Genomic DNA, 72,089 nt, shown 5'->3' on the forward strand with positions numbered 1-72,089 from the left:
CCAAAGCAGCATTTGACAGAGTATGGCAAGGAATCAAGGAACCCGAGCAAAACTGATCAATGGGAATCGGGGGGTGGGGGGGGAACCTCACCACTGGTTGGAGTCATACAAACGCAAAGGACGATGTTTGTTTGTGGTTGTTGGAGGTCAATCATCTGAGCTCCAGGACATCACTACAGGAGTTCCTCAGGGTAGCGTTTTAGGCCCAACCACCTGCATCTGCTTCTACAATGACCTTCCTTCAATCATAAGGTCAGAAGTGGGGATGTTCGCTGATGATTGCACAATGTTCAACACCATTCATGACTCCTCAGATACTGAAGCAGTCCGTGTAGAAATGCAGCAAGACCTGGACAATATCCAGGTTTGGGCTGATAAGTGGCAAGTTACAGTCGTACCTAAAAATGCAAGGCAATGACCAGCTTCAACAAGAGAGAATCTAACCATCTCCCATTGACATTGGATAACTTAAGAGATCCATACCATGCAGGCTCTGACTGCTGCCATCATAGCTGTGGATCTCAGTGCTCAAAAGGACAAACAGGCTCACACAGCAGGCCAGTAATCTGTGTTCCAGCAGATTATTAGGATTACTGAGGTGTCTCCCTGTGGGAATTCCAGTGACTCCATGGAACATGAAGCTGGTGTCCTCTCTCAGGATGACAGCTTGGTGCTCCCACCACTACCACCTTTCACCCAGCCAACCCAGACGACTGCCACCCATGCCGAGGTGGTGCAGTCCGAATCCAGACTGTCAAGGCCCAGAACTGCTCGAGAGTGTCCTGAAAGGCCATCTGCAGTCTCCCCCAGTGAAAGACAGTAGCCTTGCAGCAGCTATGCTGCAGTCACTGGGGTGGCACTGTGTAGGAGCACTAGGACAGGCAAAGGCACCCAAAAGACAGGCACTAAGAGGATGGACAAGGGTGAATAGCTCAGTTTATTTTTACAGTGATGATGTGTTGCTGGATAAAGTTGATGAGTGAAAGTATTTGTTGTTGGTATTTATTGAATGATGTTGGCCCAGGGGACTTTGTGATAGGGGGTCTGATATGGATGTACTTTTAGGGAATGGTGGCTCCATGTTGGGATGGGGAAGTTCCTTTTAACTGAAGTGAAGCCTCAAAATGAGATCCTTCGCAATCCGTCCAGTTGCATGTGGTTGATGCGAGGAGCAGCCTTGATAGAACGGGGTGCGGAGCGGACTTTCAGCTGAGCGGTCAATTTCAGTAAGTTACAAGTTAATCCCTTTTTTGTTTCGGAGGACCGGGGACTGCTGGGTAGGGGAAAACTATTTATTTGGGCAGTTTTAAAATCTTTGTCTTTTGCGAGGAGCAGCCTTGATAGAACGGGGTGCGGAGCGGACTTTCAGCTGAGCGGTCAATTTCAGTAAGTTACAAGTTAATCCCTTTTTTGTTTCGGAGGACCGGGGACTGCTGGGTAGGGGAAAACTATTTATTTGGGCAGTTTTAAAATCTTTGTCTTTTGCGAGGAGCAGCCTTGATAGAACGGGGTGCGGAGCGGACTTTCAGCTGAGCGGTCAATTTCAGTAAGTTACAAGTTAATCCCTTTTTTGTTTCGGAGGACCGGGGACTGCTGGGTAGGGGAAAACTATTTATTTGGGCAGTTTTAAAATCTTTGTCTTTTGCGAGGAGCAGCCTTGATAGAACGGGGTGCGGAGCGGACTTTCAGCTGAGCGGTCAATTTCAGTAAATTACAAGTTAATCCCTTTTTTGTTTCGGAGGACCGGGGACTGCTGGGTAGGGGAAAACTATTTATTTGGGCAGTGGCAGTACCCGAGACACTACACGTGTAGTGTCTCCCACCCACCCTCCTCCTCTAACCAAAAAAAAAGGACTCTAGTGTGTTGATAAGGTAAGCTTTTTATTTAAAACTTCAGTCCGTCGGATTGCTAAGCGAACAAGTTTTGACTTTTTTTTTTCGTTTGGTTTTTCAGTAGATTTATTGGGAATCTAGAATAGTGGGAATGGAGGTAAAGGCAGTTGTATGTTCCTCCTGCAGAATGTGGGAGGTAGGGGTCGCCAAGAGTGTCCCTGCTGACTGCATCTGCGGGAAGTGCACCCAACTCCAGCTCCTCGCAGACCGCGTTAGGGAACTGGAGCTGGAACTGGATGAACTTCGGATCATTCGGGAGGCGGAGGGGATTATTGACAGGAGTTATAGGGAGGCAGTCGCACCTCAGGTAAAAGAAGTAGGTAGATGGGTTACCGTCAGGGGAAGGAAAGGGAACCAGCAGGCAGTGCAGGGATCCCCTGTGGCCGTTTCCCTCAACAACAGGTATACCGTTTTGGATACTGTTGGGGGGGACGACTTACCAGGGGTAAGCAATGGGGTGCAGGTCTCTGGCACAGAGTCTGTCCCTGTTGCTCAGAAGGGAAAAGGGAAGAGGAGCAGAGCATTAGTCATTGGGGACTCCATAGTTAGGGGAACAGATAGGAGGTTCTGTGGGAACGAGAGAGACTCACGGTTGGTGTGTTGCCTCCCAGGTGCCAGGGTACGTGATGTCTCCGATCGTGTTTTTGGGATCCTTAAGGGGGAGGGGGAGCACCCCCAAGTCGTGGTCCACATAGGCACCAACGACATAGGTAGGAAGAGAGATGGGGATTTAAGGCAGAAATTCAGGGAGCTAGGGTGGAAGCTTAGAGCGAGAACAACCAGAGTTGTTATCTCTGGGTTGTTGCCTGTGCCACGTGCTAGCGAAGAGAGGAATAGGGAGAGAGAGGAGTTGAACACGTGGCTGCAGGGATGGTGTAGGAGGGAGGGTTTTGGTTTCCTGGATAATTGGGGCTCTTTCTGGGGTAGGTGGGACCTCTACAAACAGGATGGTCTTCACCTGAACCAGAGGGGTACCAATATCCTGGGGGGGAGATTTGTTAGTGCTCTTCGGGGGGGTTTAAACTAAATCAGCAGGGGAATGGGAACCTAAATTGCAGTGCCAGTGTACAGGCTGTTGAGAGTAGTGAGGTAGGGGATAAGGTTACAGGGACGCAAGAGGGCACTGGCAAGCAAGAACTTGGTTTAAAGTGTGTCTACTTCAACGCCAGGAGCATCCGGAATAAGGTGGGTGAGCTTGCAGCATGGGTTGGTACCTGGGATCCTGATGTTGTGGCCATTTCGGAGACATGGGTAGAGCAGGGGCAGGAATGGATGTTGCAGGTTCCGGGATTTAGATGTTTCAGAAAGAACAGAGAAGATGGTAAAAGAGGGGGGTGTGTGGCATTGTTAATCAAGGAAAGTATTACAGCGGCAGAAAGGACGTTTGAGGACTCGTCTACTGAGGTAGTCTGGGCCGAGGTTAGAAACAGGAGAGGAGAGGTCACCCTGTTGGGAGTTTTCTATAGACCTCCGAATAGTTCCAGAGATGTAGAGGAAAGGATAGCGAAGATGATTCTCGACAGGAGCGAGAGTAACAGGGTAGTGGTTATGGGGGACTTTAACTTTCCAAATATTGACTGGAAATACTATAGTTCGAGTACTTTAGATGGGTCTGTTTTTGTCCAGTGTGTGCAGGAGGGTTTTCTGACACAGTATATGGACAGGCCAACCAGGGGCGATGCCACATTGGATTTGGTACTGGGTAATGAACCCGGCCAGGTGTTCGATTTAGATGTAGGTGAGCACTTTGGCGATAGTGATCACAATTCGGTTAGGTTTACCTTAGCGATGGGCAGGGACAGGTATATACCGCAGGGCAAGAATTATAGCTGGGGGAAAGGAAATTATGACGCGATTAGGCAAGATTTAGGATGTGTAGGATGGGGAAGGAAACTGCAGGGGATGGGCACAAACGAAATGTGGAGCTTATTCAAGGAGCAGCTAATGCGTGTCCTTGATAAGTATGTACCTGTCAGGCAGGGAGGAAGTTGTCGAGCAAGGGAGCCGTGGTTTACTCAAGAAGTTGAAGCGCTTGTCAAGAGGAAGAGGGCGGCTTATGTTAGGATGAGACGTGAAGGCTCAGTTAGGGCGCTTGAGAGTTACAAGCTAGCCAGGAAGGATCTAAAGGGAGGGCTAAGAAGAGCAAGGAGAGGACACGAGAAGTCATTGGCGGATAGGATCAAAGAAAACCCTAAGGCTTTCTATAGGTATATCAGGAATAAACGAATGATAAGAGTTAGAACAGGGCCAATCAAGGATAGTAGTGGGAAGTTGTGTGCGGAATCAGAGGAGATAGGGGAAGCGTTAAATGAATATTTTTCGTCAGTATTTACAGTAGAGAAAGAAAATGTTGCCGAGGAGATTACTGAGATACAGCCTACTAGGCTAGATGGGATTGAGATTCACAAGGAGGAGGTGTTAGCAATTTTGGAAAGAGTGAAAATAGATAAGTCCCCTGGGCCAGATGGGATTTATCCTAGGATTCTCTGGGAAGCCAGGGAGGAGATTGCAGAGCCGTTGTTGTTGATCTTCAAGTCGTCATTGTCGACAGGAGTAGTGCCGGAGGACTGGAGGATAGCAAATGTTGTCCCCTTGTTCAAGAAGGGGAGTAGAGACAGCCCTGGCAATTATAGACCTGTGAGCCTTACTTCGGTTGTGGGTAAAATGTTGGAAAAGGTTATAAGAGACAGGATTTATAATCATCTTGAAAAGAATAAGTTCATTTGCGATAGTCAGCACGGTTTTGTGAAAGGTAGGTCGTGCCTCACAAACCTTATTGAGTTTTTCGAGAAGGTGACCAAACAGGTGGATGAGGGTAAAGCCGTGGATGTGGTGTATATGGATTTCAGTAAGGCGTTTGATAAGGTTCCCCACGGTAGGCTATTGCAGAAAATACGCAAGTATGGGGTTGAAGGTGATTTAGAGCTTTGGATCAGAAATTGGCTAGCTGAAAGAAGACAGAGGGTGGTGGTTGATGGCAAATGTTCATCCTGGAGTTTAGCTACTAGTGGTGTACCGCAAGGTTCTGTTTTGGGGCCACTGCTGTTTGTCATTTTTATAAACGACCTGGATGAGGGTGTAGAAGGGTGGGTTAGTAAATTTGCGGATGACACGAAGGTCGGTGGAGTTGTGGATAGTGTCGAAGGGTGTTGTAGGGTACAGAGGGACATAGATAGGCTGCAGAGCTGGGCTGAGAGATGGCAAATGGAGTTTAATGCGGAGAAGTGTGAGGTGATTCACTTTGGAAGGAGTAACAGCAATGCAGAGTACTGGGCTAATGGGAAGATTCTTGGTAGTGTAGATGAGCAGAGAGATCTTGGTATCCAGGTACATAAATCCCTGAAAGTTGCTACCCAGGTTAATAGGGCTGTTAAGAAGGCATATGGTGTGTTAGCCTTTATTAGTAGGGGGATCGAGTTTCAGAGCCACGGGGTCATGATGCAGCTGTACAAAACTCTGGTGCGGCCGCACCTGGAGTATTGCGTGCAGTTCTGGTCACCGCATTATAGGAAGGATGTCGAAGCTTTGGAAAGGGTGCAGAGGAGATTTACTAGGATGTTGCCTGGTATGGAAGGAAGGTCTTACGAGGAAAGGCTGAGGGACTTGGGGTTGTTTTCGTTAGAGAGAAGGAGGAGGAGAGGTGACTTAATAGAGACATACAAGATAATCAGAGGGTTAGATAGGGTGGATAGTGAGAGTCTTTTTCCTCGGATGAGGATGGCAAACACGAGGGGACATAGCTTTAAGTTGAGGGGTGAAAGATATAGGACAGATGTCAGAGGTAGTTTCTTTACGCAGAGAGTAGTAGGGGCGTGGAACGCCCTGCCTGCAACAGTAGTAGACTCGCCAACTTTAAGGGCATTTAAGTGGTCATTGGATAGACATATGGATGTAAATGGAATAGTGTAGGTCAGATGATCGGCGCAACATCGAGGGCCGAAGGGCCTGTACTGCGCTGTAATATTCTAATTCTAAAAAAAAAACCCTGTTACTCCTTCTCTTCCTCTTCATCTTCCACCATCTCTTCCTCCTCTCCCTCCTCTCCCTCCACCTCCACCCCTTCTCATCAAGTATGTTGAACATTCCTATAACATCCGACAAGACTGAAGAAACAATCTCTGGAATGCACTAGGTGGTGACAGAGACAATAGAACATTCTGCGGCACTCAAACACACCTTCAGGAGTAAGAAAACCTGTACAATATTGTCTTTCTGTTTCTGGAGGTATCTGAAGATAACTCCATCACATATCAAGTTTTCTGATAACTGTGGAGTCATGAAATGATGCTGACAGTTCTTGAATTCTAGGAAGTGAATACTTGTCTTGTGTGATTCATTTGTTGACTGCCTTAAAATCAATTTATTGTCTCAGTTCCCCATATTTTCATCGTGCAATGACTAGATTTGTTATCTATGACGATGAGTTGATTTGTTCAATGATACTATTAGATTCTAGTCGTTTCAGCACCTGTGATACTTCAGCACGGTTTTCAAATGGCAACTGTCTGAAACCTTGTGAAAGTGGTGGAATTGATGTGTGTCACCGTGAGGAGAATGTCAGTACCTTTGATCACCACAAATCCAGTAAATAAGGATGGATACTGGTGTGTAGAATCTGTATTATCAATCCTATTAATGTGTGCTCTGGTGGGAGCAGTGACTTTACATCCATGCCACATAAGGCTTTAGCCTTCAGCTACATAGCCTTCAGCGGCACAGTGGTTAGCACCGCAGCCTCACAGTTCCAGTGACCTGGGTTCAATTCTGGGTACTGCCTGTGCGGAGTTTGCAAGTTCTCCCTGTGTCCATGTGGGTTTTCACTGGGTGCTCCGGTTTCCTCCCACACCTAAAGACTTGCAGGTTGATAGGTAAATTGGCCACTATAAATTATTCCTAGTACAGGTAGGTGGGGATGTGGTTGGAATATGGGATTAGTGCACGATCATTATAAATGGGAGGTTGTTGGTTGGCACAGACTCGGTGGGCTGAAGGGCCTGTTTCAGTGCTGTATCTCTAAATAAATAAATAGGAAGTGGACCTGTTTAGAACCATAAATTCATATAAAGTTGAAGGCACAGAAGGAGACAATTTGGTCCATCATGTCTGTGCTGGCTGAAAAACACTCCACCTATTCTAATCCCAAATTCCAGCATTGGGTCCGTAGCCCTGCAGATTATAGCACTTTAGGAGCATATCCAGACTCCTTTTGAATAGGTTGGGGGTCTCTACCTCAACTACCTTTTCAAGCAGTGGGTTCCAGACCATCGCCACCCTCTGGGTAAAAAAGATTTTCCACATCTCCCCGCTAATCTTTCAACCAATCACTTTAAGAAGGGTCACTGACCCGAAACGTTAACTCTGCTTCTCTTTTCACAGCTGCTGCCAGACCTACTGAGTGGTTCCAGCATTTCTCGTTTTTATTACTTCAAGTCGATGTCCCCTCATCAGTGACCTCTGCGACGGTGAATAGACCCTTCACTTCCATTTTATAGTGTACTGGAACTGTGATCATCCCCAAAATTTAGATGATCGAGTCATCATAAACTTGAAGTGTGTCAGTTACAGGAGTAAGAGAGAATTGTGAAAATACCGATGATAGAGTTTTTCACTCAAAATAGATACTTTCACATTAACATTGATAAGAAGTGACACTGAGATGTTTGCGAACTCATTGAGCACTCCTTCAAGTGACCTGGTGCTTTACTTTTGGTGATGAAATATACATGTTGTAGCTCACTCTCAGGAAGAAACGCCTCCACATGTCGAACTGATGAAGTTGTTTTCTTTGACGGCCTGCACATCTTTGCAAAATTGCTTCAGTTTGAACATGAGTTACACTTTTTCCCTCGCGCTGGACATGGCGTAGTGACTTTATGAGCAGTTCCACAATTCGGGCACAGTTTTGAAGGTAGCTGACCATGATGGGGTACATTTTGATGAGGTTGCTGAGATTTCCTTGTCATTAACCCTTGCACTAAAGCTGGTTAGACAAGCTGTGTCTGCAACCCTGAGTCAGGGGAGCTAGTCACCGGGGAGCGGAGGTACAGCGGACCTGGAGGGGTGGAGTATCGGAGCTGTGGGTATAAATAACTTACCTCGGGGATTTCACGTCCTAGTCACCGGGGAGCAGAGGTAGAGCAGACCCAGAGGGGTGGAGTATCGGAGCTGTGAGTATAAATAACTTACCTAGGGGATTTCAAGGCCTAGTCACAGGGAAGCGGAGGTAGAGTGGACTCAGAGGGGTGGAGCATCGGAGCTTTGAGTATAAGTAACTTACCTGGGGGATTTCACGGCCTAGTCACCGGGGAGCGGAGGTAGAGTGGACCCAGAGGGGTGGAGCTCCTTTCACTGCTTCAGTGTTCCAACTGAAACTGAGAAAAATCTGAAAAATGTCACGTCACAGGAAAGCTGGTAAGGAATCTGCACCAAATTTGAAAAACTAATTAACTAAAGTAAAGTAAAGATGGCAGGGCAGGCAATGTGCCATAGCTGCATGATGTGGGAGCTGGTCGATCCCATTGCGAGTCACAGTGACCACATCTGCAGCAAGTGCTTGCAGCTCGAAGAACTTCAGCTCAGAGTTGATGGGCTGGAGTCGAGCTTCAGATACTGTGGCACATCAGGGAGGGGGAGAGGTTCCTGGACACTGTGCTTAAGGTAGTCACACCCCGTAGATTAAGTATCTCAAATTCGGCCAGTGGTCAGGGATAGGAGGATGTGACTGCAGGTGAGGCAGGTAGAGGGATCCTGAAATCAGCAATGGAGGATCCTCAGCTCATGACCTTGTCTAACAGGTACGATGTACTTGCTCCCTGTGTGGATGAGGAAAAGGACTGCAGGGAGGATGAGCAAACTGACCACTGCACCATGGTACAGGAGGTCATTCAAGAGGGGGGAGCAAAATGAAAAGTGGCAGTGGTAGGGGATTCCATCATTAGGGGTACTTATAACATCCTTTGTTGGCAGGACCGAGAGTCCCACATGGTGTGATGCCTACCCGGTGCCAGGGTGAGGGACATCTGTAAGCGGCTTGAAAGGATATTGGAGAGGGAGGGGGAGGATCCAGTTGTTGTGGTCCACGGTGGGACAAATGACATAGGCATGACTAGGCAAGAGGACCTGTTTGGGGACTATCAGGAACTAGGAACAAAATTAAAAAAACAGGTCCACGAGGGTTATAATCTCTGGATTATTACCGATCCACGTGCAAATTAGCATAGGGATAAGAAAACTAGGGATGTAAACACGTGGATAAAGGAGTGGTGTGGGAAAGAGGGGTTCTATTTCATGGGGCACTGGCATCAGAATTGGGACAGGCGGGAACTGGAACTTTGGGATGGGCTCTACGTGAACCAATCTGGGACCAGTGTCCTGGAGGAAAGGATAAATAGGTGGTCACAAGGACTTAAAACTGGTAAATGGGGATGAGGGGGAGGCCTCAGGGGAAGTCAATGCAGTTTCAAAAACAAGGAACAGGGCAGAGAGATAAGAAACAGTCAGGAATCCTACTTCAGGAACTGCAGGTAATGGCAAAACTGCCATAGGTATACTGGTTAAAACAGAGAGAAAGAGTCAACAGGTGAATAAAGCATCAGTGCTGAGGGACAGGTTAGGGGGTATAGCCCAAATAAGAGTTCTATACACAAATGCACAGAGTGTAAGGAATAAACTAGATGAACTCCAGGCGCAAATTCAAATGGAAGATTATGATGTGGTGGCCATTGCGGAGACGTGGCTGCAGGATGGTCGGGACTGGGAACTAAATATACCTGGTTATAAAGTTTACAGGAGGGACAGGGAAAATGGCAGAGGGGGTGGAGTAGTCTTACTGATTAGAAATAATATCACCTCATTGGTGAGGGAGGATATAATGAGGGGAAAACATCCAGTGGAGACATTATGGGTAGAATTGAGGAACAGAAAAGGATCTAAAACTGTAATAGGTGTTGTGTATAGACCCCCTGGTAGCAGTTCTGAGGTGTTAGATTGTATAAATGCACAAATTAGGCAAATGTGTAACTAAGGCAGAGTAGTATTAATGGGGGATTTTACCTGACACATAGATTGGGAGAGGCAGACTTGCACCTGTCAGAAAGGTAGTGAATTTCTGGAATGTGTCCGGGATAGTTTCCTGCAGCAATATGTCCGAGATGTAACAAGGGAACAGGTAATAATAGATTTAATTATGAGTAATGAGCCAAATTTAATTAGTAGCCTAACTGTGTGTGAACATTTATCAAATAGTGATCACAACATGATCGAATTCAAGGTAGCGTTTGAAAGTGAAAAGCACGAATCAGCTACGAGAATTTTAGACTTGGGTAAGGCTGACTTTACTGGGATGAGACAGAGACTGTCCACGGTAAACTGGGTCGATCTGTTAATGGGTCAAACGACTGAAGAACAGTGGAGAATATTTAAAGAAACATTTAATGAAAAACAGAGCGAGTATATACCCCTGAGAGGAAACAGCTCCACTTCACAGAAAAAACAGCCATGGACAACTGAAGAGATTAGGGATAGCGTAAAACATTGAGAAAGAGCTTATAAAAATGCAAAACACAGCACAGATCCGGCCGAATGGGATCTAACCCTGGTTACACCCCACTTGGTGTACTGTGAGCAGTTCTGGGCACCACACCTTAGGAAGGATATATTGGCCTTGGAGGGAGTGCAATGTAGGTTTACAAGAATGATACCTGGACAACAAGGGTTAAGTTACGAGGAGAGATTTCACAAATTCGGCCTGTTTTCGTTGGAATGTAGAAGGTTAAGGGGTGATCTGATTGAGGTATTCAAGATATTAACAGGAAAAGACAGGCTAGATAAAGATAAACTATTTCCACTGGGGTTGGACTTTCTAAAACTCGGGGACATAGTCTAAAAATTCAGACCAGACTGTTCAGGTGGGAATTGAGGAAGCACTTTTTCATGCAAAGGGTGGTAGAGGTTTGGAATTCTCTCCCACAAACAGCAGTTGAAGCGAGAACAGTTGTTAATTTTAAATCTCAGATAGATAGATTTTTGTTAAGCAAAGATATTAAGGGATATGGGCCAAAGGCAGGTATATGGAGTTAGGCCGTGGATCAGCAATGATCTCATGACAAGCTCGAGGGGCTGAATGGCCTTCTCCTGTTCCCATTTTCCATTGTTCCTATGTCTGAACCTTTCCTTAGAAAGTTATATGACCCTCAGGCTGGATTAAATAAATCTTCCCTAACTGGGGCTCAGCGAGCGACCCAGTACTGAAAGACTTATCACAGGCTGCCCAGTCTGAAATTAAAGCAGAGGGAGTCCCTAACTACTAATATTTAAAGAATGAGGTACTGGTGTGGAAGTGGAGTTCTCATCACCGATCTGAGGACAAAGAGTGGATAGTGGTTCACCAGCTGGTGGTGCTGCAGAGGTACCGCAGAGAAATATTAAGAATGGCCAGGAGATTATAGTGGCTGTACATGTCAGTATATGAAAAACCAAAGCCTGCACAAGACAGCAGTTTGACTGACCAAAACTCCACAAAGATGTAGTGGAGTATCGCAGGAGTTCCCACATGTGCCATGAGGGGAAACCCCAACCTGTCGTGAAATCTACAGCCCTAAATCCTGTATCTGTATTTGGGAAATCCTCCAGCAGAGCACTGGGGAACTGTACGGGATCCCTGCAGAGAATAAAAAGGGCAGACAGGCACAAGGCTGGCCAGAAGTTAGAGAAGAAATAGGAAAAAGGGACAAAGAGGACAGGTTACAGGGGATCCGAGAGGAATCTCAGATGAAAACCCTTGCTGTGCAGTCAGCCAACCCCTAAATGTTGGATAACTTAGACCCGACATCCTCCTATGTAAATGCAGACACCAGCAGCACCCCGCTGGAGTTGCTGACAGCATTTACACAAACCCACAGATCCAAAGATAGTCCTCTAGAGGGCAGAAAACCTGTGAGGGTGATGCCTCATCGAGTCGAAGTGCCACAGTGGATTTCAGTGGAATATGGGCCAATACCTGAAGGCAGAAGTGTCCCAGAGGACAAAGGGAAGGTTAGCAAAGAATCCTCCTACACAGTCAGGTGAAAAATGAGACCAGGAAAAGACAGGCAAAAACAATCTTTAGGCTTTCTCTGTGAATGAGAATGAATGAGAGAAATTCATGTGTGTTTTCCTGTACTTTCTCTCTTTATTTCTTTTATAAAGTGGAAGTCCTGCATCAACCTGCACTCCAAGAAGATTACAGACCACCAAGCATTGTCATCGAGGGAAGCCAGATCAATGTCCTCAAGTAATTTACTTATTTGGGGAGCGTCATCTCATTTGATGCCACCATAGACAAGGAAGTGGACAATAGGCTCTCAAAAGCAAACAGTACATTCGACAGACTCGACAAACGTGTGTGGAACAACCACAGCCTCAGAGTGCAGACCAAACTCAAAGTGTGCAAAGCCACAAAGCTATAGTCCTCATCACCCTTCTGTATACACCGAGTCATGGGTCCAATACCACTGTCATGTACACCTTCTCAAGTGTTTCCATCAGTGCTGCCTCCACAACATCCTCAAGATCTGCAGTCAGGACCACATCACAAACATTGAAGTCCTGGAAACAGCCAACATCACCAGCATCGAGGCCATTCTTCTGTAAAGACAACTGCATTGGGCAGGTCATGTTACCCAAATGGATGACAGTCTCTTGCCCAAGATCGTGTTCTATGGAGAGCTGAGCTCAGGTAAAAGGAACAGAGGAGCCCCATGTAAACGTTTCAAGCACTCTCTGAAGTATACCCTCTCTGTGTGTCACATCGACCATCGGCAGTGGGAAGCGCAGGTCATAGGGCGGCACAGTGGCGCAGTGGTTAGCACCGCAGCCTCACAGCTCCAGCGAGCCGGGTTCAATTCTGGGTACTGCCTGTGTGGAGTTTGCAAGTTCTCCCTGTGTCTGCGTGGGTTTTCTCCGGGTGCTCCGGTTTCCTCCCATAAGCGAAAAGACTTGCAGGTTGGTCGATAAATTGGCCATTATAAATTGCCCCAAGCATAGGTAGGTGGCAGGGAAATATAGGGACAGGTGGAGATGTGTTAGGAATATGGGATTTGTGTTCTTCTTTCTTTTCTTTTGGGCCTCCTTATCTCGAGAGACAATGGATACGCGCCTGGAGTGGCTATAAAGGCCAATTCTGGAGTGACAGGCTCTTCCACAGGTGCTGCAGAGAAATGTGTTTGTCGGGGCTGTTGCACAGTTGGCTCTCCCCTTGCGCCTCTGTCTTTTTTCCTGCCAACTACTAAGTCTCTTCGACTCGCCACATTTTAGCCCATTCTTTATGGCTGCCCGCCAGCTCTGGGGAACGCTGGCAACTGACTCCCACGACTTGTGATCAATGTCACACGATTTCATGTCGCGTTTGCAGACGTCTTTATAGCGGAGACATGGACGGCCGGTGGGTCTGATACCAGTGGCGAGCTCACTGTACCATGTGTCTTTGGGGATCCTGCCATCTTCCATGCGGCTCACATGGCCAAGTCATCTCAAGCGCCGCTAACTCACTAGTGTGTACAAGCTGGGGGTGTTGGCCGCTTCAAGGACTTCTGTGTTGGAGATATAGTCCTGCCACTTGATGCCAAGTATTCTCCGAAGGCAGCGAAGATGGAATGAATTGAGACGTCGCTCTTGGCTGACATACGTTGTCCAGGCCTCGCTGCCGCAGAGCAAGGTACTGAGGACACAGGCCTGATACACTCGGACTTTTGTGTTCCGTGTCAGTGCGTCATTTTCCCACACTCTCTTGGCCAGTCTGGACATAGCAGTGGAAGCCTTACCCATGCGCTTGTTGATTTCTGCATCTAGAGACAGGTTACTGGTGATAGTTGAGCCTAGGTAGGTGAACTCTTGAACCACTTCCAGAGCGTGGTCGCCAATACTGATGGATGGAGCACTTCTGACATCCTGCCCCATGATGTTCGTTTTAATGAGGCTGATGGTTAGGCCAAATTCATTGCAGGCAGCCGCAAACCTGTCGATGAGACTCTGCAGGCATTCTTCAGTGTGAGATGTTAAAGCAGCATCGTCAGCAAAGAGGAGTTCTCTGATGAGGACTTTCCGTACTTTGGACTTCGCTTTTAGACGGGCAAGGTTGAACAACCTGCCCCCTGATCTTGTGTGGAGGAAAATTCCTGCTAAGATCTAGACTGTCTACAATGCCACCTAACTTTGTATCATCAGCAAATGTGGATATATGACTTACTATGCCATCATTCAAGTCGTTAATGAATAGTGTGAATAATTGAGGCCCCAACACAGATCCCTGTGGGACACCACTGGTTCAATCCTGCCAATCGAAGTACTTACCCATTATCCTCACTCTCTGTCACCTGCCACTCAACCAACTTTCTAACCATGTCAATAATTTGCCCTCAACTCCATGGGCTTCTACCTTGGTTAACAGTCTCTTATGTGGGACTTTATCAAATGCCTTCTGTAATTTCATATAAATAACATCCATAGACACTCCCCTGTCCACGAACTTAGTCACCTCTTCAAAAAATTCAATGAGATTTGGCAGGCATGACCTTCCCGTCATGAAATCAAGCTGGCTGTCCCTGATTAACTGAAATGTTTCTCGGTGTTCAGTCACCCAATCCTTGATTATAGACTCCAGCAACTTGCCCACCACAGATGTCAGGCTAACTGGTATTGTGGTATCTTGCAGCACAGGAGAACTATGACACAGAACAGAATGTGATTTGGGGTTTTGCCCAGAGACTAATTGATAAGGACTCCCTGTGTCTGCGTGGGTTTTCTCCGGGTGCTCCGGTTTCCTCCCACAAGCCAAAAGACTTGCAGGTTGTTAGGTAAATTGGCCATTATAAATTGTCACTAGTGTAGGTAGGTGGTAGGGAAATATAGGGACAGGTGGGGATGTTTGGTAGGAATATGGGATTAGTATAAATGGGTGGTTGATGTTCGGCACAGACTCGGTGGGCCGAAGGGCCTGTTTCAGTGCTGTATCTCTAATCATAATCTAATCAGACTATAGCCTCCAAATATCTGGAGTGAATTCTTTGTGTGAACTGCCCATGCCAGGTGGTTGTCAACTTTAGTTTAGAGATGCAGCACAGAAACAGGCCCTTCGGCCCACCGAGTCTGTGCCGACCATCAACTACCCATTAATACTAATCCATATCCCTATCACATCCCCACCTGTCCCTATATATTTCCCTGCCACCTGCCTACACTAGGGGCAATTTATATAATGGCCAATTAACCTATCAACCTGCGTGTCTTTGGCATGTGGGAGGAAACCGGAGCACCCGGAGGAAACCCACGCAGACACAGGGAGAACTTGCAAACTCCACACAGGCAGTACCCAGAATTGAACCCGGGTCGCTGGAGCTGTGAGGCTGCAGTGCGAACCACTGCGCCACTGTGCCGCCCTTGCTGTGTGGCTGATCAGTTACAACATTTTGAAACATTTCAGCGATAACCACATGATTCCTTTTCACAGAGTCCATTGCTGAAAGGCCATCCAGCTGTGATATTCATGCTTATGATGTTCATATTTTTACACATGGCATTGAACTCGTTATCAGCAAATTCCCCTCCATTATGAGTCAGAAACTTTGCTGGTGTTCCAAGTCTGTAACTGTCCAAAACTGTAACTTGCTATTACTTTACTAAATTAGTAACCAGTTAAATAATCAAATAAATAAATAATGTTAGACAGACATGGCTGAGCAGATGATGTACTGTAACTGCAACATGTTTAGTTTTTAGTTTAGAGATACAGCATTGAAACAGGCCCTTCGGCCCACCGAGTCTGTGCCGACATCAACCATCCATTTATACTAATCCTATCAGCTGTGAGGCTGCGGTGCTAACCACTGCACCACTGTGCCGCCCTATGACCTGTGCTTCCCACTGCCGATGGTCGATGTGACACACAGAGAGGGTATACTTCAGAGAGTGCTTGAAACGTTTACATGGGGCTCCTCTGTTCCTTTTACCTGAGCTCAGCTCTCCATACAACATGATCTTGGGCAAGAGACTGTCGTCCATTTGGGTAACATGACCTGCCCAAGACAGTTGTCTTTACAGAAGAATGGCCTCGATGCTGGTGATGTTGGCTGTTTCCAGGACTTCAATGTTTGTGATGTGGTCCTGACTGCAGATCTTGAGGATGTTGCGGAGGCAGCTCTGATGGAATCACTTGAGAAGGTGTACATGACAGTGGTATTGGACTCATGACTCGGTGTATACAGAAGGGTGATGAGGACTATAGCTTTGTGGCTTTGCACACTTTGAGTTTGGTCTGTACTCTGAGGCTGTGGTTGCTCCACACACGTTTGTCGAGTCTGTCGAATGTACTGTTTGCTTTTGAGAGCCTATTGTCCACTTCCTTGTCTATGGTGGCATCAAATGAGATGACGCTCCCCAAATAAGTAAATTACTTGAGGACATTGATCTGGCTTCCCTCGATGACAATGCTTGGTGGTCTGTAATCTTCTTGGGGTGCAGGTTGATGCAGGACTTCCACTTTATAAAAGAAATAAAGAGAGAAAGTACAGGAAAAGACACATGAATTTCTCTCATTCATTCTCATTCACAGAGAAATCCTAAAGATTGTTATTGCCTGTCTTTTCTTGGTATCACTTTTCACCTGACTGTGGGGGAGGATTCTTTGCTAATCTTCCCTTTGTGATCTGGGACACCTCTGCCTTCAGGTATTGGCCCATATTCCACTGAAATCCGCTGTGGCACTTCGACTCGATGAGGCATCACCCTCACAGGTTTTCTGCCCTCCAGAGGACTATCTTTGTCTCTGTGAGTTTGTGTAAATGCTGTCAGCAACTCTGGTGGGTTGCTTCTGGTGTCTGTATTTACATAGGAGGATGTCGGGTCTAAGTTATCCAACATTTAGGGGTTGGCTGACTGCACAGCAAGGGTTTTCATCTGAGATTCCTCTCGGATCCCCTGTAACCTGTCCTCTTTGTCCCTTTTTCCTATTTCTTCTCTAACTTCTGGCCAGCCTTGTGCCTATCTGCCCTTTTTATTCACTGCAGGGATCCCGTACAGTTCCCCAGTGCTCTGCTGGAGGATTTCCCAAATACAGATACAGGATTTAGGGCTGTAGATTTCACGACAGGTTGGGGTTTCCCCTCATGGCACATGTGGGAACTCCTGCGATACTCCACTACATCTTTGTGGAGTTTTGGTCAGTCAAACTGCTGTCTTGTGCAGGCTTTGGTTTTTCATATACTGACATGTACAGCCACGATAATCTCCTGGCCATTCTTAATATTTCTCTCCGGTACCTCTGCAGCACCACCAGCTGGTGAACCACTATCCACTCTTTGTCCTCAGATCTGTGATGAGAACTCCACTTCCACACCAGTACCTCATTCTTTAAATATTAGTAGTTAGGGACTCCCTCTGCTTTAATTTCAGACTGGGCAGTCTGTGATAAGTCTTTCAGTACTGGGTCGCTCGCTGAGCTCCAGTTAGGGAAGATTTATTTAATCCATCCCGGGGGTCATATAACTTTCTAAAGAAAGGTTCAGACATAGGAACATAGGAAAATAGGAACAGGAGTAGGCCATTCAGCCCCTCGTGCCTGTCATGAGATCATGGCTGATCCACGGCCTAACTCCATATACCTGCCTTTGGCCCATATCCCTTAATATCTTTGCTTAACAAAAATCTATCTATCTGAGATTTAAATTTAACAACTGTTCTCGCTTCAACTGCTGTTTGTGGGAGAGAATTCCAAACCTCTACCACCCTTTGCCTGAAAAAGTGCTTCCTCAATTCCCACCTGAACAGTCTGGTCTGAATTTTTAGACTATGTCCCCGAGTTTTAGAAACTCCAACCCCAGTGGAAATAGTTTATCTTTATCTAGCCTGTCTTTTCCTGTTAATATCTTGAATACCTCAAACAGATCACCCCTTAACCTTCTACATTCCAGCGAAAACAGGCCGAATTTGTATAATCTCTCCTCGTAACTTAACCCTTGTTGTCCAGGTATCATTCTTGTCAACCTACATTGCACTCCCTCCAAGGCCAATATATCCTTCCTAAGGTGTGGTGCCCAGAACTGCTCACAGTACTCCAAGTGGGGTGTAACCAGGGTTAGATCCCATTCGGCCGGATCTGTGCTGTATTTTGCATTTTTATAAGCTCTTTCTCAATGTTTTACGCTATCCCTAATCTCTTTAGTTGTCCATGGCTGTTTTTTCTGTGAAGTGGAGCTGTTTCCTCTCAGGGGTATATACTCGCTCTGTATTTCATTAAATGTTTCTTTAAATATTCTCCACTGTTCTTCAGTCGTTTGACCCATTAACAGATCGACCCAGTTTACCGTGGACAGTCTCTGTCTTATCCCAGTAAAGTCAGCCTTACCCAAGTCTAAAATTCTAGTCGCTGATTCGTGCTTTTCACTTTCAAACACTACCTTGAATTCGATCATATTGTGATCACTAATCGATAAATGTTCACGCACAGTTAGGCTACTAATTCAATTTGGTGTATTACTCATAATTAAATCTAATATTACCTGTCCCCTTGTTACATCTAGGACATATTGCTGCAGGAAACTATCCCGGACACATTCCAGAAATTCACTACCTTTCTGACAGGTGCTAGTCTGCCTCTCCCAATCTCTGTGTAAGGTAAAATCCCCCATTAATACTACTCTGCCTTAGTTACACACTTGCCTAATTTGTGCATTTATACAATCTAACACCTCTGAACTGCTACCAGGGGGTCTATACACAACACCTATTACAGTTTTAGATCCTTTTCTGTTCCTCAATTCTACCCATAATGTCTCCACTGGATGTTTTCCCCTCATTATATCCTCCCTCACCAATGAGGTGATATTATTTCTAATCATTGAGGCTACTCCACCCCCTCTGCCATTTTCCCTGTCCCTCCTGTAAACTTTATAACCAGGTATATTTAGTTCCCAGTCCCGACTATCCTGCAGCCACGTCTCCGCAATGGCCACCACATCATAATCTTCCATTTGAATTTGCGCCTGGAGTTCATCTAGTTTATTCCTTACACTCTGTGCATTTGTATATAGAACTCTTATTTGGGCTATACCCCCTAACCTGTCCCTCAGCACTGATGCTTTATTCACCTGTTGACTATTTCTCTCTGGTTTAACCAGTATAACTTCTTGCAGTTTTGCCATTACCTGCAGTTCCTGAAGTAGGATTCCTGACTGTTTCTTTACTCTCTGCCCTGTTACTTGTTTTTGAAACTGCATTGAATTTCCCTGAGGACTCCTCCTCCTCCCCATTTACCAGTTTTAAGTCCTTGTGACCACCTATTTATCCTTTCCTCTAGGACACTGGTCCCAGATCGGTTCAGGTGGAGCCCATCCCAATGGTCCAGTTCCCTCCTGTCCCAATACTGATGCCAGTGCCCCATGAAATGGAACCTCTCTTTCCCACACCACTCCTTTATCCACGTGTTTACATCCCTAGTTTTCTTATCCCTATGCTAATTTGCACGTGGATCGGGTAATAATCCAGAGATTATAACCCTTGAGGACCTGTTTTTTAATTTTGTTCCTAGTTCCTGATCGTCCCCAAACAGGTCCTCTTGCCTAGTCATGCCTATGTCATTTGTCCCAACGTGGACCACAACAACTGGATCCTCCCCCTCCCTCTCCAATATCCTTTCAAGCCGGTTAGAGATGTCCCTCACCCTGGCACCGAGTTGGCATCACACCATGTGGGACTCTCGGTCCTGCTGACAAAGAATGTTATAAGTACCCCTAATGATGGAATCCCCTACCACTGTCACTTTTCTTTTTGCTCCCCCCTCTTGAATGACCTCCTGTACCACGGTGCAGGGGTCAGTTTTCTCATCCTCCCGACAGTCCTTTTCCTCATCCACACAGGGAGCAAGTACCTCATACCTGTTCGACAAGGTCAAGAACTGAGGATCCTCCATTTCTGAAATCAGGATCCCTCTACCTGCCTCACCTGCAGTCACATCCTCCTGTCCCTGACCACTGGCCGAATTTGAGATACTTAATCTACGGGGTGTGACTGCCTTAAGCACAGTGTCCAGGAACCTCTCCCCCTCCCTGATGTGCCGCAGTATCTGAAGCTCGACTCCAGCCCATCAACTCTGAGATGAAGTTCTTCGAGCTGCAAGCACCTGCTGCAGATGTGGTCACTGTGACTCGCAATGGGATCTACCAGCTCCCACATCATGCAGCTATGGCACATTGCCTGCCCTGCCATCTCTACTTTACTTTAGTTAATTAGTTTTTCAAATTTGGTGCAGATTCCTTACCAGCTTTCCTGTGATGTTACATTTTTCAGATTTTTCTCAGTTTCAGTTGGAACACTGAAGCAGTGAATGGAGCTCCTCCCCTCTGGGTCCACTCTACCTCCGCTCCCCGGTGCCTAGGCCGTGAAATCCCCCAGGTAAGTTATTTATACTCACAGCTCCGATACTCCACCCCTCTGGGTACACTGTACCTCCGCTCCCCGGTGACAAGGCCGTGAAATCCCCCAGGTAAGTTATTTACACTCACAGCTCCGATACTCCACCCCTCTGGGTCCGCTCTACCTCCACTCCCTGGTGACTAGGCCGTGAAATCCCCCAGGTAAGTTATTTATACTCACAGCTCCGATAATACACCCCTCTGGGTCTGCTCTACCTCCGCTCCCCGGTGACTCGGCCTTGAAATCCCCCAGGTAAGTTATTTATACTCACAGCTCCGATACTCCACCCCTCTGGGTCCGCTCTACCTCCGCTCCCCGGTGACTAGGCCGTGATATCCCCCAGGTAAGTTATTTATACTCAAAGCTCCGATCCTCCACCCCTCTGGGTCCACTCTACCTCTGCTCCCCGGTGAATAGGCTGTGAAATCCCCCAGGTAAGTTATTTATACTCACAGCTCCGATACTCCATCCCTCTGGGTCCACTCTACCTCCGCTCCCCGGTGACTAGGCCGCAAAATCCTCAAGGTAAGTTATTTATACTCACAGCGCTGATACACCACCCCTCTGGGTTCGCTATACTTCTGCTCCCCGGTGATTAGGCCGTAAAATCCTCAAGGTAAGTTATTTATCCTCAAATCTCCGATACTCCACCCCTCCGGGTCCGTTCTCCCTCCGCTCCCCGGTGACTAGGCCACGAAATCCCCTTGTTAAGTTTTTTTATACTCACAGCTCTGATACTCCACCCCTCCAGGTCCTCTCTACCTCTGCTCCCCGGTGACGAGCTCCCCTGACTCAGGGTTGCAGACACAGCTTGTCTAACCAGCTTCAGTGCAAGGGTTAAGGACAAGGAAACCTCAGCACTCTCATCAAAATGTACCCCATCATGGTGAGCTACCTTCAAAACTGTGCCCAAATTGTGGAACTGCTCATAAAGTCACTACGCCATGTCCAGCACGAGGGAAAAAGTGTAACTCATGTTCAAACTGAAGCAATTTTGCAAAGATGTGCAGGCCATCAAAGAAAACAACTTCATCAGTTCGACATGTGGAGGAGTTTCTTCCTGAGATTGAGCGACAACATTGGATTGACTTTTTTGAGGAAGTGACCAAGATGATTGATGAAGGAAGGGCAGTGGATGTTATCTATACAGACTTCAGTAAAGCCTTTGACAAGGTCCCTCATGGCAGACTGGTACAAAAGGTGAAGTCACACGGGATCGGAGGAGAGCTGGCAAGATGGATACAGAATTGGCTCGGTCAAAGAAGACAGAGGGTAACACTGGATGGGTGCTTTTCTGAATGGAGGGATGTGACTAGTGGTGTTCCGCAGGGATCAGTGCTGGGACCTTTGCTCTTTGTAGTATATATAAACGATTTGGAGGAAAATGTAACTGGTCTGATTAGTAAGTTTGCGGACGACACAAAGGTTGGTGGAGTTGCGGACAGTGATGAGGATTGTCAGAGGATACAGCAGTATATAGATCGGTTGGAGACTTGGGTGGAGAAATGGCAGATGGAGTTTAATCCGGACAAATGTGAGGTAATGCATTTTGGAAGGTCTAATACAGGTGGGAAGTATACAGTAAATGGCAGAACCCTTAGGAGTATTGACAGGCAGAGAGATCTGGGCGTCCAGGTCCACAGGTCACTGAAAGTGGCAACGCTGATGGATAAGGTAGTCAAGAAAGCATACGGCATGCTTGCCTTCATTGGTCTGGGCATTGAGAAGAAAAATAGGCTAGTCATGCTGCAGCTGCACAGAACCTTAGTTAGGCCACACCTAGAATATTGCGTGCAATTCTAGTCGCCACACTGCCAGAAGGACATGGAGGCTTTGGACGTGGAGGGTACAGAAGAGGTTTACCAGGATGGAGCCTGTTCTGGAGGGCATTAGCTATGAGGAGAAGTTGGAAAAACTCGGATTGTTTTCACTGGAACGATGGAGGTGGAGGGGTGACATGACCGAGGTTTACAAAGTTATGAGCGGCATGGACAGAGTGGATAGTCAGAAGCTTTTTCCCAGGGTGGAAGAGTCAGTTACTAGGGGACATAGGTTTAAGGTGAGGGGGGCAAAGTTTAGAGGGGATGTGCGATGCAAGTTCTTTACACAGAGGGTGTTGAGTGCCTGGTATTTGCTGCCGGGTGAGATGGTGGAAGCAGGTACGATAATGACATTTAAGAGGCATCTTGACAAATACCTGAATAGGATGGGAATGGAGGGATACGGTCCCCGGAAGTGCAGAAGTGTATGGTTTAGGCAGGCATCAAGATCGGCGCAGGCTTGGAGGGCCGAATGGCCTGTTCCTGTGCTGTACTGTTCTTTCTTCTTTGTTCAATGCACATGGTTTCTTCCTGTCTCAGCACCAAGCAGCTACTCAACCATTAGGATGTGGTCACAATATTCAGTATTGGCTGCACTTCACAGGGATCTTTGACTTTCCAACTAGGTTGAGACAAAAGCAGTTACACTGGCGAAGAGTGGAACAGGGACCTCATGGATAGTGAAAGGCCTTTCCTGCAGCAACTGTTCACCTGCATTGCACAACAAGCTCCGTTCCCTACTTATACTTCAGAGGAAGAAAACCAATCAACAAGCAAAACTCCCCCTGCACTCTGCGTGTCCACAAAGGTTGTGAAATGGCTCTGAAGCATGGCAAGACTCCGAATAATAATTGGATTCGGCCCATCTAACCTGGGCTGCAGTGAGATCAGGAAACTGAGCGTACAAAGTTGGTCTTCAAAAGCCGCATTTGATTATCTCTTTAGGCTGTTATCACACGGAAGTCTTTCTCTGGTCACACTCCCAGCATCTCCACCAAACATCTGCGCAACTACCAAACAATGCACATTTCACTCACAGGTTACTCGACACTTAATCTGCTCTGTTTTATAGCTGTATTTGTACAGAATGTGATTGAATTGAATTTAACCCCTGCAACTAGGGGCGGCACAGTGTCACAGTGGTTAGTACCGCATCCTCACAGCTCCAGCGACACGGGTCCAATTCTGGGTACTGCCTGTGTGGAGTTTGCAAGTTCTCCCTCTGACTGCGTGGGTTTCCGCTGGGTGCTCCAGTTTCCTCCCACTGCCAAAGACTTGCAGGTTGATAGGTAAATTGGCCATTGTAAATTGGTAGGAGAATGTTTGGGAATATGGGATTAATGAAGGGTCAGTATAAATGGGTGGTTGATGGCTGGCACAGACTCGGTGGACCGAAGGGCCTGTTTCAGTGCTGTATCACTCTATGACTCTCTCTCGAACTAACACAAGGGCTACTGTAAATGAGAGTGTTCAACCAAATCAACACCAGGACTATTGTTCATGAGACTGTTCATCCACATCAACACCAGGGCTATTGTTCCTGAGACTGTTCATCCACATCAGCACCAGGGCTATTGTTCCTGAGAATGTTCATCCACATCAACACCAGGGCTATTGTTCCTGAGACTGTTCATCCACATCAACACCAGAGCTATTTTTCCTGAGACTGTTCATCCACATCAACAGCAGGGCTATTTTTCCTGAGACTGTTCATCCACATCAACACCAGGGCTATTGTTCCTGAGACTGTTCATCCACATCAACACCAGGGCTATTGTTCCTGAGACTGTTCATCCACATCAACACCAGGGCTATTGCTTCTGAGACTGTTCATCCACATCAACACCAGGGCTATTGTTCCTGAGACTGTTCATCCACATCAACACCAGGGCTATTGTTCCTGAGACTGTTCATCCACATCAGCACCAGGGCTATTGTTCCTGAGACTGTTCATCCACATCAACACCAGGGCTATTGTTCCTGAGACTGTTCATCCACATCAACACCAGGGCTATTGTTCCTGAGACTTGTCATCCACATCAACACCAGGGCTATTGTTCCTGAGACAGTTCATCCACATCAACACCAGGGCTATTGTTCCTGAGACAGTTCATCCACATCAACACCAGGGCTATTGCTTCTGAGACTGTTCATCCACATCAACACCAGGGCTATTGTTCCTGAGACTGTTCATCCACATCAACACCAGGGCTATTGTTCCTGAGACTGTTCATCCACATCAACACCAGGGCTAATGTTCCTGAGACGGTTCATCCAAATCAACACCTGAGATCACAACAAAACAATTTGCATATTACGTTTTGAAGAAATTTATAAGGATTATGAAATTATTGTGTTTTCTATATCCTCTAATGACTATATAATATTACATATAACTACAAACAGTTCATTAAATCAGTTTGTTCAGTGGAATGTAACTAATATCCCTGCTCACATTCCCTAGATGACTGTTCCCCTGGAGGTTGCTCTGTGCTATTAATAAGGGATTCTCTGATAATGTCTCTACATTGATGTTTCTCACAAGAAATGGAATACCCTGTAATTTACCAGATCGAGATCATTTACTACCCTATTCTTGCAGCCGTCAGTATTCCTGGTAAGACAGTGAAATTACATGGTGAAAGTTGAAATCAATGTTGACTGTTCATGTTATATTTTCCTTGTTTGATGGTTTTAGTTAAGTGCCAAGTGATTATCTTGTTTACTTAATGTGATTTCCAAAAATGAAATTAATATGTTTCTTGAATTTTTACCACAGAAAGCTTTGAAACAACAATTACCTTTAATGTTCACAATAGAAGCTCTTTCCTCGAATCTGCGTGGACTTCAGATCAGAAATAAATTATCAATTTTAAATGTGCTGATGTTGTTTAGTGTGTTCCACATGTAACATGGGGAATCCAGAAGTGATTGTATTGTAACTTTTTTTCTTGTTGACATTTGGTGCGTTTGCAGAAGTTTCTCTTGATTGTTTGGATTTGGATTCAGCTTTGATTTTGTTTCTGAATGTAAGTGGAAGGAATGTATTTCTGTGACTGGTGCATGATCCACCTCACCAGACTTTTCCAATCTGAACTTCTCCAGCCAATGTTTAAAAAGAGGGAGAGAGTGCACTCTCCATGTTGTGCAGACCATAATAAAACAGAGTGAGAGTGAAGTCTTCATGTTGTACAAACTATAATCAAAAGGAGGAGAGTAAGCTCACTCCGTGCATTACAGATTATAACACAACAGAGCATTAGTGCAGTCTCCATGTTACGCAGACCATAATCCAACAGGGTGAGAGTGCACTCTCCATGTTATACAGACCATAACCCAAAAGGGTGAGAGTGCACTCTCCACATTGTACAGACTATAACCCAACAGGGTGAGAGTGCAGTCTCCATGTTGTACAGACTATAACTCAACAGGGTGAGAGTGCAGTCTCCAAGTTGTACAGACTATAACCCAACAGGGTGAGAGTTCACTCTCCATGTTGTACAGACCATAACCCAACAGGGTGAGAGTTCACGCTCCATGTTGTACAGACTATAACCCAACAGGGTGAGAGTCCACTCTCCAAGTTGTACAGACTATAACCCAACAGGGTGAGAGTCCACTCTCCATGTTGTACAGACTATAACCCAACAGGGTGAGAGTCCACTCTCCATGTTGTACAGACTATAACCCAACAGGGTGAGAGTCCACTCTCCATGTTGTACAGACTATAACCCAACAGGGTGAGAGACAACTCTCCAAGTTGTACAGACTATAACCCAACAGGGTGAGAGTCCACTCTCCACATTGTACAGACCATAACCCAACAGGGTGAGAGTCCACTCTCCATGTTGTACAGACTATAACCCAACAGGGTGAGAGTTCACGCTCCATGTTGTACAGACTATAACCCAACAGGGTGAGAGTCCACTCTCCATGTTGTACAGACTATAACCCAACAGGGTGAGAGTCCACTCTCCATGTTGTACAGACTATAACCCAACAGGGTGAGAGGTCACTCTCGCTGTTTTGCAGATGCCAACATGGCGGAGCTAATCTGCCGGGTTTTTTTACTATTACAGACACTGGTGTTTTCAATACCAGAATTCTCCAGAAAACCTCAGTACGTTTTTTCCCCTCAGAATCTATTTCTCTTTCTCAGATCAACAACTTTGGTTGCATTTTAATTTTTCCCTATCTTCTTTTGCCGCAGATTTCAAAGTTGCTGATCGGCATCTCTTTAAATTAACAATTACATTTAACTTGGAACTGAAAAACTCATGTACAAATTTCTTCAAATGATTTTTTAAATGTTTTGGGACACTATTGAGATAAATTTAACCTCTTCCGTTTCTTCCAGTTAACTTGGTGGCGATTGTGATTTTGTCTCGAGGAAAGTGCGGTCTCTCCAAGTGTATCACTCACTATCTGGTGGCCATGGCAGTGGCGGATCTAATGGTGATTATCATCCATGTGATATTACACCGGATTAATATCATGTACTTTCCAGTTAGTTTCCTGTTTATAACTCCTGTGTGTATGGTAAACATTGTCGCATATGTTGTAGCTTTAGACTGTTCTGTCTGGTTTACTGTCGCCTTCACTTTTGATCGCTTTGTAACAATTTGCTGCCAGAAGTTACAATCAAAATATAACACCAAGAAAACAGCGACCGTGGTTATCACCACTGTGTTTGTGGTGAGTTGTGTCAAGAGTTTTCCCTTTTACTTTGCAGGTGAACCTGTATTTATAATTGACAACGTGCCTTGGTATTGTGTTCTTACAGCTGATTATCGCACCTCCCCCTTGTGGAGGGCCAACGCATGTATCAACAGGATAATAACCCCTCTATTACCAATCCTGTTAATTGTGTTGTTCAATGCTTTGACCATCAGACACATTATAATGGCAAATAGAGTTCGCAGGGGTCTCCGGAGAAACGATGAGAATCAGAATGATCCAGAGGTGAAGAATCGAAGGAAATCCATGATATTGCTTTTCACTATTTCTGCCAATTTCACATTATTGTGGATGACATTTGTTGTCTATTCGATAAACTGGCCAGTGATCAACTTGAATTATACAGACAAATATTACAGTAACCCGATATATATCAGCCAACAAGTTGGATTTATGTTGCAGCTTCTAAGTTCCTGCACAAACACTTGTATCTATGGACTGACACAGAGGAAATTCAGAGAGGAGTTGAAAAATGGGATAAAATATTTGTTTACACTGAATGGGAAATTGTGTCAATAACAATTAATGAACATCGATCTGGAGCAGGGCTTATAGGTTTATAAGTCACTTGCTTTTATATTCCTGAAATCCTTGTGGGCAGGTGAAGGACAATGAGAAATTTGATCATCTTTAACAGGAGCTTGGGTCATGATGTATAAGGACCATCATATTAAACAGGAAGTTCAATGTGCATAAATTAAACAGTATCACATGAAATATTCTGATGTCAATTTAACTGCTGAATTTATGGATTTGCAGCAACCAAACACCATCAAAAGAAAATTAATTCCCCACAAACGAGCAGTAACAGGAAATCACAAATTCCGCACCCATGGAACAAGCTCAACCAAGGATGTTCTGGTCAACATTGCAATACACCATTGGATTAATGCATGACAATTATATTTTCTTAAAGAACAAACTCACAGGGTTGGAAAAGGCACAAATGCAGAAACAAAATGTTGCTCAACAAGAACCCAAAGTTGATCCAATCGTTAAAGAAACATCGAATCTTTCTCGGTACCTTGGTTGACTCATAGAAACATAGAAAACAGAGAAAAATAGGAGCAGGAATAGGCCATTCGGCCCTTCGAGCCTGCACCAGCATTGAATATGATCATGGCTGATCATGCAAACTCAGTACCCCGTTCCCGCTTTCTCCCTGTATCCCTTGATCCCTTTAGCCCTAAGAACTATATCTACCTGCTCCTTGAATATGTTTAATGATTTGGCCTCAACTGCTTTCCGTGGTAGAGAATTCCACAGGTTCACCACTCTCTGGGTGATGAAATCTCTGCTCATCTCAGTCCTAAATGGCTTACCCCTTATCCTCAGATTGTGACCCCTGGTCCTGGACTCCCCAGCCATCGGGAACATCCTTCCTGTATCTAGTCTGTCCAGTCCTGTTAGAATTTTGTCAGTTTCTATGAGATCCCTTCTCATTCTTCTAAACTCTAGTGAATACAAGCCTAATCGACCCAATCTCTCATCATACGTCAGTCCTGCCAACCCAGGAATCAGTCTGGTAAACCTTCACTGCTCTCCCTCCATAGCAAAAACATCCTTCCTCAGATAAGGAGACCAAAACTGCACACAATACTCCAGATGTGGTCTCACCAAGGCCTTGTATAATTGCAGCAAGGCATCCTTGCTCCTGAACCCGAATCCTCTTGCTATGAAGGGCAATGTACCATTTGTTTTCTTGACTGCCTGCTGCACTTGCATGCTTGCTTTCTGTGACTGGTGCACAAGGACACACAGGTCTCTCTGCACCTCCCCATTTCCCAATCTACCGCTGTTCAGATAATAATCTGCCTTTCTGTTTTTGCCACCAAAGTGGATAACCTCACATTTATCCACATTAAACTGCATCTGCCATGTATTAGCCCACTCACTCAACCTGTCCAAATCACACTGGAGCTTCTCTGCATCCTCCTCACAGCTCACACTCTCATCCAGCTTTGTGTCGTCTGCAAACTTGGATATATTGCATTTAATTCCCTCATCTATATCGTTAATATATATTGTGAATAGCTGGGGTCCCAGCATTGATCCCTGCGGTACCCCACTAGTCACTGCCTATCACTCGGAAAAAGACCCCTTTATTTCTACTCTTTGTTTCCTTTCTGCCAGCCAGTTCTCTATCCATGTCAGTACCTTACCCACAATCCCATGTGCTTTAAGTTTGCACGCTAATCACTTATGTGGGACCTTATCAAAAGCATTCTGAAAGTCCAAATACACCGCATCCACTGGTTTTCCTTATCTATTCTACTAGTTACATCCCAGTCTCTGCCAGTCATGGATGAGCTGGATGTACAGCAAACAAAATCGAAACTCAGTGATGCCATTGATTCTCTCGCCAGCGGAAAAGCTCCTGGCAAGGACGGTATTCCCCCTGAAATAATCAAGAGTGCCAAGCCTGCTATACTTTCAGCACTGTACGAACTGCTTTGCCTGTTCTGTGACGAGGGAGCAGTACCCCAGGACATGCACGATGCCAATATCATCACCCTCTATAAGAACAAAGGGTGACCGCGGTGAGTGCAACAACTACCATGGAATTTCCCTGCTCAGCATAATGGGGAAAGTCTTCGCTCGAGTCATTTTAAACAGGCTCCAGTGTGGCTTTCGAGCAGAGAGATCCACCATTGACATGCTGTTCTCCCTTCGCCAGCTACAGGAGAAATGCCGTGAATAACAGATGCCCCTCTACGTTGCTTTCATTGATCTCACCAAAGCCTTTGACCTCGTCAGCAGACGTGGTCTCTTCAGACTACTAGAAAAGATCGGATGTCCACCAAAGCTACTAAGTATCATCACCTCATTCCATGACAATATGAAAGGCACAATTCAGCATAGCGGCACCTCATCAGACCCCTTTCCTATCCTGAGTGGCGTGAAACAGGGCTGTGTTCTCGCACCTACACTGTTTGGGAACTTCTTCTCCCTGATGCTCGCACATGCGTTCAAGTCTTCAGAAGAAGGAATTTTCCTCCAAGCAAGATTTGGTGGCAGATTCTTCAACCTTGCCCATCTAAGAGCGAAGACCAAAGTACGGAAAGTCCTCTTCAGGGAACTCCTCTTTGCTGATAATGCTGCATTAACATCTCACACTGAAGAGTGTCTGCAGAGACTCATCGACAGGATTGAGGCTTCCTGCAATGAATTTGGCCTAAACATCAGCCTCAAGAAAATGAACATCATGGGACAGGACATCAGAAATGCTCCATCCATCAATATTGGCGACAATGCTCTGTAAGTGGTTCAAGAGTTCACCTACCTAGGCTCAACTATCACCAGTAACCTGTCTCTCGGTGCAGAAATCAACAAGCGCATGGAAAAGGCTTCCACTGTTATGTCCAGACTGGCCAAGAAAGTTTGGGAAAATGGTGCATTGACATGGAGCACAAAAGTCTGAATGTATCAAGCCTGTGTCCTCAGTACCTTGCTCTATGGCAGTGAGGCCTGGACGACGTATGTCAGCAGTTTTCCCACTACTGATGTCAGGCTAACCCGTCTGTAATTCCCTGTTTCCTCGCTACCTCCTTTTTTAAATAGTGGGGTTACATTAGCGACCCTCCAATCTGTTGGAACTGTTCCAGCATTTATAGAATTTTGAAAAATGACCACCAATGCTTCGAACTATGTCGAGGGCCACTTCCTTAAGTACTCTGGGATGTAGATTATCAGGTCCTGGGGATTTATCGGCCTTCAATCCCATCAATTTCCCTGACACCATTTCCCTACTAATACTGATTTCATACAGTTCCTCCTTCTCACTGGATCTTATGTTCCCCAACATTTCTGGGAGGTAATTTGTGTCCTCCTTTGTGAAGACAGAACCAAAGTATGTACTTAATTGTTCTGCCATTTCTTTGTACCCCATTATAAATTCCCCAGTTTCTGACTGTAAGGGACCCACATTTGTCTTCACTAATCCTTTTCTCTTCACATATCTATAGTTTCCCGATACAGCAGCTGTCAGCTGTGAAACTGACGTGCGATCTTTTTTGAAAAGCTGGTCTGACAATGGAACATTTCTCATCTCCAGTTACGGAGCCCTGGCGAGGATGAGGAATGGCCCTGGGTACAGTTTACACCCGCGGGCCAGATTGGAACCTTTGCCACGCCGGATGCTGGCCCATAGGCTGTATGTTGGACAACCCTGCTAGAGACAAAGTGAAACAAAGCAAAAACCAACAGATCAGATTAATGCTCTGTCATCCTGTCATATCCTTTCAGGGAAGTGTTTTGGACAATTAAAGAGCTAATGGGAGGAGGAAACTCCTCTTCAGTGATAGCAGAGCACAGAACATAGTAAATTTCCCAGCTCTGTCCTATCCACAAAAAGCAGGACAAATCTAATCTGGTTAAATACCACCTCATTCGTCTGTTTTAATCTTCAGCAAAGTGATGGAAGTTGTCATCAACAATGCAATCAAAAAGCAATTACCCAGCAAAAACCTGCTCACTGATGTACAGTTTGGTTTCAGCCAAGACCACTCGGCTCCAGACCTATTGTTCCAGGAAACATTCACAAATGCATTATTTAAACTCATCTTCCTAACTACCTTTACCAATTTGATTTGTCCAGTCTGTATAAAGATTAAATTTCCCCACAATTATTACATTGGTTTTATGACAAGCTCCAATTATATCTTGCTTCATGGTTTGTAAACTAGTATAACTACAGTTTGGGAGTCTATAAACAACTCCCACCAGTGTTTTCTAACCCTTGTTATTCTTTATCTTCACTCAGACTGATTCTCCCCTGGTCTTATGAGACGACCTTCTTTCTCACTGATTTTCTAATTCATCCTTTATTATCAGGGCTATTCTTCTCCCATTTCCATTGCACCTGTCTTTGATAAATGTTGTGCACCCTGATATATTTATTTCCCAACATTGGTCACCTTGTAACCATGTCTCTCATGGCCATTAGATCTGAAGCATTTATATTTATTTGTGCCGCTTGTTCATCTGTTTTATTATGGAAACTTCACATATTCAGAGAAAGAATCGAGAATTTTATTGTTTTACTTCCATTCTTTACATTGACTTCATTCCCTGATGCACTATTAATGTTAAACTTGCTGACCCTTCCTATCCCAATCTGCAGTCTGTGGCCATGTCGTTAAATTGCTCCATTGTCTTGACTTTTCTCTTTAGATTTCTAAATCTCCATTCACCAGAACCCACCACCATCCTTTTTACTTTAAAGCCCTGCCCAGATCCCGACATTGATCCCAGCCTGGTTTAAATGGAACCCATACCAATGGAACCCATACCAATGGAACAGCTCCCTCTTTGCCCAGCAATGGTGTCAGTGCCCCATGAATCAAAACCCCTCCTTTCCACACCACTCGTTGAGTCACACATTTATTTGTTTAATTTTCTTCACCCTGCACCAATTGGTGAATGGCTGAGATAACAATCTGAAATTAATACCTTTGAGGTTCTGCATTTTAATTTGGATTCTAAATCATCAAACTGTCTCAGCAGAACATCATTCCTATTTCTACATATATCATTTGTACCAATGTGGATCATCATTACTGGATCCTCTCTCTCCCACTCCAAGTTCAGCAAGGAGGTGTCTTTCACCCTGGCACCGGGAAGGCACGCAACCTTTGGAACTCCAGGTCATGGCTGCAGATAAAAATATCTATCCCCTGACTATACTGTCCCCTATCATTGCCACATTCTGTTTCCCTGCCCTAATTGAATGGCTTCCTGTACCATGGTGCTATGGTCAGTTTGGCCATCCACCCTGAAGTCCTTGTTTGTATCCACATAGGTAGCAAGTGCCCCATGCCTTTTGTCAAAGTCAAGCCAAGTCACCTCCATCATTAAATGCTGGATCTCCAGACCTGTTTGACTCACATTCACATCCTCTTTTCCATGACCATTGATGAACTCCGAATTTAAAATTAACCTAAGGGGTGTGACTGACTCCTGGGATAATGTATCTAGGTAACTCTCCCCCTCTCTGAGGGTGCACAATGTATGCAGCTGGAACTCCACCTCAACAATGCGGAGACAAAGTTACTCGAGCTGCATCCACTTATCACAGATCTGCTTGTCCAGTATCACAATGCTCTCCACAAGCTCCACATGTTGGAATGAGGTGAGGTGAGGTGCGAGTGTCTGCCATGACATCAAGACAGCATTTGACCGAGTACAGCATCCATGAGCACCACTAAAACTGGAGTCAATGGTCATCGGGAGAAAACTCTCCGCTGGTTTGAATCATACCCAGTGCAAAGGAAGATGGCTGTGGTTGTTGGAAGTGAATAATCTCAGCTCCAGCACATCGCTGCAGTAGTCCCTCAGAGTAGTGTCCTAGGTGCAACCATCTTCAGCTTCTTCATCAATAACATTCCTTCAATCTGAATATCAGAAGTGGGGATGTTCGCTGATGATTGCACAGTGTTCTGCACCATTCACGACTCCTCCCATACTGAAGCAGTCCGTGTTGAAATGCAGAAAGACCTGGACAATATCCAGGCTTGGGCTGATAAGTGGCAATTAACATTTGTGCCACACAACTGCCAGGCAATGACCATCTCCAACAAGCTGGAATCTAACCATCTCCCCGATATTCCACGGCATTACGATCGCTGAATCCCCCACAATCAGCAGCCTGGGGGTTACCATTACCAGGAACAGAACTGGAGCAGCCGTATAAATACTATGGCGACAAGAGCAGGTCAGAGGCTAGGAATCCTACAGCGAGTAACTCACCACCTGACTCCCCAAAGCCTGTCCACCATCTACAAGGCACAAGTCAGGAGTGTGATGGAATACCTGCCTGGATGGGTACAGCTCCAACAACACTCAAGAAGCTCGACACCATCTAGGACAAAGCACCCCACTTGATTGGCTTCCCATCTACAAATATTCCCTCCCTCCACCACTAATGCACATTGGCAGTAGTGTGGACCAGCTACAAGATGCACTGCAGCAACACACCAAGGCTCCTTAGATAGCACCTTCCAAACCGACGACCTCTATCACCTAGAAGGACAAGAGAACACCACCACCTGCAAGTTCCCCTCCAAGCCACACGCCATCCTGACTTGGAACTATATTGCTGTTCCTTCACTGTCACTGTGTCAAAATCCTGGAACTCTCTTCCTAATAGCACTATGGGTCTTCCCACCTCACATGGACTGCAGCAGTGCAAGAAGGCATCTCACCACCACCTTCTCATGGGCAATTAGGGATGGGCAATAAATGCTGGCCTGGCCAGTGCCGCCCACATCCCATGAAACAAATGGGAAAAAATACAATCCTTTTGAAAATAAAAACAGATAACCATTGATTTTTGAATGTATGTGTGTGAATGGGGGGAGTTAGGTTAAAATAAGAAGTTACAACATCTTTAGACATTGGTTTATCATAGTAATGTTTAAGATTCAGTTTTAATAAATAGTTAATTTGTTGCCGTCTATATATATCTGGTTCGGTTTGTTTTATTCTGGCAGTTACTGGAGTGTTTAATTTGGCTGTTTTCCGTTTGGCTGGGGAAACTTTAATAATATTCTGCAACTTGTGGAGTGATGGGACTGAATTGACAGTGCATTGCTCCCTCCTCAGTTGTAACGATATGATAAAAAGGATATAGAGGCTCTGGAGAGGGTACAGAGAAGATTTACAAGGATGATATCAGAAATGCATGGGTTTACATATCAGGAAAGGATGAACAGGCTGGCTCTCTTTTCTGTTGGAAAAAATGACACTGAGGGAATAACTGACTTTAAATGGATGAAAGGTTTTGTTAGAGTGTATATAGAGAGTATATTTACACTTCTGGAGAGCAGCAGCACTAGAGGCCATCAACATCAGATTAGCACCAAGAAATCCAATAGGAAATGAGAATAAATGTCCTTCCCCAAAGAGTGGTGAGAATGTGGAACTCACTACCACAGGGAGAGTTGAATAGTATAGTATAGATGCATTTAAGGGGAATCTGGACAAACATATTAGGGTGAAGGAAATTCGGGTTACAATGATAGATGTGGCTATGAGTGAGGCAGCTCTGGCGAACAAAAAGGTAGCAACGGGGAGCCTCAGCCCTTGCACTTGTCCAAAAGATTCAATGTTGTTGCAGTTTGTGTGGACGAGAGCAGGGACTGCAGGGAGGATGAGCAAACTGACCAAAGCAACATGGTGCAGGGGGCCATTCTAGTGGGGGGATTAAAAATGAATGTAGTTGTAGCAGGGGGAAGTATAGTTAGGGGGATAGGCACTGTTCTCTGCAACTGTGGGTTGTGTTGCCTGTTGGTGCCTGGGTTAAAGACATCTCCTCAGGACTGGAGAGGAACTTGGAGTGGGAGGGGAAGGATCCAGTTGTAATAGTCCATGTGGGTACCATCGACATAGGATGAAGAACGAGGTTCTGCTGAGGAAGTGTGAGCACCTAGAGGCAAAACTTATATAAACGAAAAACAGAACAGCAATGGTAATGACCTCTGGATTACTACCTGAGCCACAGGCAAATTGGCATCGGGTAAACAAGACTAGAGAGTTAAATGTTTGGCTATTTGATTGGTGTGGGAGAAATGGGTTTCTGTTTATGGGGCACTGTGCCAGCTCTGGGGAAAGAGGAAGCTTTACCATTGGGACGGCCTTTACCTGGAGTGCATTCTCCAAGTTGCACAGACTATAACCCAACAGGGTGAGAGGGCGCTCTCCATGTATTACAGACCATAACCCAATGGGGCGAGAGTGCACTCTCCATGTTGTGCAGATCATAACACAATCGGGTGAGAGTGCACTCTTCATGTAGTACAGACCATAACCCAATAGGGGGAGTGTGCACTCTCCAAGTTGTACAGACTGTAACCCAATAGGGTGAGAGTGCACTCTCCATGTTGGACAGACCAGAATCCAAAAGGGTGAAAGGGCGCTCTCCATGTATTACAGACCATAACCCAATAGGGCGGGAGTGCACTCTCCATATTGTGCAGACCATAACCCAATAATGCGAGAGTGCACTCTCCATGTTGTACAGATCATAACACAATAGGGTGAGAATGCACTCTTCATGTAGTACAGACTATAACCCAATCGGGTGAGAGTGCACTCTCCATGTCGTGCTGACCAGGACCCAATAGGGCAAGAGTGCACTCTCCATGTTGGACAGACCAGAACCCAAAAGGGTGAGAGTGCGCTCTCCATGTTGTGCAGACCATGACCCAATAGGGCAAGAGTGCACTCTCCATGTTGGACAGACCAGAACCCAAAAGGGTGAGAGTGCACTCTCCATGTATTACAGACCATAACCCAGTGGGGTGGGAGTGCACTCTCCATGTTGTGCAGACCATAACCCAATAATGCGAGAGTGCACTCGCCATGTTGTATAGATCATAACACAATAGGGTGAGAGGGCGCTCTCCATGTATTACAGAGCATAACCCAATAGGGCGGGAGTGCACTCTCCATGTTGCGCAGACTATAACGCAATAATGCGAGAGTGCACTCTCCATGTTGTACAGATCATAACACAATAGGGTGAGAGTGCACTCTTCATGTTGTACAGATCATAACACAATAGGGTGAGAGTGCACTCTTCATGTTGTGCAGACCATAACCCAATAGGGGAGTGTGCACTCTCCAAGTTGTACAGACTATAACCCAATAGGGCAAGAGTGCACTCTCCATGTTGGACAGACCAGAACCCAAAAGGGTGAGAGGGCGCTCTCCATGTATTACAGACCATAACCCAATAGGGCAGAAGTGCACTCTCCATGTTGTGCAGACTATAATCCAACAGGGAGAGAGTGTGCTCTCCATGTTGTACAGACTATAACCCAACAGAGTGAGAGATCGCATCTCCATGTTGTACAGACCATAACCCAACAGGGTAAGAGTGCACTCTCCATGTTGTACAGACGATAAACCAACAGGGTGAGAGTGCACTCTCCATATATTACAGACCAGAACCCAATAGGGTGAGAGTGCGCTCTCCATGTATTACAGACCATAACCCAACAGAGTGAGAGTGCACTCTCCAAGTTGTACAGACTATAACCCAATAGGGTGAGAGTGCACTCTCCATGTAGTGCAGACCATGACCCAATTGGGCGAGAGTGCACTCTCCATGTTGCACAAATCATAACACAATAGGGTGTGAGTGCACTCTTCATGTAGTACAGACCATAACCCAATAGGGGGAGTGTGCACTCTTCAAGTTGTACAGACTGAAACCCAATATGGTGAGAGTGCACTCTCCATGTCATGCTGACCATGACCCAATAGGGCGAGAGTGCACTCTCCATGTTGGACAGACCAGAACCCAAAAGGGTGAGAGGGCGCTCTCCATGTATTACAGACCATAACCCAATAGGGCGGGAGTGCACTCTCCATGTTGTGCAGACCATAACCCAATAATGCGAGAGTGCACTCTCCATGTTGTACAGATCATAACACAATAGGGTGAGAGTGCACTCTTCATGTAGTACAGACCATAACCCAATAGGGGGAGTGTGCACTCTCCAAGTTGTACAGACTGTAACCCAATAGGGTGAGAGTGCACTCTCCATGTTGGACAGACCAGAATCCAAAAGGGTGAAAGGGCGCTCTCCATGTATTACAGACCATAACCCAATAGGACAGGAGTGCACTCTCCATGTTGTGCAGACCATAACCCAATAATGCGAGAGTGCACTCTCCATGTTGTACAGATCATAACACAATAGGGTGAGAGTGTACTCTTCATGTAGTACAGACTATAACCCAATCGGGTGAGAGTGCACTCTCCATGTCGTGCTGACCAGGACCCAATAGGGCAAGAGTGCACTCTCCATGTTGGACAGACCAGAACCCAAAAGGGTGAGAGTGCGCTCTCCATGTTGTGCAGACCATGACCCAATAGGGCAAGAGTGCACTCTCCATGTTGGACAGACCAGAACCCAAAAGGGTGAGAGTGCGCTCTCCATGTATTACAGACCATAACCCAGTGGGGTGGGAGTGCACTCTCCATGTTGTGCAGACCATAACCCAATAATGCGAGAGTGCACTCTCCATGTTGTACAGATCATAACACAATAGGGTGAGAGAGCGCTCTCCATGTATTACAGAGCATAACCCAATAGGGCGGGAGTGCACTCTCCATGTTGCGCAGACCATAACGCAATAATGCGAGAGTGCACTCTCCATGTTGTACAGATCATAACACAATAGGGTGAGAGTGCACTCTTCATGTTGTACAGATCATAACACAATAGGGTGAGAGTGCACTCTTCATGTTGTGCAGACCATAACCCAATAGGGGAGTGTGCACTCTCCAAGTTGTACAGACTATAACCCAATAGGGCAAGAGTGCACTCTCCATGTTGGACAGACCAGAACCCAAAAGGGTGAGAGGGCGCTCTCCATGTATTACAGACCATAACCCAATAGGGCGGAAGTGCACTCTCCATGTTGTGCAGACTATAATCCAACAGGGAGAGAGTGTGCTCTCCATGTTGTACAGACTATAACACAACAGAGTGAGAGATCGCATCTCCATGTTGTACAGACCATAACCCAACAGGGTAAGAGTGCACTCTCCATGTTGTACAGACGATAAACCAACAGGGTGAGAGTGCACTCTCCATATATTACAGACCAGAACCCAATAGGGTGAGAGTGCGCTCTCCATGTATTACAGACCATAACCCAACAGAGTGAGAGTGCACTCTCCAAGTTGTACAGACTATAACCCAATAGGGTGAGAGTGCACTCTCCATGTAGTGCAGACCATGACCCAATTGGGCGAGAGTGCACTCTCCATGTTGCACAAATCATAACACAATAGGGTGTGAGTGCACTCTTCATGTAGTACAGACCATAACCCAATAGGGGGAGTGTGCACTCTTCAAGTTGTACAGACTGAAACCCAATATGGTGAGAGTGCACTCTCCATGTCATGCTGACCATGACCCAATAGGGCGAGAGTGCACTCTCCATGTTGGACAGACCAGAACCCAAAAGGGTGAGAGGGCGCTCTCCATGTATTATAGACCATAACCCAATAGGGCGGGAGTGCACTCTCCATGTTGTGCAGACCATAACCCAATAATGCGAGAGTGCACTCTCCATGTTGTACAGATCATAACACAATAGGGTGAGAGTGCACTCTTCATGTAGTACAGACCATAACCCAATCGGGGGAGAGTGCACTCTCCAAGTTGTACAGACTAAAGCCCAACATGGTGAAAGTGCACTCTCCATGTTGTACAGACAATAACCCAACAGGGTAAGAGTTCGCTCTACATGTTGGACAGACGTTTAGTCAACAGGGTGAGCGTGTACTCTCCATGTTGTACAGACTATAATCCAACAGGGAGAGAGTGTGCTCTCCATGTTGTACAGACCATAACCCAACAGGGTGAGAGTGCACTCTCCATGTTGTACTGACGATAAACCAACAGGGAGAGACTGTGCTCTCCATGTTGTGCAGACCATAACCCAACAGGGTGAGAGTGCACTCTCCATGTTGTACAGACCACAAACCAATAGGGCGAGAGTGCGCTCTCCATGTAGTGCAGACCATGACCCAATAGGGCTAGAGTGCACTCTCCATGTTGTACAGACCAGAACCCAATAGAGTGAGAATGCGCTCTCCATGTATTACAGACCATAACCCAATAAGGCGAGAGTGCACTCTCCATGTTGTACAGATCAGAACACAATAGGGTGAGAGTGCACTCTTCATGTCGTACAGACCATAACCCAAGAGAGGGATAGTGCATTCTCCAAGTTGTACAGACGATAACCCAATAGGGTGAGAGTGCACTCTCCATGTAGTGCAGACCATAACCCAATAGGGCGAGAGTGCACTCTTCATGTTGTACAGACCAGAACCCAATAGGGTGAGTGGGCGCTCTCCATGTATTACAGACCATAACCCAATAGGGCGGGATTGCACTCTCCATGTTGTGCAGATCATAACACAATTGGGTGAGAGTGCATTCTTCCTGTAGTACAGACCATAACCCAATAGGGTGAGAGTGCACTCTCCATGTAGTGCAGACCATAACCCAATAGGGTGAGAGTGTACTCTCCATGTTGTACAGATCAGAACACAATAGGGTGAGAGTGCACTCTTCATGTATTAAAGACCATAACCCAAGAGAGGGAGAGTGCATTCTCCAAGTTGTATAGACTATAACCCAATAGGGTGAGAGTGCACTCTTCATGTAGTACAGACCATAACCCAAGAGAGGGAGAGTGCATTCTCCAAGTTGTATAGACCATAACCCAATAGGGTGAGAATGCACTCTCCATGTAGTGCAGACCATGACCCAATAGGGCGAGAGTGCACTCTCCATGTTGTACAGACCAGAACCCAATAGGGTGAGAGTGCGCTCTCCTTGTTGTACAAACTGTAACACAGCAGGGCGAGAGTGCACTCTCCATGTTTTACAGACTATAACCCAACAGGGCAAAGCTTAACTGCAGTTACTAGCTTTTGCAGAGACTGGTGTTTTGGGTCCCATAATTCTCCAGAACAAAAAATCATCAGTTTTTATCTTCAGCATCTCTTTTGCTATCTCACATTAACAACTTTGTTTGCCTTCTCATTTTCCTGTAACTTCTTTTGCCACAGATTCCCCTGTCACCGATAAATAGATCTTTAAAGAACAATTTAATTTAATTCAGAAATGGAATTCTCATATTTCCATCCTGTCTTTTTCAACTTGAAATGATTATTTTAAAATTGCTTGGGGACAGCATCGAGTTAAATATCTGTTTCTGTTTCTGACAGTTAACTTGGTGGCGATTGTGATTTTGTCTCGAGGAAAGTGCGGTCTCTCCATATGTATCACTCACTATCTGGTGGCCATGGCAGTGGCGGATCTAGTGGTGATTATCATCCATGTGATATTACACCGGATTAATATCATGTACTTTCCAATTAGTTTCCTGTTTATAACTCCTGTGTGTATGGTGAACCTTGTCGCATATACTGTCGCTTTAGACTGTTCTGTCTGGTTTTATGTTGCCTTCACTTTTGATCGTTTTGTAACAATTTGCTGTCAGAAGCTACAGTCAAAATATAATACTGAAAAAGCAGCGATGGTTGTTATCACGACTGTGTTTGTGATGAGCTGTCTGAGGAGTATTCCCTTTTACTTTGCAGGTGAAGCTGTAACTATAATTGACAATGTACCTTGGTGTTGTGTTCCAACAGCTGATTATCTCACCTCCCCCTTGTGGAGGGTTTATGAATGTTTTGACATTATCATAACCCCTCTATTACCAATCTGTTTAATTCTGTTGTTCAATGCATTGGCCATCAGACACATTATAATGGCAAATAGAGTTCACAGGGGACTCCAGAGAAACAGTGAGAATCAGAATGATCCAGAGGTGAAGAATCGAAGGAAATCCATGATATTGCTTTTCACTATTTCTGCCAATTTCATATTATTGTGGATGACATATGTTGTCTATTCGATAAATTGGACAGTGAGAAACTATACTTACACCGACAAATATTACAGTAACCTGATATATATTACCCAACAAGCTGGGGCCATGCTGAAGCTTCTCAGTTCCTGCACAAACATTTGTGTCTATGGACTGACACAGAGGAAATTCAGAGAGGAGCTGAAGAATGGGATAAAATATTTGTTTACACTGAATGGGAAATTGTGTCAATAACAAATAATAAACATTGATCTGGAGCAGAGCTGATCGGTTACTTGGTCACTTGCTTTTTATATTCCTGAAATCCTTGTGGGAGGTGAAGGACAATGAGAAAACTAACTATCTTTAAGGAGATTTTGGATTGTGATGTATAATGGCCATAACATTAAAGATAAACTTTAATGTGGGTAAATGAAACAGTATCACATGAAATATCCTGAAGTCAGTTTAACTGTTGGATTTGTGAGTTACAGCAACCATACATCATCAAAAGATTTGAAATTAAATCCACAAAAAGAAGCAGTAACAGGAAATCGCATATTCTACACCCTAAGAACAACCTCAGGCAAGGATGTTCTGACTATCATTACAATTCACCACTGGATTAATCCACAACAACAATCTTGTTTTCAACAACAAACTAACAGGGTTAGAAAAGGTACATTTGCAATAACCTTCTCAGTGATGCTCAGTTTGGGTTCGGCCAGAGCCACTCAGCTCCTGACCTCATTACAGCCTTGGTTAAAACACAGACAAAAGAGTTGAACTCAAGAGGTGAGGTGAGTGTGACTGCTCTTGACAATAAGGCAACCTGTGACCAAGCATGATATCAAGGAACCCTAGTAAAACTGGAGTTAATGTGAATCCGGGGGGAAACTCTCTGCTGATTGGAGCCTTACCTAGCAGAAAGGAAGATGCTGAAACTGAACTGGAGCAGCCATATAAATGCTATGGCTACAAGAGCAGGTCAGAGGCTAGGAATTCTGCAGCAAGTAACTCACCTCCTGACTCCCCAAAGCCTGTCCAGCATTTACAAGGCACAGGTCAGGACTGTGATGGAATACTCTCCACTTGCCTGGATGGGTCCAGCTCCAACAAAACTCAAGAAGCTCAACACCATCCAGGACAAAGCAGCCCACTTGATTGGCGGGCCATGCACAAACATTCACTCCCTCCACCACTGACATGCAGTGGCAGCACTGTGTACCATCTACAAGATGCACTGCACCAAGGCTCCTTACACAGCATCTTTCAAAGCCGTGACCTCTCCCACCTAGGAGGACCAGGGCAGCAGATGCATGGGAAGACCACTACCTGCAAGTTGCCTTCCAAGCCGCACACCATCTTGACTATTGCCATTCCTTCACTGTCGCTAGGGCAAAATCCTGGAACTCCCTTCCTGAGAGCATTGTGGGTGTCCCCACATAGACTGCAGTGGTTCAAAAAGGCGGCTCACCACCACCTTCTCAGGTGCAAGTAGGGATGGACAATAAATGCTGGCCTAGCCAGTGATGCCCAACTCCCAGGAACGAATAAAAAATGTTTCTCACAAAGAGGCCGAAATGGATTCATATGTTCTAGAAATATCTACTCTTTGCCTGTGCCTTGACTGTCTCATTCATTCATAGAATATCCTGTCTTGCCCTCATATTTGCTGTTTCAAATACAATGTGATAGATTTTTGGGATATTCTGTCCCAAATACATGGGATAAACTAGCTGCTACACTTCTGTTTTAAGCTGAGTCACATGAAGTGGGCCTCACTGTCCTCTATGTCATTATTTCTGCAGGAACATTCCTAGAATGCATAGATATCCCCTGTGCCTCTTCATCACCATCAATTGTCCTTATAAACCCCTCACCATTAACACCTCCTACCTCAACTACAACAACATATGTGAAAAATCAGAGACTTCATTGTCTCTAGCGTTGAGAGCAACTGCTCACCTGCTCCTGTTAAAATCAGCCTTTGGTTGCCCAACAAACCAACACTTTCTGTCCTGAACCAATTGCTTTCACCAATCTCTCTCCTATCTCCCCACAATCTCTATGAAAATGTGACTAGTCCATGAAAACCACCTCCTGCAGCCTTGAGCTTATTTCCACTTGAATCACAGGAACATAGGAAACATAAGAACAGGAGTAGGTGTAGGCCATTCAGCCCATCGAGCCTGCCGCGCCATTCAATATGACCATGGCTGATCATCCACTTCAATGTATTTTTCCCACACTATCCTTATATCCCCTGACATCATTTGTATTTACAAATTTGTCACTCTCTGCTTTAAACATGCTCAATGACTGAGCTTCCACAGCCCTCTGGGGCAGATAATTCAAAAGATTCACAATCCTCTGAGTAAAGAAATTTCTCCTCATCTCTGACTTAAATTGCTTCCCCCTTATTTTGAAATTGTGCCCCCTGGTCCTAGACTCCCCAACCATGTGCACCACCTTACTTTCATCTACCCTGTCTACTCCTTTAAGTATTTTGTAGGTTTCAATGAGATCACCTCATTCTTCGAAACACTAGAGAATACAGGCTCAGTTTCCCCAACCTCTCCTAATAGGACAGTCTCTCCATCCTGGAACAAGTCTGGTGAATCTTTGTTGCATTCCCTCGATGGCAATAATAATGTTCTTAAGGTATGGGGACCAAAACTGCACACAGTACTCCAGGTGTGGCCTCACTGGGTTTCTGTACAATTGAAGCAAGACTCCACTACTCCTGTACGCAAATCCTCTTGTGATAAATGCTGACATTGCCTTAACCTTCTTAATTGCTTGCTGCACCTGCATGTTAGCTTTCAGTAACTTATTGACACTGACATCCAGGTCACTTTGTACATCTATACTATCTAATCTATTACCATTTAAGAAATACTCTGCACATCCATTCCTCCTACCAATGTGGATAACCTCACATTTTTACACATTATATTCCATGTGTCACGTTCTTGCCCACTCACTAAGTCTGTCCAAATCCTCTTGAAGCCACTTTGCATCTTCCTCACATTACACATTCCCACCTAGTTCTGTGTCATCCACAAACTTGTAAATGCTACATTTGGTCCCAACTCCAATTCATTGATTTATATTGTGAACAGCTGAAGTCCATGCACTGATCCCTGCGGTGCCCCTCTAGTCACAGCCTGCCAATGTGAAAATGTTCCGTTTATTCCTAATCTCTGCTTTCTGCCTCTTGACCAATCCTTAATCCATGCCAGTATATTACCTCCTATCTCATGTGCTTTAATTTTGATTACCAACTTTCTGTGGGAGACTTTATCAAAAGCTTTCTAAAAATCTAAATGTACCTCATCCAATGACCCCCCCCCCTTTATTAATTCTGTTAGTAGCATCCTCAAAAAAACAATTCCAGCAAGTTCGTCATACATGATTTTCCATTCATAAATCCATATTGTCTGTTCCTAATCATATCACTATTATCCAAGTGTCCATTTATCACATCCTTCAGAATAGATTCGAGCATTTTCCCAATGAATAATATTAGGCTAACAGGTCGACAATTCCCTGTTTTCTCTCTCTGCCTTTCTTAAAAAAGTGGGATGACATTTGCTACCTTCCAATCTGCAGGAAATGCTCCAGAATCTGTAGAATTTTGTAAGATGATCACCAATGTATCCATGATCTCCATAGTTACCTCTTTCAACACTCTGGGATGTAAAATATCAGGGCCTGGGGAATTATCAACCTTCAGTCCCATTAATTTCACCAATACAACCTCCGTAGTAATACTAATTTCCTTCAATTTCTCATTCCCCTAATCCCTTGGATCTCTAATTCTGGGAGATTTCTTGCATCTTCCTCAGTGAAGACAGACAGAAAGGATTCATTTAGCTTCTCTGCCATTTCTCTATTCCCCATTACAAATTCTCCTGACTCTGCCTGCAATGGACCCAAGTTTGTCTTAGCCAAACGTTTCCTTTTTACATACCAATAGAAGCTTTTACAGTCCATTTTTATATTTGTTGCTAGCTTGCATTCACATTCTATTCTCCATTTCTGTACCAGTTTCTTCGCCCTCCTTTGCTCTATTATAAAGTCCTCCTAGTCCTCAGATTATTACTATTTCTGGCAACTTTATAGGCCTTTTCTATTAATCTGATACAATCCCTAACTTCTTTCATTATCTACGGTCGAGTGTCATTAACTTTGGTGTTTGTTGTGCCTTGAAGGAATGTATATCTGCTGTAAACTATGCAATATTTATTTAAAGACTATACATAAATTTGTCATAACTATGTCATAAATTTTAATGTATTTTCCCAATCTACCTCAGCCAATTTGCCCCTCATAATTTCATAATTTCCTTCATTCAAATTTAACAACTTGGCTTCAGATTGAACTACCTCACTTTCAAACAAAATGGAAAATTCTATCATGTTATGGTCACTCATCCCAAAATGTTTTTTAACAACAAAATTAGTAATTAGCCCTTTCTCATTACATAAGAGAGATCCAAAATAGCCTGTGCTCTCGTCAGTCCCTTAACATCCTGCTCTCGAAAATCATCCTTAGCGCACTTCAGAAACTCGTCCTCCACAGCGTTAGTGCTCACTCGGTTTACCCAGTCTATATGCAGATTGATGTCACCCATGATTACTGTATTACCCATGCCACATGCTTCTCTTATCTCCTGATTAATACCCACACTACCACGACTGTTGCATGTCCTATTAGCAACTCCTCCCAACGTTTACTGCCCCTGGCTGTTTCTTAGCTCCACCCAAACAGATTCCACTTTTTCTTCTTCTGATCTGAGCTTCTCCCTTACTGATATACTGATGCCATCTCTTAATGTCTGTGGCGCCCAGGGCGATTGTCCCGTAAGGCTGGGAGAGAAATTCACCGCAGAGAGAGGGTGAACGGCTGGCAATCCGGGAAAGGAATGCTGATGAAGCTTGGCCAACTGGACAGAAAGGCTGTGGCTGTGTTCGGGGAGCCCGTCCACGGAGGCGATCAGGAGGAAGAGCGGCCACTTAGTCCCGAGAGCGGCCACATGGTTCTGGCAGCGGCTTCTGCTCACTTGATGACTCCGCGCTGTTTCCACACAAACCTTCCCCACAACTCCGGCTCGGCTCCCAGATCCCGGATCCTGATACCTGCAGTAGAACACCATTGTAAAAGGGACAATGGTGGGAGCTGATGCAATGTTTTGTTTTATTACCTGCACACCCTCCCTCCCTCTCCCAGTTCACCCCCTCGCACCACCTCCCCCCACCCCGCTTGCACTCCCCTCCCCCACCCACCTCACTCCCCCTTCCCCCCACAATCCCTTCCCAGCTCCCCCTCGCACCATCTTCCCCTCGCACCCCATTCCCCTGCACCCCTCCCCTTATCCCCTGCAGCCTCCCTCCCAGCTCCCCCCTCATCCCCTTCCCTCCACCCCTTCCCACCTCACTCCTCCTCCTGCACCCCCTACCCCCCTACCCCCACATCCTCCCACCAGCATCCACCTACCGGCAGTTCCTGCAGCCATACTGGTGCCAAAAGTCGTGCTCTGCACCCCTTTGGACCCCACCAGGAAGGCTTGGAGGGGGGTTTTGATGCTTGGGCAACTCAAAACCTCCATACATCCGTCCAGGCATGCGCCATGGAGAGGTCACTCCATAGTCGCCTCACAGCGACCAAAACAACACGGAAGGCAGCAGTTATGGGTTATAAGTCCAGCTCAGTTGGCGTAGTGATTGGACGTCACGTGTTGCCTTTGTCGATGGGAGAGGTCATCGCATCTCACTGGATAGCTACCGCCCGCCTCAAACCGGTCAGTAAGGTTCTGTCCCGCCACAGTCCACCTACTTCAATGGGTGATTGGAGCTCAGGGTCAATGCCCAACAAGTGGACTGTAACACCGCACCAAACAACACGACCAAAAAAGGAAAGAAGGTACCAGCCCTTCGCTTTGCAAGCTGGAACGTCAGAACTATGTGTCCTGGCCTGTTGGAAGACCTTACACAAATCAACGATTCTTGGAAGACCGCCATCATTAACAACAAGCTCAGTAGACTCAATGTGGACATTGCAGCACTTCAGGAGACACGCCTCCCTGCGAACGGATCTCGAAGAGAGCAAGACTACACCTTCTTCTGGCAGGGTAGGGATCCTGAAGAACCAAGACAGCATGGAGTGGGCTTCGCCATCAGAAACTCTTTGCTCAGCATGACAGAACCTCCCTCAAATGGCTCGGAACGCATACTGTCCATCCGACTGTTCACCGCCTCTGGTCCAGTACACCTACTCAGCATCTATGCTCCAACACTCTGCTCCTCACCTGAAGCTAAATACCAGTTCTACAAGGAACTCCATAATAACATTATTCGCATTCCCAACACCGGACACCTATTCCTGCTGGGGGACTTTAACGCCAGGGTTGGGGCCGACCATGACTCATGGCCCTCCTGCCTTGGGCACTATGGCATTGGAAGGATGAATGAGAATGGACAGAGACTGCTTTGAATTGTGTACCTATCATAACCTCTGCATCACCAACTCATTCTTTCACACTAAACCCTGTCACCAGGTTTCTTGGAGGCACCCAAGATCACGTCATTGGCACCAGCTTACCTCATCATCACAAGGTGAGCCTCTTTAAACAGAGTTCAAATCACACGCAGCTTCCACAGTGTGGACAGCGTGACCGACCACTCCCTGGTGTGCAGCAAGGTTAGCCTCAAACCAAAGAAGCTGCATCACTCCAAGCAGAAGGGCCGCCCGCGCATCAACACAAGCAGAATTTCTCATCCACAGCTGTTACGTAAATTTCTAAATTCACTTGAAAAAGCCCTTCAAAACACTCCCACAGGGGATGCAGGGACCAAGTGGGCCCACATCAGAGACACCATCCATGACTCAGCAATGACCAGCTTTGGCAATCGTGCGAAGCGGAATGTAGACTGGTTTCAATCTCACATTGAAGAGCTGGAACATGTCATAGCCACTCAGCGCAGTGCACTGCTGAACTACAAGAAAGCCCCCAGCGAGTTAACATCCGTAGCCTGCTATACCTTCAGCACTGCACGAACTGCGTTGCCTGTGCTGGGACGAGGGAGCAGTACCACAGGACATGCGCGATGCCAATATCATCACCCTCTATCAGAACAAAGGTGACCGCGGTGTCTGCAACAACGACCGTGGAATCTCCCTGCTCAGCATAGTGGGGAAAGTCTTCGCTCATGTCACATTAAACAGGCTCAGAAGCTGGCTGAGCGTGTCTATCCTGAGGCACAGTGTGGCTTTTGAGCAAAGAGATCCACCATTGGCATGCTGTTCTCCCTTCGCCAACTATAGGACAAATGCCGTGAGCAACAGATGCCCCTCTACGTTGCTTTGATTGATCTCACCAAAGCCTTTGACCTCGTCAGCAGACGTGGTCTCTTCAGACTACTAGAAAAGATTGGATGCCCACCAAAGCTACTGAGTATCATCACCTCATTCCATGACAAATATGAAAGGCACAATTCAGCATAGCGGTGCCTCATCAGACCCCTTTCCAATCCTGAGTGGTGTGAAACAGGGCTGTGTTCTCGCACCTACACTTTGTGGGATTTTCTTCTCCCTGCTGCTTTCACATGCGTTCAAGTCCTCTGAAGAAGGAATTTTCCTCCACACAAGATCAGATGGCAGGTTGTTCAACCTTGCCCGTCTAAACGCGAAGACCAAAGTACGGAAAGTCCTCATCAGGGAACTCCTCTTTGCTGACGATGCTGCATTAACATCTCACACTGAAGAGTGTCTGCAGAGTGTCATTGACAGGTTTGCGGCTGCCTGCAATGAGTTTGGCCGAACCATCAGCCTCAAGAAAACAAACATCATGGGGCAGGATGTCATAAATGGCCCATCCATCAATATCGGCGACCACACTCTGGAAGTGGTTCAAGAGTTCACCTACCTAGGCTCAACTATCACCAGTAACCTGTCTCTCGATGCAGAAATCAACAAGCGCATGGGAAAGGCTTCCACTGCTATGTCCAGACTGGCCAAGAGAGTGTGGGAAAATGGCGTACTGACACAGAACACAAAAGTTCAAGTGTATCAAGTCTGTGCCCTCAGTACCTTGCTCTACGGCAGCGAGGCCTGGACAAGGTATGTCAGCCAAGAGCGACGTCTCAATTTATTCCATCTTCGCTGCCTCCGGAGAATCCTTGGCATCAGGTGGCAGGACCGTATCTCCAACACAGAAGTCCTAGAGGCGACCAACATCCCCAGCATATACACCCTACTAAGCCAGCGGCACCTGAGATGGCTTGGCCATTTGAGCCGCATGGAAGATGGCAGGATTCACCAAGGACACATTGTACAGGGAGCTCGTCACGGCTACCAGACCCACCGGCCGTCCATGTCACCGCTTTAAAGTAGTCTGCAAATGCGACATGAAGTCCTGTGACATTGATCACAAGTCGTGGGAGTCAGTTGCCAGCGATCGCCAGAGCTGGTGGGCAACCATAAAGGTGGGGCTAAAGTGTGACGAGTCGGAGAGACTTCGCAGTTGGCAGGAAAAAAGACAGAAGAGCAAGGGGAGAGCCAGCTGTGTCACAGCCCCGACAACCTATTTTATGTGCAGCACCTTTGAAAGAGTCTGTCACTCTAGTATTTGCCTTTATAGCCACTCCAGGCACTGTTTCACAAACCACTGACCACCTCCAGGCGCTTACCCATTGTCTCTCGAGACAAGGAGGCCAAAGAAGAACACTACCTCCTTTTCCTTTTTGCCTGCCCTTCCTAAATGTCGAATATCCTTGGATGTTCATTTCCCAGACTTAGTCACCCTGTGGCCACATTTCCATAATGGCAATTCCATCATTCCCATTTCCAACCATTTGGGCCTTTAAATCATCTACCTTGTTGCGAATGCTGCATGCATTCAGATAGACTGCCCTTAACCTTGTCTTCTTGACATTCTGCATTCTAAGCCTAGTTGATGCTCACCTTTGTTTCACCTACCTTCTAATTTCACCTGCTACTTTCGTACATCCGGTTACCAGCTTTACTTCTTTCTAATTTGAGCTACCCCTCAGGTTCCCATCCCACTGACAAGCTAGTTTAAATCCTCTCCAACAGCAAAAACAAATCTCCCTGCGAGGATGTTAGTTCTGGTCCTGTTAAGGTGTAGCCCATCCATCTTGTACAGGTCCCACCTGCCACAGAACTGGTCCCAATGCCTCAGAAATCGGATACCCTCAATCCTACACCAATTCTCCAGCCACATGTTCAATTAATTTCCTTCCTAACTCCCTAAAATCTGCTTTCAGGACCTCATCCCTCATCCTACCTATGTCATTGGTACCAATGTGGACGACGACCTCTTGCCCCAGAAGGATGTCCTGCAGCCGCTCCATGAAATCCTTGACCCTGGCACCAGGTAGGCAAGACAGCATCCTGGAGTCATGTTTACTGCAGCAGAAACGGGTGTCTGATCCCCTGACTATCGAATCCCCTATCATTATTGCTCTTCCACTCTTCTTCCTCCCCGTGATGCCACGGGCTTTGCTGTAGCTGCATTCCCCTGAGGAACTATCACTCTCACCAGTATCCAAAATGGAAAACCGATTAGCAATCGGGGGACTCCTGCACTGCCTGCCTGGTTCTCCGATACTGTCTGGTGGTTACCCATTCCCTCTCTGCCTGCAAGCTCCTAACCCGCAGTGTGACCACCTCCCTCAACTTTCTATCCACATAGTCTTCTTCCTCCTGGATGCACAACAGTGACTCCAGCCACTGCTCGAGTTCTAAACCCCAGAGCTGAAGATTCTGCAGCCAGTGACACTTCACACAGATGTGTTCGTCCAGGACATGTGGTGTGTCCATGACTTCTCACATAGCACAGGATGTACATTCCATTTGGTCAAACTGAACTGCCATAACATAACTTTGTTTTTATTATTACAGTAAAATAACTTACCAGTTACTCTCGAATCCCTGTACTGAAGAGAGAGGCAGCTGCTGGAGGCTGAAATAAATAAAGAAAGAAAGAAACCACTCCCTCATGCACCAAACTCCCACTTTACAATCGCTGCACTCATATTTATATTCTTCTTTATTTAAAGTTCCCCTCCTTACTAAAATCTCCCTTACTAAAACTGCAAGAAACCTTAGTTACCTCTTACCTGGAATATGAATTTCAATTAACTGCTGGATGGATACAAGATAAAAACTAGCCTTGAGAGATTAAGCCTTAAAATTTAGTCACTTAGCAAATTCCCTTCTTCACACTCAATGCAGTGGGGGATATGGGAGGAGGATGGCATTACTGGGGGCACAACTCTGCATGCATGAAGGGAAGTGTGAGGGAGGATGGCATTACTGGGGGCACAACTCTGCATGCAGGAAAGGATGTGCAAGGGGGGATGGCATTACTGGGGGCACAACTCTGCATGCAGGAAGTGAAGTGTCAGGGGGATGGCATTACTGGTTGGCACAACTCAGCAAGCGTGAAGGGAGGTGAAAGGGAGGATGGTTTTACTGGGGGCACAACTCAGCAAGCAGGATGGGAGGTGTGAGGGAGGATGTTGTTACTGGGGGCACAACTCAGCAAGCAGGATGGGAGGTGGAAGGGGGGATGGTATTACTGGGGGCACAACTCTGCAGACCTGTATGGAGGTGGGAAAGGGGATGGTATTGCCAGGAGCACAATTCTGCAGAAGTGTAGGGAGGTAATGTGTACCAGCCCTATGTAAAGGGTGGCTGCACTGTGCTACTGATTGTTTTTGTGTGAGTGATGGAGCAATGGTATTCCAGTCACCCTGTGTGTGGGGAGAGTGCCAGAAACGATTGATGTGTAAAGGTTATCTGGTGGGTGGGCCAATCGAGGCAGCTGTTATAATCTTAATGTAGTCATGCTGTGTCACCTTTAATGGAAGCTAAGACGGGCAATGCTGTGTCACATAGTTGATGCATGAAAGCACCTGACGTAGCAGTCAACATCATTCTTTGCCCTGCTCGGTATCTTTGAAGAAGTGAAGGAACCGTGTTTAATTGTTACTTACAGATGTGAATGGTTCACCCAATATTCATTGATCCGCTTGTCTTGAGGATCTATATTCACCGCGGGCAAAACCAACTGGCCACTGCAGCCCACGTGGAACCCCACAGTCGTGAGCAACAGCAGCAGCAATAACCCCCAAGAAGAGCTCGCCACTAGAGATTACCGCACATCGACAGGTCCCACATGACATACCTGCAGATGTCTGAGCACCAGTGTCAGAGGTGATTGCAGATGTCGAGAGAGGTGGTGACACATTTCTGTTCCCTAATCAATGATGAACTGCAGCCAATGGGCTTCGGTTGTCATCACATCCCTGTGGCCCTCAAAATGACAGCGGCTCTGAACTGTTATGTCCCTGCATTATTTCAGGGGCTCACCAGAGACCCTTGTGCAGCTGAATCAGGGAGGTCACCGATGCCCTGTACCAGAGGGCTGGAGACTATGTTCACTTTACAACAGACCCAGAGAGCCAGACCCAGAGGGCCATCACTTTCAGCTAAGTTGTGGATTTCCCACCGGTGCCAGGGGTCAGAGCTTGCACCCATGTGACCATCAAGGCTTCGACGAGGCAAACTGCTGTCAACGTCTGCCGTCCGGGCTTCCATTCGCTCAACGTACAGCTGGCATGTGAGCACCAGAAACGCTTCATGCAAATCTGTGTCCGTTTCTCAGGCAGCTGTCATGGTGCCTTCTTCCTGCACCAGTCCCAGCTGCCACTGCTATTCACTGAACTGGCTCAGATGGAGGTGTGGCTACTTGAAGACATGGGCAACCCCTTGCAGACATGGCTCCTGATACTGGTGAGATACACCACCAATGCTGCATAGGAGTGATACAATGCCAGCCATGGAGCTACAACAGCCATCATTGAGCAGGCAATCGGCATGCTGAAAATGTGCTTCCACTGACTGGATAGATTGGCTGGTGCCCTGCAGTATGAACTAGAAAGGGTAGATCATACCATTTCTCTTTGCTGTGTTCCGCACAACTACGCAGTCATCATGGGGGAGGCACTGCAGGAAGACGGCAGACGTGAGCAGGAATCATCTTCAGATGATGGGGATACTGAGGACTTACAGCAGGAAAGGCACATGGGAGGTCAGAGAGCATCACAGACTCGGTGGGCCGAAGGGCCTGTTTCAGTGCTGTATCTCTAATCTAAAAAACAAATGTGCCACATGCAGGGTGCGCAGCTGGCAAGGGATGCAGCCTTGAGTGGACAATGGGGAGCCCATCCTGACCACGATGCCTTATTGATCAATGGCCTCCTCACCATAAAGACCACCATGTGCTCTGCAAGCCACACAGCAGCCTCGTTTACCTGTTGTCAAAGCAGATTTGGACAGGAAGGGAGAGATAGATTAACGGTAGGTAGCCAACACTAGTTTATTCATCTCGACAGGCTGTGAAACATGGTCCTGCATTCTAAAATACAGAGACAACAGAATATTACATGGACTAAATGTCATTTGCTCACCAAAGCTTGTGGCAAAATGAGATAGACACAATTGCAGATAACCAGTACTCTTCAGTTCCTCCATGAAAGTGATTCTCTTAAATTCACTGTACCTATATCTCAGTCTATCACTGCCTTGTTCTTCAAGGACCTGTCCAAAGTGGAGGAGGTGTTCAGCCAAGCCTCCCTAATTAAAGCCCAGCAGGCAGATCCTGAAATAAAATGCATAGCATAGACTGCTTGTTCTGAGGCAGAGGCCACCCTGATCCCTGCGTGTTACTATGTGCAGGATGGGATAGTAATGCAGAAGTGGAGAGCTCCTGGGAGACCTGCGGAGGAGAAGTGACAGTGCTCCAACAGATTGCAGGACCTCCAGAATACCAGCATGAGATTTAATGGATAGCCCAAGCTATCCCGATGGCTGGACATGTGGGTACTCGGAAAACTTTAGCCTGAATAAGCAAGCACTTTTTCTGGCCTCACCTCCTGTCCAATATGGCTGAATATTGCCAAACCTGCCATGCTTGTCAGGTTGCATCAAACCCAAGGCCACAATTAAAACGGCTGCCCTCAAACCAATTCGGACAGTTGGCAAACCCTTTGACCGAATATTGATAGACTGCGTGGAACCAATACTCAAAACCAAGCCCAGTCAACTGGTGGATGGTTTCCAGAGGGTGGAAATACCTGAGGGCAGATAGGAGGAGTAAGTCGAGGAGGAGGAGACCCCAGTTGAACCTCCAGCTACCAAACTGACAAACACTGACGTCATGGAAGGCTTAACCACCCAGCTGACACATCTGTCTGCCTGGACTACAACTGCAAGATCTCCCTTTTCAACAGCAGTGGGTGTACCTGCACCAGATGGACTGCAGCAGTTCAAGACGGTGACACGACAAGACCTTCACAAGGTCAATTAGGGACTGGAAACAAATACTGGCCTTGCCAATGAGGCCCACATCCCATGAAAGAATAAAAATAATCTATTAGAGGCTCTTTCTCTCAAAAAGGTGATTTCTGGTCTCACTATCAGTACTTAAACTGTGAGTTCCTACACAGCACTCTTATAAACCCATTCTGCCAGTCCATGGACCTCATTTATTCACCATGATCCTGAATGTTCAACTAATATTTCACCTTGCCAGTAACACCGTACAACTGTTACATCCCTCGAATCACAGGAACACTCTGGAATTTATATCACCCCAGTACCCAGTCTGGGTAATTGGTCTGTGGATGTGATAGACCTGTCATGACCATCCAATTCCCACTACCTGCCCTTGATCTACCCCATTCTGTTCCTCAGAACCTTTATTACTCAACACATGAGCATCTGTGGTACATGTTACCTCATTTACTTCTATTGGTCGGTCAGAGTCTGAGATATTGTAATAAATGTTGACTAATCATGATGAAAGAAACTTAACAATTTTATTGTCATTTTTGCTCATTAATGTCTTCCCTACACCACATATTGCCTTCCCTGGGTCTTTTCATTATGTCTGACTCTCTGATTTATAGGATACTAAATCTCCTGATTTGAAGTCTGTATCAGATGGTCTTAAACAATGGTTCAGTGCTCTTCGAATTTTCAATTAGTCAGTTATGCAGTGAAATGGAACGAGTTTTAGATTAGATTAGATTAGAGATACAGCACTGAAACAGGCCCTTCGGCCCACCGAGTCTGTGCCGAACATCAACCACCCATTTATACTAATCCTACACTAATCCCATATTCCGACCAAACATCCCCACCTGTCCCTATATTTCCCTACCACCTACCTATACTAGTGACAATTTATAATGGCCAATTTACCTATCAACCTGCAAGTCTTTTGGCAGGAAACTGGAGCACCCGGAGAAAACCCACGCAGACACAGGGAGAACTTGCAAACTCCACACAGGCAGTACCCGGAATCGAACCCGGGTCCCTGGAGCTGTGAGGCTGCGGTGCTAACCACTGCGCCACTGTGTCGCCCGAGTTATGGTAGCTTCTAGCACAGGAGGACTATTGCACAGAACAAATGCAATTTGGGGTATCACACATAAACTAATTAATAGGGACGATAGCCTCCAACTATCTGGATTGAATTCTCTGTGTGAACCGCCCATGCCAGGGTGGATGTCAACTTGCAGTCTGGTTCACTGACCTGATATGTTAATTTTGCTTCTCTCTCCACAGATGCTGCCAGACATGCTGAGAATTTCTCAGCACTAATTCTTTTTATTTCAGATTTCCAGCATCTGCAGTATTTTGCTTTTATTATTGCAGTGTGATTCATCAGTTATTTATTTATTTTTTTGCAATACTTCAGTAAGGGGAGTAGATAGGCGGTTCTGTGGTCGAAAACGAGACTCCCGAATGGTATGTTGCCTCCCAGGTGCACGGGTCAGGGATGTCTCAGATCGGCTGCAGAACATTCTGAAGGGGGAGGGTGAACAGCCATTTGTCGTTGTGCACATAGGCACCAATGATATAGGTAAAAAATGGGATGAGGTCCTACAAGCAGAATTGAGGGAGTTAGGAGCCAAGTTAAAAAGTAGGACCTCAGAGGTAGTAATCTCAGGATTGCTACCAGTGCCACGTGATAGTCAGAGTAGAAATGAAAGAATAGTCAGGATGAATGCGTGGCTTGAGAGATGGTGCAGGAGGGAGGGGTTCAGATTTTTGGGACATTGGGACCGGTTCTGGGGGAGGTGGGACTATGACAAATTGGACGGTCTACACCTGGGCCGGACTGGAACCAATGTCCTTGGGGGTGCTTTTGCTAACGCTGTTGGGGAGGGTTTAAACTAATGTGGCAGGGGGATGGAAACCAAATGAGGTCAGTGGAGAGTAAGGATGTAGTAACGAAAGCCTGGAAGGAACTAGATAATGAAGTCAGCGTGACTAAGGGAAAGAGTAGGCAGGGAGCAGATGATGAAAGCAAAGGGACTGGTGGTCTGAGGTGTATTTGTTTTAATGCAAGAAGTGTCATAGGTAAGGCAGATGAACGTAGGGCTTGGATTAGTACCTGGGATTATGATGTTATTGCTATTACTGAGACTTGGTTAAGGGAAGGGCATGATTGGCAACTAAATATCCCAGGATATCGATGCTTCAGGCGGGATAGAGAGGGAGGTAAAAGGGGTGGAGGAGTTGCATTACTGGTCAAAGAGGATATCACAGCTGTGCTGAAGGAAGGCACTATGGAGGACTCGAGCTGTGAGGCAATATGGGCAGAACTCAGAAATAGGAATGGTGCAGTAACAATGTTGGGGCTGTACTACAGGCCTCCCAACAGTGAGCGTGAGATAGAGGTACAAATATGTAAACAGTTTATGGAAAGCTGTAGGAGCAACAGGGTGGTGGTGATAGGAGATTTTAATTTTCCCAACATTGACTGGGATTCACTTAGTGCTAGAGGTCTAGATGGAGCAGAATTTGTAGGGAGCATCCAGGAGGGTTTTCTAGAGCAGTATGTAAATAGTCCGACTCGGGAAGGGGCCATACTGGACCTGGTGTTGGGGAATGAGCCTGGCCAGGTGGTTGACGTTTCAGTAGGGGACTACTTTGGGAATAGTGATCACAATTCTGTAAGTTTTAGAATACTCATGGACAAAGACGAGAGTGGTCCTAAAGGAAGAGTGCTAAATTGGGGGAAGGCCAACTATGCCAAAATTCGGCAGGAGCTGGGGAATATAGATTGGGAGCAGCAATTTGAAGGTAAATCCACATTTGATATGTGGGAGGCTTTGGAAGAGAGGTTGATTAGCGTGCAGGAGAGACATGTTCCTGTGAAAATGAGGGGTAGAAATGGCAAGATTAGGGAACCATGGATGACAGGTGAAATTGTGAGACTAGCTAAGAGGAAAAAGGAAGCATACATATGGTCTAGGCGGCTGAAGAAAGACGAAGCTTTGAAAGAATATCGGGATTGTAGGCGCAATCTGAAACGAGGAATTAAGAGGGCTAAAAGGGGTCATGAAATATCTTAAGCAAACAGGGTTAAGGAAAATCCCAAAGCCTTTTATTCATATATAAGGAGCAAGAGGGTAACTGGAGAAAGGATTGGCCCACTCAAGGACAAAGGAGGAAAGTTATGCGTGGAGTCAGAGAAAATGGGTGAGATTCTAAATGAGTACTTTGCATCGGTATTCACCGAGGAGAGGGACATGACGGATGTTGAGGTTAGGGACAGATGTTTGATTACTCTAGGTCAAGTCGGCATAAAGAGGGAGGAGGTGTTGGGTATTCTAAAAGGCAGGTCCGGATGGGATCTATCCCAGGTTACTGTGGGAAGCGAGAGAGGAAATAGTTGGGGCCTTAACAGATATCTTTGCAACATCCTTAAACACGGGTGAGGTCCCGGAGGACTGGAGAATTGCTAATGTTGTCCCCTTGTTTAAGAAGGGTAGCAGGGATAATCCAGGTAATTATAGACCGGTGAGCCTGACGTCAGTGGTAGGGAAGCTGCTGGAGAAGATACTGAGGGATAGGATCTATTCCCATCTGGAAGAAAATGGGCTTATCAGTGATAGGCAACATGGTTTTGTGCAGGGAAGGTCATGCCTTACCAACTTAATAGAATTCTTTGAGGAAGTCACAAAGTTGATTGATGAGGGAAAGGCTGTCGATGTCGTATACATGGACTTCAGGAAGGCGTTTCATAAGTTTTCCCATGGTCGGCTGATGGAGAAAGTGAACTCGCATGGGGTCCAAGGTGTACTAGCTGGATGGATAAAGAACTGGCTGGGCAACAGGAGACAGAGGGTAGCAGTGGAAGGGAGTTTCTCAAAATGGAGACGTGTGACCAGTGGTGTTCCACAGGGATACGTGCTGGGACCACTGTTGTTTGTGATATACATAAATGATTTGGAGGAAAGTATAGGTGGTCTGATTAGCAAGTTTGTAGACGACACTAAGATTGGTGGAGCAGCAGATAGTGAAGGGGACTGTCAGAGAATACATCAGAACATAGATAGACTGGAGAGTTGGGCAGAGAAATGGCAGATGGAGTTCAATCAGGGCAAATGCGAGGTGATGCATTTTGGAAGATCCAATTCAAGAGTGAACTATACAGTAAATGGAAAAGTCCTGGGGAAAATTGATGTCCAGAGAGATTTGGGTGTTCAGGTCCATTGTTCCCTGAAGGTGGCAACGCAGATCAATAGAGTGGTCAAGAAGGCATACGGCATGCTTTCCTTCATCGGACGGGGTATTGAGTACAAGAGTTGGCAGGTCATGTTACAGTTGTATAAGACTTTGGTTCGGCCACATTTGGAATACTGCGTGCAGTTCTGGTCACCACATTACCAAAAGGATGTGGATGCTTTGGAGAGGGTGCAGAGGTGGTTCACCAGGATGTTGCCTGGTATGGAGGGTGCTAGCTATGAAGAGAGGTTGAGTAGATTAGGATTATTTTCATTAGAAAGACGGAGGTTGAGGGGGGACCTGATTGAGGTGTACAAAATCATGAGAGGTATAGACAGGGTGGACAGTAAGAGGCTTTTTCCCAGAGTGGGGGTTTCAATTACTAGAGGACACGAGTTCAAAGTGAAAGGGGAAAAGTTTAGGGGGGATATGCGTGGAAAGTTCTTTACGCAGAGGGTGGTGGGTGCATGGAACGCATTGCCAGCGGAGGTGGTAGACACGGGCAAGATAGCGTCTTTTAAGATGTATGTAGACAGATAAATGAATCGGCAGGAAGTAAAGAGATACAGAACCTTAGAAAATAGGCGACAGGTTCAGATCGAAGATTTGGATCGGCGCAGTCTTGGAGGGCCGAAGGGCCTGTTCCTGTGCTGTAATTTTCTTTGATCTTTGTTCTTTAATCACCACCTGATTCCTTTCACAGAGTCCATTACTGAAAGGACTTTCAGCTGTGATATTCATGCTCATGATGTTGACACCTTCACCCATGTCTCTGAACCCGTCACTGGCAAATTCCCCTCCATTATCAGTCAGAAACTTTACTGGTGTTCCAAGTCTGTAACTGTCCAAGACTGTAACTTGTTATTACTTTACTAAATTAGGAACTAGTATCGTAATCAAATAAATAAATAAGGATTTACAGACATGGCAGAGCAGATGTGCCATAACTGCAATATGTGGGAGCTTGTGGAGAGCATTATGATGCTGGACAAGCAGATCTGTGGTTAAGTGTCTACAGCTCAAGTAACTTTGTCTCCGAGTTGCTGAGGTGGAGTCCGAGCTGCATACATTGTGCACCCTCAGAGAGGGGGAGAGTTACCTGGACACAATGTTCCAGGAGGCAGTCACGCCTCTTAGGTTTATTTCAAGTTCAGAGTTAGTCAATGGTCAGGGAAAGGAGGATGTGACTGTGAGTCAGGCGGGTCTGGAGATCCAGCATTTAATTATGGAGGAGTCTTGGCTCTTGACTTTGACCAACAGGCATGAGATACTTTCTACCAGTGTGGATGAGAACAAGGACTGCTGGGTGGATGAGCAAACTGACCATAGCACCATGATAAAGAAGCCATTCAATTGGGGCAGAAAAACAGAATGTGACAATGATAGGGGACAGTATAGTCAGGGGATGGATACTTTTATCCATGACCTGGAATTCCAAAGGTTGTGTGCCTTCCCATTGCCAAGATGAAAGACACCTTTTCACAGCTGGATTTGAATTTGGAGTGGATGGGGGGAGGATCCAGCAGTCATGGTCCATATAGGAACATAGAAAATATATAGAAACAGGAATGATGTTCTAGTGAGAGTGTTTGAGAAGTTAGAATCCAAATTAAAATGTAGAAGCTCAAACATAATAATCACTGATTGTTAATTGGGTCACGGACCAATTGGAATCGGGACAAGAAGATCAGAGAATTAAATGTGTGGCTCAATGTGTGGTGTGGAAAGGAGGGTCTTCCATTCATGGGGCACTGGGAAAACAGGGAGCTGTTCCATTGGTATGGATTCCACTTAAACCAGGCTGGGATTATTGTCCTGATGAATCGTATAACCAGGGATACGGACAGGGCATTAAAGTAAAAGAGTGGGGGAGGGTTCAGGTGAAGGGAGATTTATAAAACTAAATAGAAAATTATCAGGAACCAGAGCAGTGTAATGATTTGACCACAGGCAGCAAAGTAGGGCAGGAGGGGACAAAGAGTTTAACGGTCAGGGAGTAAGGTCAATGAAAAGAGTCATGTGAAATAAAAATTAAAGGCTCCTTCTCTGAATCCATTATAAAATGGATGAACTAGTGGCAGAAATGAAGATAAATGCTTTAGATTTAATTGCCATTTAGATCCCTAGATGGAGTTTTTATAATTGAAGGCATCACCGGGCATGGTCGGGCAAAGGGATGGAGCATTAACATGGGTGTTAGAGCAAAAGAGAGTTGTGAGTGGAGGGTGGGTTTTAATCGGGCTGGAGAATGTTCCTGATATAGAAAGATATTATCATAAGTAATGATCTGTTGTCAGTGGACATTTGGATGCTGACCCTTTATGTTCTGATCATATCTTTCAAGGGCAGCATGGAAATGGGAAAGAACAGCTGGAGGGCTGGAGTAGATACTTGGAGGCTCCAAGGAAAAACAGGTCAACAGGTAAGAGTAGAACCACACGAGGACAATACCAGTTATCTGGTGAATGAATCAGAGACATTGAAGGAGAATTGCATGATCAACCATGTCAAAGATTGCAGAGAGACTGAGGAGGTCTTGTGGATGGATAGAGCGTTGCAATAAAAGTCACAGAAGGTGTGATATTTCACTTTGTTTGGGACAGTTTGAAGATTGTGGCGGGGTGGAAACCTGATTGAAGAGAGTCTAATATGATATAGTCGGAAGGCTGCACACGGTTTTGGGAGGCGAAAACATGCTGAAGGAATTTGGAGAGGAAAGAGAGATGTGAGATGGGATTGGAGTTTTTTTTTAAGAACAAAGGGGTTGGGCCTTGACTTTTGAGGAAGGGGTGACAATAGTGGTTTTGAAAGGGATGGGGAAGAAAGTGAGAATAGAGACACATGTCAAATATCAACTAATATGAGGACCAAGAACAGGAGTGATTATTATTTGAGTAGAAATAAGCTCAAGGTTGTAGGAGGTGTCTTTCATGGACTAGACACATTTGCACAGAGACAGACGGGAGAAAGGAGAGAGATTGGTGAAAGAGCTTTGTTTAGGACAGAAAGGGTTGTTTTGGTGGGCAATCGAAGGCTGATTTCAACAGGAGCTGGTGAAAAGTTGCTTTTAAAGTTAGATGAAAAGAAGGTGCAGAGTTTTTCACTCATTATTGGAGGTGAGAGAGGAGAAGGTAAGGGAAAGGGTTTATAAAGTTTGCTGTTAGTGAAGAGACACAGGGGATATCTTTGCATTCCACTATGACCCTGGAGAAATGACCACATAGAGGACAGTGAGGCTGCTTCATGTAGTCCAGCATGAACCAGCTGTGGAGAAGAAACAATGAAGAATCCATCAACTGACTTGGGACAGGAAATCTGAGAGCAGAGCAAGATCTTCTATGAGTGTGTGAGAGAGTCAAAGAACCAGTAAAGATTAAATGTTTCTCTAACACTGAATCCATTTTGGCCTCTTTTGAGGAACTTTTTTCTGCATTTGTACCTTTTCTAACCATCTATATTTATTCTTGAAAAAATATAGTTGACATGAATTGATCCAATGGTGAATTGTAATGATTGTCAGAACATACTGTTAGGGTGGCACAGTGGCGCAGTGGTTAGCACCACAGCCTCACAGCTCTAGCGATCTGGGTTCAATTCTGGGTACTGCCTGTGTGGAGTTTGCAAGTTCTCCCTGTGTCTGCGTGGGTTTTCTCCGGGTGCTCTGGTTTCCTCTCACAAGCCAAAGGACTTGCAGGTTGGTAGGTAAATTGGCCATTATAAATTGCCCCTAGTATAGGTAGGTGGTAGAGAAATATAGGGACAGGTGGGGATGTGGTAGGAATGTAGGATTAGTATAAATGGATGGTTGATGGTCGGCACAGACTCAATGGGCCGAAGGGCCTGTTTCAGTGCTGTATCTCTAAAAACTAAACTAAAAAATAATGCCTGAGGTTGTTCTAAGGGTGCAGAATTGGGCATTTATTGTTCCTGCTTCTTTATTGGGAATTAATTTGATGTCGTTTGATGGTGTAAGGTCACTGCAACTCCACAAATTTAGCAGTTAAATTAACAGCTGGATATTTTATGTTATATCACTTTGTTTATCTACATTAACATTCATCTTTAATATTATTGGTAATTATACAGCACTATCCAAAGTCTTGTAAAAGATAATAAGTCTTCTCATTGTTTTTCACCTGTCCACAAGGAAGTGACTGAGAAATCTATAAGCCCTGCTCCAGATCAATGTTCATTCCTTGTTATCAACACAATTTCCCATTCAATGTAAACAAATATTTCACTCCATTCTTCAGCTCCTCTCTGAATTTTCTCTGTGTCAGTCCATAGATACAAGTGTTTGTGCAGGAACTGAGAAGCTGCAACATAAACCCAACTTGTTGTGCAATATATATCAGGTTACTGTAATATTTGTCTGTGTAATTAAAGTTTTCCACTGGCCGGTCTATCACAAGAACAACATACGTCATCCACAATAGTATGAAATTGGCAGAAAGAGTGAAAAGTAAAATCATGGAATTCCTCCGATTCCTCACCTCTGGATCATTCTGATTCTCACTGTTGCTCCGGAGTCCCCTGCGAACTCTATTTGCCATTATAATGTGTCTGACAGTCAAAGCATTGAACAACAGAATTAAAACTATTGGTAAGATAGGGGTGATGATGCCTTTGATACACTCGTATACCCTCCACAAGGGGGAGGTGAGGTAATCAGCAGTAGCAACACAATAGCAAGGTACATTGTCAATTATAAATACAGGGTCAACTGTATAGTAATAGGGAATATTTACAAGACAGTTCACCACAAACAAGATGGCGATAACCATGGTCGCTGTTTTCTCTGTGTTATATTTTGATTGTAGCTTCTGACAGCAAATTGTTACAAAGCGATCAAAAGTGAAGGCGACAGTAAACCAGACAGAACAGTCTAAAGCTACAGTGTATCCAACAACATTTACCAGACACACAGGAGTTATAAACAGGAAACTAACTGGAAAGTACATGATATTAATCCGGTGTAATATCACATGGATGATAACCACCATTAGATCCGCCACTGCCATGGCCACCAGATAGTGAGTGATACATTTGGAGAGACCGCACTTTCCTCGAGACAAAATCACAATCGCCACCAAGTTAACTGGAAGAAACAGAAAACATTAAATTTACCTCGACACTGTCCCCAATCATTTTGAAGAATTATTTCAAGTTGAATAAGACAGTATGGAAATATAGGGTTTCCAGATCCGAATTCAATGTGTAATTTTTATTTAAAGAACTATTTATTTGTAGCAGGGAAATCTGTGGCAAAATGTATGGGAAATTAAAATGCAAAAAACGTTCTTGGCCTCAGATAGTGAAAAATATACTGTGGTAAAAGTAAAAGTGCTGACTTTCTTTCTGGGGAATTCTGGTATCCAAAACACCAGAGCCTCCAAAAACGAGTAACTGCACTTCGGCTCCACCTTGTTGGGTTCTGATGATACTACCTTCGACAACAACACCCCTTCCCCTCTCTCCCAGAACTGTGATAGGCCTCCCTTGTCCTCACTTCCCATCTCACCAGCCTTTACATCCAAAGGATTATCCTCTTCCATTTCCACCACCTCCAGCATGATGTCACCACAAAATACATCTTCCCCTCTCCGCCCCTCCCCTCTCAGCATTCTGAAGGGACCGCTCCCTCCATGACACCTTGATCCACTCCTCCCTCACCCCCAATACCTCATCCCCTTTACACGGCACCTTTAATGCAATCACAGGAGGTGTAATACCTGCCCGTTTACCTCTGCTTTCCTCACCAGCTAAGGCCCCAAACACTCCTTCCATATGATGCAGCAATTTACTTGTACTTCTTTCAATTTACTATACTGTATTCACCGTTCACAATGCGATTGTCTCTACATTGGGGAATCCAAACGCATTTGGGTGACTGCTTTGTGGAACACCTCCACTCATTCTGTAAACATGACCCCAAGCTTTCTATTGTTTACTATAATAATTCACCAACCTGTTCCATGTCCTTGACCTACAGCAGTGTTCCAGTCAACATCAACGCAAGTTCGAGGAACAGCACCTCATCTTCAGATTAGACACTCTACAGCCTTCTTGATTCAACATTGAGTTCAACAAATTCAGAACAGGACTGTCTTTTCATTCTAAAATAAAAGTAAACTACTGGAGATACTGGAAATCTGAAATAAAAGCAAGAAATGCTGGAAATACACAGCAGGTCAGGCAGCATCTGTGGAGAGAGAAGCAGAGTTAACGTTTCAGGTCAGTGACCCTTCTTCAGGACTGGCAAATGTTACAAATGTAATAGGTTTTAAGCAAATAAAGCAGGGGTGGGGCAAGAGATAACAAAAGGCAAGTTGTTGATAGGACAGAGGGTCACAGAGAATAACTGACCAGAAGATCTTGGAGCAAAGACAAACGGTATGTTAATGGTATGCTGAAAGGCAAAGAGTTAGTGCAGAGAGGATGTTAATGGACAGAAAAATGAACAACCCTGGCCAAAAGCACAAAGATGAAAAATCAGTGGGTAGGCACACGGTAAAAAAAATGAAAGATTAAACAAACTAAACTAAAATAAACAAATAAAAATCATAAATTATGAAAAATAAAAATAAACAAAGAAGGGGGGCCCTTCATGCTCTGAAATTATTAAACTCAATGTTCAGTCCAGCAGGCTGTAGTGTGTGTAATCGGTAATTGAGATGCTGTTACTCGAGCTGGTATTGATGTTCACTGGAACACTGCAGCCCAGGACTGATATGTGGGCATGACAGCAGGGGTGGATGTTGTAATGGCAAGCAACCGGAAGCTCAGAGTCATGAGATTAGATTAGAGATACAGCACTGAAACAGGCCCTTCGGCCCACCGAGTCTGTGCCGAACATCAACCACCCATTTATACTAATCCTACACTAATCCCATATTCCTCCCAAACATCCCCACCTGTCCCTATATTTTCCCTACCACCTACCTATACGAGTGACAATTTATAATGGCCAATTTACCAATCAACCTGCAAGTCTTTTGGCATGTGGGAGGAAACCGGAGCACCCGGAGAAAACCCACGCACACACAGGGAGAACTTGCAAACTCCACACAGGCAGTACCCGGAATCGAACCCGGGTCCCTGGAGCTGTGAGGCTGCGGTGCTAACCACTGCACCACTGTGCCGCCCGTCATGCTTTTGGACTGAGCGGAGGTGTTCCGCAAAGTAGTCACCCAATCTGCGTTTGGTCTCCCCAGTGCAGAGCAGACCACATTGTGAGCAGTGAATACGGTATACTACATGGAAAGAAGTACAAGGAAATCGCTGCTTCATCTGAAAGGTGTTTCTGGGGCCTTGGATCATGTGAAAACAGAAGGTTAAAGGGCAGGTGTTACACCTACTGTGATGCATGGGAAGGTGTCGTGGGAAGGGGACGAGGTGTTGGGGGTAATGGAAGAGTGGACCAGGATGTCACGGAGGGAACGATCCCTTCAGAATGCTGACATTAGGTGGGGAGGCAACTTGCATTTGGTAGTGGTATCACGCTGGACGTGGTGGAAATGGCGGAGGATGATCCTTTGGATGTGGAGGCAGGTGATGACTGTATTAGTGCCGTTTCCTGCTCCCGCCCCGAAATAGAAAATGTTATCACCTTTGCTTCCAATTTCCCCCTTCTCTCACTTTACATGGTCCATCTCTAACACTTCCCTTCCCTTCCTTGACTTCTCCGTCTCCATCTCTGGGGATAGACTGTCTACTAATAATCATTATAAGCCGACTGACTCCCACAGATAGCTCGACTGCACTTCTTCACACCCTGCCTCCTGGAAGGACACTCCATTCTCCCAGTTTCTCCATCTCCGACACATCTCTGATGATGCAACCTTCCACGACAGTCTTCTGATATGTCTTCCAGTTTCCTCAACCGAGGATTAACCCCCCCAACTATGGTTGACAGGGCCCTTGACCGTGTCCAGCCCATTTACCACATCTCTATCCTCACCACTTCCCCTTCCTCCCAGAACTGCCACAGGGATCCCTTTGTCCTCACATTCCACCCCACCTGCCTCCACATCCAAAGGATCATCCTCTGCCATTTCTGTCATGTCCAGCATGATGGCACGACTGAACACAGTTTCCACTCCCCTCTCCTGTCAGCATTCCGAAGGGATCATTCCCTCTGCAGCACTCTGGTCCACTCCTCAATTGCCCCCAACTCCTCGTTCCCTTCCCATGGCACCTTCCCCTGCAGTCGCAGGAGGTGTAATACCTTCCATTTTACCTCCTCTCTTCTCACTATCCCAGGGCCCAAACACTCCTTTAAGGTGAAGCAGCAATTTACTTGTACTTCTTTCAATGTTGTCTACTGTCTTCACTGCTCACAATGTGCTCTCCTCTACAATGGGGAGACCAAATGCAGATTGGGTGACCACTTTGCGGAACACCTCCGCTCAGTCCAAAAGCATGACTCTGAGCTTCTGGTTGCTGGCCATTTCAGCATACACCCCTGCTGGCATGCCCACATATCAGTCCTGGGCTTGCTGCAGTGTTCCAGTGAACATCAACGCCAGCTCGAGGAACAGCATCTCATTTACGGATTAGGCACACTACAGCCTGCTGGACTGAACATTGAGTTTAATAATTTCAGAGCATGACGGGCCCCCTTTTTATTTTTGTTTTCTTTTTGTTATTATTTGCTATTTCTTATTTGTTGATGTTATTTTAGTTTGTTTTGTAATTCATTTTTTATTTACCATGTGCCTACCAACTGTCTTTTTTTTCATCTTGGTGTTTTAGGCGAGGGTTGTTCATTTTTCTGCTGATTAACACCCTCTCTGCACTAACACTTTGTCTTTCAGCACACCATTAACATACCATTTGCTTTTGCTCCATGACCTTATGGTCAGTTATTCTCTGTCACCCTCTGTCCTATCAACATATCTCTGTGCTCACCCCCACTTTATTTACTTAAAACCTAACATTTAACATTGCAATATTTGCCAGTTTTAATGAAGGGTCACAGACCTGAAACATTAACTCTGCTTCTGTCTCCACAGATACTGCCAGACCTGCTGAGTATTTTCAGAACTTTCTGTTTTTATTTCAGATTTCCAGCATCTGCAGTATTTTGTTTTTATTATTCTGGAGTGTGCATTCTCCCCCTGTTGGGTTACGGTCTGTACAACATAGAGCGCACAATCTCACCCTGTTCGGTTATAGTTTGTACATCACTGACAGTGAACTCTCTTCTTTTTAAACATTGGCCTGGAAAAGTGCAGAATGGAAAAGATTTGTGGATTGGATCATGCTCCTGTAACAGGAATCACCAGGAGTTCCCTTCCACTTCCATTGAGAAACAAAATCAAAGCTGAATTCAAATCCATGCAAACAAGAGAAATTCTGCAGTTACATGATCTCTCAACATGAAATAAAATTACAGTACAATAACCCTTAGAATCCTTGGTTACTAAGTCAACCTACTAACAACATCAGCACATTTAAAATTGCTCATTTATTTCTGATCTGATGTTCATATAGACTTCAGAAAAGTTTCCAGTGTAAACATTAACCAGAATTGATATTTTAGCATTTTCTGTGTTGAAAATTCAAGAAACTATATAACTGTAATTCAGAAATCATATTAAGATAACAGGAGAGTTATTTGCCACTTAACTGATGCCATTAAACAGGGAAAATATAACATGAAGAGTTACACATTGATATTTAACTTTTATTCTGCTATTTGACTGTCTTACCAGGAATACTGACGGCTGCAAGAATCGGGTAGTAAATGATTTCGATCTGGTAAATTACAGGGTATCCCATTTCTTAGGTGAAACACCAATGTCGAGACTTCTTTAGAGGATCCCTTATTAATAGCAAAGACCAACCTCCATGGGGGCAGTCATCTGGGAAATGTGATGAGCAGGGATATTAGATACAGTCCAGTGATCAAATTGCTTAATGAATCATTTTTTTCATTTTATGCTGAAGATCTGTGCTCTAGAACTAGCTGCACCCCTACTCAACCTGTTCCACTACAGCTCCACCACTGTGGAAAATGTGGAAAATTGCCCAGGTATGTCCTGCACACGAAAAGCAGGACAAAACAAACCCGGCCAATTACTGCCCCATCAGTCTACTCTTGATCATTGTTATGAACAAGTTTTGTTTTTGAATCTGTTTATTTTTTTCTCTGAACAAATTTCCCTGTTTTTGCTACACCTGTCCATAAATAGATTAGTGATTGAATTTATTTCCCTCCCTTAAACCTGACAATAAATGACCACAACAACAACACAGTTGTTCGAGTTAAATCAAAGAAGGAGGATTTATTTACACAATCTTAAACTGGGAAAGGTGATTAACTTCACCACGAATGCTTACAAACATTCAGGGAAAGGTTAAAGGCATAAAAAGGCAAGGGCATTTATTAAATAGAACTGCGAACTGCATGAATTTCAATTAAAACTCGTGTTCAATTAAATTATCAAAAAGAGTCCAAAGACTGGAGATCACCAACTGGGAATGTCGAATTCAGGAGAAGCTGTTGGAAATATCGATTCTCTTACAAATTTCTTCTTCTTTACAATCTCAGATATAAATGGAGGTAACTTATTTTGGGTAAAGCCACCTTTTAGTTGGACAGGAAGCTCGCCGAGAGCAAGTTTTTTGCTGTTTTTGTAAACTGTGCCTTTAGTTTTCTTCGCTGTGTGCAGTCTGTGTTTTCTTTCATTTTTCTGGCTTTTGCAGACTGTCTTAGAGAGAGATTTGCAGGTTCAGGCAGCTGGGCTAATCTGACCAAAGGCAGCTGCAGACTGAAACAGGCTGTACCCGCACACTATTAGAATTTCAAATCCAGGCAGGTTGGATAGGCTATTCTTGTTCCTAAACACTAAACCCTTTAGAAGTTGCTGTCCCATGATATCTTTCCTCCATTTTAACAAGTGGAACTGCTAAAACTGAACTTACCAAACAAAATGGGGCTTGACATTAATACTCAAATGTACAAAACATAATTTACAAGGGGGTTTCCATCTATTCATGACACCTTTACCACTCACAGAAAAAAATGATTTCTAATTAATGCTTTTTCTTTCCTTGTTTTTCATTAAAAAGAAATAAAGAAGTAAAGATGTTTTCATTCATTCTTTCATTCACAGGTAAAACTTTGCTGAAGTCTGGGAGAGCTAATATGAGCTCATTCAGTGAGATGGTTTTCAAGTTTGTAAACGCCTCCTGGCACGTCCCTGTCCATTTCACCTTGGCTTTTTGTGTTAGTGCCTTTATTAGTGGGGATGCTAGGGTGATCAATGTTGAGAACAACATTCGGTAATTTGTATACCGCCGTATGGATTCCCCAAGCTGCAGAATATTAGTATCTGATACAGTGGAATGATTTCTGGAAGGCAGGTTGTTAACAGACTGTCCTGGTTTCATCATTTCTTTCCAAATTGTGTCAGGTACAGGTCCAGTGACAGAATTGGCAGGAAAATAGTAAATACAAATTTCTCTTGGTTCCCAGTCTAATCTGAACTATCTTCTCAGAGCTTCGCCGTCAGGGATCCCGCCTAACTAACTGGTAGCATGTCTCCCATATCCAAGCCACGAACCACGAGGGTGATACACCCTGGCTGATCTTTACAGATCTCTTTGAATTTCTTTCGCAGGTTGGACATGTCCTCCTGCTGCTTGTGTGTGAGGTGTGTCAGCTGGGTGGTTAAGTCTTTTAAGATTTCTGTGTTTGCCAGTTTGGTAGCTGGGGGTTCAACTGGTGTCTCCTCCCCCTCGACTAGCTCCTCCTGGCTCCCTCCTTTACTTCCACCCTTTTCCAATCATTCACCAGTTGACTGGGCTTGCTTTTGGTTAGTGGTTCCACACAGTCCATCAACACTTGGTCAAATGGTTCACCGAATCCCGAAACCTGTTTGAGGGTGGGGCAGTTTAATTGTGGACTGGGATTTACCTGTAACCTGGAAAGCTTGGCAGGTTTTGCAATATTCGACCACATCGGACTGGAGGTGAGGCAAGAAAAAGTGTTTACTTACTCGGATTAAAGTTTTCCAAGTACCGACATGTCCATCCATCGGGATAGCATGGGCTATCCTTAAAATCACTGGCTGTTTTTTTGGCAGAACTACAGTCTGGTGGAACACTGTCGACTCCTCCTCCTGGGAGGTCTCCACTTTCATATTACTACCCCCTCTCGGAAGTGGTGACACTCAGGGTTCGGAGTGGCCTCTGCCTCAGAACAAGCCGTCTGTGCTACATGCTTTATTCAGGATCTGCTTGCTGGGGGTTAATTAGGTCGGCTTGGCTGAGAACCTCCTCCCCTTCACATTGGTCCTTAAAGAATGTTTCAGCAAACCAGACCTCTGGCTCATCCAGCGGGAGCACTGGTTCACTTTCAACTAATCGGGCCTGTCTGGCTTGGGACTAAGACACTACACAATCATAGAAGATCCCTGGTACTTGCTCCTGTAGTAGTTCAGTTTCCCTGGTTTCACTGGGCTGCTTTGAGATTATAGGGGTTACTATTATCTTGCTACCAGCCAAATCATTTCCCAGTAGGAAGTCTATCCCTGCTACTCTGGGACAATTCCTATGGTTAAGGGGCCTGAGACTAGGTCACACTGTAAGTGGACTCAATGGAGGGGAACAGACAGGTAACCTCCTCCCACTCCACTGATCACTTAGGCTGTTCTCTAACATTAGGTACTCAGTCGCCCCTGTATCCCTGAGCATTACAATGGACATGTTCATCTCCTGGAAAGGGTAGAGGGACACAATTCCTTCAAGGATAAAACTCCAGTAACTCTCAGGGATTTTGACTGGTCCAGTAACGCATAGGGTAATTCCCTCCGAGGGTCCAAGGTCTACCATAAGGAATCTCTGCTGGTCCTGCTTTGCTCTTTACTGGGGTACCCTCCATGGGACCACCCTTTCGGAGACCTATTAAACCCACTGGTTTTCTGTTTAAAGTCCAGCAGTATGGCCTAGAGTTACCCACTTTGTTGCAGTGGGAGCATTCTGGTCTCCAGAGTCTCTATTTGTGTGCCTGGAGTGGACACTTTGCAACCTTGTTTGTACTCCCTTTTCCAGGTGTGGCTCCCTTTCTACCCCAACACTCTCTTCTTATCCTCCCACAGTATGTGGGGGTGGCTTTGTCAGGATCTGTCTGAGTAGCCAGTTGTATGTGTGAAGTCATAGCCATCGGCAACAACT

This window comes from Heterodontus francisci, chromosome 29, assembly GCF_036365525.1.
Source record: "Heterodontus francisci isolate sHetFra1 chromosome 29, sHetFra1.hap1, whole genome shotgun sequence".
Taxonomy (NCBI): Eukaryota; Metazoa; Chordata; class Chondrichthyes; order Heterodontiformes; family Heterodontidae; genus Heterodontus; species Heterodontus francisci.